Source organism: Ornithorhynchus anatinus, unplaced genomic scaffold (genome assembly GCF_004115215.2).
Source record: "Ornithorhynchus anatinus isolate Pmale09 unplaced genomic scaffold, mOrnAna1.pri.v4 scaffold_88_arrow_ctg1, whole genome shotgun sequence".
NCBI lineage: Eukaryota > Metazoa > Chordata > Mammalia > Monotremata > Ornithorhynchidae > Ornithorhynchus > Ornithorhynchus anatinus.
The window spans coordinates 170,261-241,910 of NW_024396941.1; the positions used below are offsets into that span (position 1 = coordinate 170,261).

At 47.0% G+C, this 71,650-nt stretch overlaps 2 protein-coding genes and 1 pseudogene across 2 annotated transcripts; 2 read left to right on the plus strand and 1 right to left on the minus strand.

Annotated features, from left to right (window-relative positions):
• The first annotated feature begins 10,102 nt into the window (after positions 1-10,102).
• Positions 10,103-35,869, plus strand: LOC114808994 (vomeronasal type-2 receptor 26-like). The gene is made up of 6 exons (XM_039911072.1): positions 10,103-10,164; positions 10,793-10,909; positions 11,932-11,957; positions 23,783-23,903; positions 26,659-26,950; positions 35,066-35,869. Exons 1-6 carry the CDS (start codon positions 10,103-10,105, stop codon positions 35,867-35,869), a joined length of 1,422 nt encoding a protein of 473 aa, XP_039767006.1.
• A 1,257-nt stretch (positions 35,870-37,126) lies between these two features.
• Positions 37,127-42,508, plus strand: LOC100087804 (vomeronasal type-2 receptor 26-like). The gene is made up of 3 exons (XM_029057306.1): positions 37,127-37,234; positions 38,764-38,890; positions 41,613-42,508. The coding sequence occupies exons 1-3, from the start codon at positions 37,127-37,129 to the stop codon at positions 42,506-42,508; spliced, it is 1,131 nt and encodes a 376-aa protein (XP_028913139.1).
• A 25,932-nt stretch (positions 42,509-68,440) lies between these two features.
• LOC114808995 overlaps positions 68,441-71,650 on the minus strand; it is a 4,000-nt pseudogene continuing 790 nt past the window's right edge.

The window sequence follows — 71,650 nt, forward strand, 5'->3', positions numbered from 1 at the left end:
CTTCAATCAGTCAATCATATTTACTGAATTTTTACTATGTGCAGAGTACTATACTAATCGATTAGGAGAGTACAATATGACAGAATTAGTAGACATGTTCCCTGCCCATAAGAGTTTACAGTCTAGAAGACAGACATTAATATGAATACATAAGTGATTTATAATATATAACTTAAAGATATACACATAAGTGCTGTGGGGATGGGGTGGGGTGAATTTCAAGTGCCAAAGGTCACAGAAAGAAGTGCAGAGATGCAGAAGGAAGAGCGAGCTGGGGAAGAGAGCTCTTGATGATGGAAGACCTCTTGGGGAGATGTACCCTTTGTAATGCTTTGAAGGTGGAGAGAGTGGTTGTCTGGCATAAGCAGAAGGGAAGGGATTTCCGGGCTAGGGGGATGATGTGGGAAAAGATTGATGGATTGATTGACTGAAGCAAATACTCAACATCCCAAGAAGCTGTCCCTTGGAATCATTATCTCTTGGGCCTATTATTATTGTTATTATTATAGCAGTAGTAAGAGTTGATAGTAGTAGGAGGAGGAGGAAGGTAGCACTGCATTTGTTTAGCACATACTATGAGCTAAGCAATTTCTAAGTGCTGGAGTAGATACGAGTCAATCAGGTCGAAAGCAGCCCTAACCCCCATGGGGACTGTGGGGGTAACCCACAATCTAAGTAGGTCAGAGAGAGGGTATTTATCCCCATTTTACAGTTGAGGAAATTGAGGCACAGAGAAGTTAAGTAACTTGTCCAGGGTAAGAGAGAAAGCATTTGGCAGAGTGAGGATTTGAAACCCAGTCCCCAACCCCCAGGTCGCTGCTCTTTCCACTAGTCGACACTGCTTCACACTGCACCTTCATGACACTGCCCCTCCTCAACGGATTTCTTCACCTTTTTATTCTTTCTCTTCCTCCTCAGACTCCTTGACCTCTTCTTCTTCCCAAACTCTTGCAGTGGGCAGGCAACCTGCCTCCTTTTGGTGTCTCTTCTGATAGGAAGATTGATCAACTGCAGGTGGGAAAAGGATCAAAGAGGACAGCCAGCAGCCCCTGGGCTTCCCCTTTAGGAAAGAGAACAGCAAAGCAGGCTCTGTCAGAGAGTCTTGGAATCTTGGATGGAACTTTGGAGAGGAGAGAGAGACTCCCACATCCCGAGGTCAAGTGACATGGAAGAGAGCTCCTCCCAGAGGTCGCTATTGGTCAGTTCTGCTCGTTCTGTTGATACCCATGAGCTGGAACCAAAAGCTCATATGCTGGGGAAAGGACATGCTGCTGTTCCACCTCATTACTCCCTTCTCACCGAGAAGTAATACACAGGCGTCTTCGGCCGGAAACCCAATACCAGTCCCTAAGAGTACAAAGGAGGCTGTTATAGTTTCTCAGACCTCTTCCTCCCTTCTTCTCCCTCCTCTTCCTTTTCCACCTCGTCATGCTTCTTTTCCACCTCATCCTTCTCCTCTTATCACTACAGCTCCTTCTCCTCCTCCTCCTCCTCCTCCTCCTCCAACCCTCCTCCTCCTCCTCCTCTCCTCCTCCTCCTCCTCCTTCTCTCTCTCCTCCTCCTCCTCATTTTCCTCCTCTTCCCTCTCTTCTACTGTCACCTCTGCCTTGTCCTCCTCCTCCTCCTCTTCTTTGTCCTCCTTTCCCCATCATCCTTGTCCTCTTCCCACACCTCCGGCAGTTGGACAAGCACCCTGCTTCCCTCTGGGGAGTCTCCTCAAGATGGAAGGTCTGAACACCAGCTTCTGAGGGGAAGGATCCAACCTGATGTCATCAAACAGCAGCTGGAGCTTCACCTCCAAAACAGGATCATCTGGCAACTAAATCTTCCGCTAAAGAGAGTCCAGGAGTCCCTTAGCCTGCTGCTGCCCCAATGTGGAGACTGGGAGAAGGGAGGAATGGCCCCGTCCCAGAGTCGCAGCCAGACCGAGAAGAGTTGTGAGCTGCAACTCAGCTCAGACAGCCCTAAGTATTCCACCCGTAGCACCCAGGACCAGAAAACCAAACTTCTTTACTCTGGGGAAAGCTTCCTGTGTTCGCCTCCTTGTCTCTTCTGTTCAAAGAAGGAGACTACATCTAAAGCTATTCAGAGCACGCCCAACATCCAGATACAGACCCTCCTAGAGAACCTGTCCCAGGGCTCAGCACCATCTCCTACACACCATCTCCATCTTCTCTCCACCTTCTCAGCCTGCTTGGCCTCCTCTTCCTGTGGATGCTCCTGTAGTATGACAGATATCCTGGTTCCCTCTGATATCTCCCCTGATGAGGAAAGGACAAAACAACTGAAGATGAAGACAGGATCAGGGAGGATGACTTTGAACTGCCACCTGAGTTTCAACTTCACAAAATGCCCTTGAAGCAGCAGAAGGATCTTCTTCTCCAGAGAATACGCAAACCTCAGATTCTGCTCTCGCCCGAAGTTGGGGACCGAGAGAAGGGAGAGATGGGCTGGTCCCTGAAGCCCAGTCAGATATGTGGGAGTCCAGGATGGCCAGAAGCCAGTCTCTATGACCCGATCACCCTCCTGGAGACCAACATCAGGCAGAAATATCAGGCCTTCCTTCTGGGCCTGCATGACATCAAATAGACTCATCCGTGTCAGTGGCAGGGGAAGGAAGAACCAACCCGGCCTCATTCCCAATTCAACTTGAAAGCCTGGCACAGAGGGCATATTGAACATGGTGTGAGCTCTGGCCGTGGATCTGTCCTCTGGTGGTTCCCGGGGTACTGATCCCCGAGCCCAAAATTACCTCCCTGCCATGGTGGCATTGGCTGGAAACTGGTGTCCTTAAGGCTCCTGACATCTCTCAGTGAATACCTAAAATGAAGTCCCCTTATGGTTTGTTTTATCTTACTTTCTCAATGAAATGGCAGAAGGATAAGGATCATCGGCTTTCCTCCCTTCAGCCCCCCTCTTCTGCCACGTTCCCGAGCTGGGCATGTAATGCTGCAGAGTCGGGAATGGGCAGAGGCAGGGGCTGAAAGGAAGACATGAGGCAGTGTTGAGCTAGCAAGCTGTCTCAGTGAAGGCAGGAGTCAGATGATGCTTGGGTCTGTGAGGAGTTGGTGGGTGTTCCACACAGCCCTGGGAGGGAAATTGCAGCCACTGTCTTCCAGTATGAAGCACATGGAGCAGGAGCCAGAAGGACCAACACTACCCTTCCAATGTCCAGAAAGTGTCCCAGAGGCAGTTGATAATGATAATAATCATGGTATTTGTTACATGCTTACTGTGTGCCAAGAGCTGTTCTAAGAGCTGGGGTAGATACAAGATAATCAGGTTTTCCACCGGAGACTTACAGTCTCAATCCCCATTTCACACATGAGGTAGCTAAGGCACAGAGAGTTGAAGTGATTTGCCCAAGGTTACACAGCAGACACGTGGTGGAGGCAGGATTAGAACACAGTGGCTGCAATTTCCCTCCCAGGGCTGTGTGGAGCACCCACCCACTCTTCACAGACCAAGCATCATCTGACTCCTGCCTTCACTGAGGCAGCTTGCTAGCTCTACACTGCTTCATGTCTTCCCTTTCACCTCCTGCCTCTGCCCCTTCCCTTCTCTGCAGCATTACATGCCCAGCTCGGGAACATGGCAGACAGGGGGATGGGACGGGGACAAGATGCTAAATAAAAAAGAAATAGTGGAAAGAAATTAAGTACAAAGATACGTTCATAAGTGGTAAGTTGCTGGGGAGGGGGATGAGTATCCAAGTGCTTAGGAGTCACAGCAGTACTGAAGTACTGAGGTAAGGAAGAGGGAAGGGTGGAGAACAAAATTTGTTCAGGCCCGGCCTGTGCCGATGATAAAATATTGGACCTAGCAGTTGTGCTTTACTAAGGTTTCTTGCTGATCTGAGGCCTGCTAGGGATTTTCTTCTCAAACCTTTTCCTTTCTACCTAGAAGTTGATGTCAGTTTCTTCCTCTGTCTCAGAATCCCTTTGTATTCCTCTCCCATATCACAGTAGTGATACTAATAATTGTGATATATGTTAGGTGCTTACTGTGTATCAAACACTGTACTCCAGTACTGGGGTAGATAGAAGATATTCAAGTTGTACACAGTTGCTTTCCCACCTAGGGATCACAATCGCGGTGCAAATTGAATTCCCAGTTTACAGATGATGAAACTGAGTCACAGAGGAGGTAAGTGACCTGCCAAAAGTCACCCAGCAAGCAAATGGCAGAACTGGGATTAGAACCTAAGTCCTTTGAATCCCAGACCTGTGCTCATCCTTCTAAGCCATATGAAGAGTGCAGTTTGCACCTTTCACAAACAACGTGTTGAACAGGATGCCCGCCGGCCTATATCTCTTCCTGTGATCTCGACCGGCCAGACAGAAAGACCATGCTCAATATCTATTGACACTGAAGACCTTTCTGAATAACTACTGACACTGCTACCAGGCCCCAGTTGAGAAATAGCCTAAAAATAGAACACAAGAAAACTTTGGTTGGTATATTAAGGCAAATATGCAGAAGAGGCTCGATGTCAGGGTCAACGAGTAGAGTGTAAAGGCTGAGGGAAAACTCTTGTCGCTGCCGCTTGCTGTCAACCAAAGGGACGACAGAGACAGCCCCAACTAGAGTAGACCTTTTAGCCGGGGATGCCTGCGCTGGTCTCAACCCTTACTCGGACTGAACACTGGCTGAGACTGATCATCTTGTGGTAGGAGAAATCACATTGTCTCTGGGTTGGTAATCTCTTTTTCTCTGGTTGGAGGTCTTAATGGTGTCTCATCACCCCTGGGTTGGGGGGTTTAATGGAAGAAGGATCCTGTACTACTAATGATTTGTGCATGCTATAAAATGTTTTTTCTTACAGTAATACTGAATACCACGGTTTGTTCCATCACTAAAGCTGAGTCACAAAACTCCTAATCTCTAATTGGTCTTATCAGGATGTAACATTAAACTGGTGTGAGAAATGGGATTCTGTGTCTCAGACTTTGTGACCGAATGGACATGCAATCTCTCTCTCTCTCTAATAATAATAATAATGCTGATGGTATTTGTTAAGCTTCTACTATGTGCCAAGCACTGTTCTAAGCGCTGGGGTAGATATAAGGCCATCAGGTTATCCCACATGGGACTCACAGTCTGAATCCCCATTTTACAGATGAGGTAACTGAGGCACGGAGAAGTGAAGTGACTTGCCCAAAGGCACACAGCTGATAAGCAGCATGGCTCAGTGGAAGTGCACGGGCTTGGCAATCAGAGTCATGGGTTCTAATGCCGGCTCCGCCGCTTGTCAGCTGTGTGACTTTGGGCAAGTCACTCTACTTCTCACTCTACTTCTCTGTGCCTCAGTTACCTCATCTGTAAAATGGGGATGATGACTGTGAGCCCCATGTGAGACAACCTGATCACCTTGTATCCCCTCCAGTGTTTAGAACATTTCTTTGCACAAAGTAAGCGCTTAACAAATACCATTATTATTATTATAAGCAGATCCAGGATTAGAACCCATGACCTCAGACTCCAAGCCCATGCTTTTTCCACTAAACCTCTCTCTCTCTCTCTCTCTCTCACTTGCTCACTGTCTCTGGAGGTCAAGTTAACTGGGCACCCTAAAACCCGTTTCTGGGTCGCCGTGAGTAGGATCCATGGGGTCCAGATGCAAAAGACTTGGGAGGTGCATTGTTCTCACACGCCGGATTTATTTTTATCGCCCAGTCTAGATTCTAAGCCCGGTGTGGGCAGGGATTGTCTGTCTATATTGCTGAATTCTACTTTCCAAGTGCTTAGTACAGTGCTCTGCACACAGTAAGCACTCAATAAACACAGTTGAGTGAATGAATGCATATCCTCCAATCTGACTCTCATTTGTCACTGTAATGTTTGTTCTTACTAAATAACTTGGGTTAATTGGCAGAAATGGAGACCGTCTCGGGAGAGTGCAGGGCCTCATGAAGAAAGATGGGTGGACTGACATTCGCTGAGAGTGTGGGAGGACCAGAAAGTCTTAACTGCAGAACTAGAAACTTGGAAGAAGGTGGCCAAGGTTAAGCCTGGAAAGAGAACTGAGGTCGCCATTAGCCTCCTTTTGTTCGCCTTATCTACGGATAGGGGAGAAATTGAAAGTTAAAGAGCCCACCTATACACTGCAGGGGAAAGAATAAAAGCCATGGAATGAGATACAGCCACGTGGCAGTCGAGCACTTAGGTCTTAAAGGGGTGGGTGGGCAAACTGGAAAAGACACTAGAACCCTTAGTGAAGCAATCATTAGAACAAGCAGGTTAGAAGAAGAAGCCAGTTATAATAATAATAATGATGATACTTGTTAAGCACTTACCTTGTGACAAGCACTGTTCTAAGTGCTGGGGTGGATCCAAAGTAGTCAGGTTGGACACAGTACCTGTGCCACATAAGGCTTGCACTCTTAATCCCCATTTTCCAAATGAGGTAACTGAGGCCCAGAGAAGTGAAACGACTTGCCCGAGGTCACACAGCAGACATGTGGAGGAGCTGGGATTAGAGCCCATGATCTTCTTACTCCCAGGTCCTTGCTCTATCCACTATGCTGCTTCTCAGCCATTTGGCGTGGTGGTTCAGATTTCCCCATTGGACCCTGGGACCCCTCCAAAGTACCCCCCACCCGCCCCCAGCTCAGACGATCCCGAGGGCTTCCCCTTTCCGGGAGGGAGAAAGCACATTGAGCGTCCCTCTCCCATCGCCCCACTTTACCCAGTGATTAAGGAGGACAGCTTCTCTCTGGGGTGCTATGAAGTTCATATTTTTCTCCAAGCAGCTACTGCAAGCCAGCTCGAGCAGGGTGACTGACTTTTAAAGGGAGTGCTGCTCTTTAAACTGCAGTGAACTGGGCAGCACAAGAGAGGGAGCCTCCTTGTCCCCAGGATTTCCTTTAAAAATCTCCAGGGTCAATTAACCTACCCACCAGTTAACTGGATTAAACTAGATTTACACAAATAGATGCTAACTGTTGCCCTGCTGATAATGAACATGACAAGGAGTCAGATTTTCAGGAGGAAATAGTAAGTTTTTACCTGGGACAATCACCAAGCTTTCCTCAGGAAAATTGTCTTATATTGCTGAGGTCAAGTGATGAGCAATAAACCGCGACCCTTAGTTCTGCAAACCTCCTTTTATGGCTAGTTTCCCAGGCCCTTGTTAGGATATTACACCCTTACACACCTTCCCCTGAATGTCACTATTTACTTCAGGGGCAGTTTATCTCCATCTGATCCACCAGATGTCCTTCTTGGCTTTCCTTTCTAGCTGTTCTTAGTAATTTTGTCTAGCTACATCTCCTTACTTGTGTTTCTTTATCAGAGGAGTTACACAAATAGTTTCACTCTTATGATTGGCTCTCTGTTTCTCCTTAATTTTAAACTGTTGCGGTGCTATGGGAGCCGAGCCCATGATGATGACGATGATCGTCATGAGGAGAAGGAGGCAGGGAGGTCAATGAGGAGGTTGATGCAGTAGTCAATGTGGGATATGATATGTGCTTGATATGATATGATCATATGATATATGATTATCATCATCCTTATTATTATCATGATTCCTAAATTGATCTTTCCAGCCTTGACCTCTTTCCTTCTCTTCAGACTCGTACTTCTTTCTGACTTCAGGACATCGCCACCTGGATGTCTCACCAACACCTCAATCTAAACATGGACAGTGCCACCATCCTCCCTGATTTACAAGCCTTTTAACCTTGGTATTATGCTCAGATCATCGCTCTCATTTAATCCACATATTCAATCATATTCAACCTGATTAACTTCCATCTACTCAGCGCTTAAAACAGTGCCTGACACACAGCAAGTGCTTAACAAATATCATCATTATTTTTATTGTCATTATTATTATTTGTCACCAAATCCTGTCAGCTCAGTCTTCATAATGCCACTGAAATTCAAGCTTTCCATCCAAACTGCTACTTCGCTAATCCAAGCACATATCATATCCCACATTGACTACTGCATCAACCTCCTCATTGATCTCCCTGCCTCCTTCTCCTGTCTCTCCCCACTTCACTCTGCTGCCCAGAAGAAACTGCAGCACATAGAAGTTGAATGACTTGCCCAAGTTCCCAAAACAAGTAAGTGTCACAGTTGGTATTAGAACCCAGGTCTCCTGATACCCAGGCCCATGTTCTTTTCACTAGTTCACACTGCTCCTCACTAGGCCACACTGCTCCACCCCTAGTTCTTCATCTCCCTGAGGAATCTTAATGAGTTCTTGGTTGGAAGAAATAATTAAACTGATAGGGAATAAGAAGGGGATATTTAAGATTGATTTTTAAACAGGGAAAAGGTGACACTTGTATGTGTTTTCTTGATTATGGGGTGGCTCCCCAGTGAGGGGTATCACTCTGATGGGGTTGGGGGAGGACAGGCTGTCACCTCTTTCAACTCCCCCACCCCACAGTGATCTTTGTTTTAGGAAGCACACGCCACAGGGTTCAGCAGGGAGAGGGAGGGGAGAGGAGAGCCCCTGCTGGAACCCAAATGATGATGGCAGGGTCCTTCTGATTCCAGACTCCTTCTCTCCATCCCTCCTCCAAGTCCCCAGAAGATGAAAGACCTTCTTTCTCCCCCGCGCAGTTACCAAGGCCACACACAGCTCCCTCACATTTCTGCCCTCACTCTGTCTGGTGGGGTTCTAATAACATCATCAAGTACCATGTGAGGGACCCCACCCCACTGACCCCAGTCAATCTGGCTTCTGTCCCCTTCACTCGACAGAATCGCCCTCTTACCATTGTTATCAATTATCTCCTTCTTGCCAAATCCAATGGCCTCTACGCCATCCTAATCCTCCTCAACCTCTCAGCTGCCTTTGACACTGTCGACTATCCCCTTCACCTAAAATATTATCCAACCTTGGCTTCACTGACACTGACTTCTCCTGGTTCTCCTCCTATCTCTCTGGCTGCTCATTCTCAGTCTCTAACTGTTGGGGTCCCTCAAGGTTCAGTTCTGGATCCCCTTCTATTCTCTATCTACACTCATTCCTTTGGGGAACTCACCTGCTCCCATGGCTTCAACTACCACCTCTATGCGGATGATAACCAAATCTACATCTCCAGCCCTAATCTCTCTCCTTCTCTGCAGTCTCACATTTCCATATGCTTTCAAGATATCTCTACTTGAATGTCCTCCCCAACTCCTCAAGCTTAACATGTCCAGAACAGAACTCCTTTATCTTCCCACCCACATCTTGTTTTCCCCCTGATGGATAGGGGGTAAGGAGACCGTCAAACCCCTTTTCTTTAACTACCTTCAATTTCTCTTTATGTTTTGAATTTGAATCTTTGAGGCCTCCTAAAACTGAATTTTAATTTCATTTGGACACTTCCTCATACCAATTCAAAGAAAACGTCCCACTGAAACTGCACCACTCGGCTTCCTCGTGATTGTAACTCTCCTTTTAAGAGCACTACTTTTCCTAAGTCAAAGGAAACTAGAGAAGCAGCGTGGCTCAGTGGGAAGATCCCGGGCTTGGGAGTCAGAGGTCATGGGTTCTAATCCCGGCTCCGCTGCTTGCCAGCTGTGTGACTTTGGGCAAGTCACTTAACTTCTCTGTTACGGTTACCTCATCTGTAAAATGGGGATTAAAATCGTGAGCCCCACGTGGGACAACCTGATCACCTTCTATCCCCCCAGCACTAAGAACAGTTCTTTGCACATAGTAAGCGCTTAACAAATACCACCATTATCATTATTACCTCTGAAAACTGTTTCTTTGGATCATCCCTAATGTAACAGTGCCAAGAATCTAGATAGTTACATCACTTAGACCCCTAATGGGTATGTATAAACTGAGCTGGTGAGCCCTTGACAGCATCTCTTCCGAGCTTCCTGCTCCCATCACACACACACACACACACACACACACACACACACACACACAAATTATGGAAACAGGACAAGACATGGATAAGAAGGGAAAAGCGGGTAATTGACTAGGGATATCAAGGGATTTCAGTGGTTTATCTTAGGAGCCGGCAGGGAGTCTTTCTCCTGGCAAGCCAGAGGTAAGGTTCCCACTTGGTCTTCCGATAGCCTCAGCAATCACAGGGATCACAGGGTTCACAGTGGCCCACTTGCATTCGAGGTCCTGCTGGTCATGGACGTAGCTAGCAGATGGGGTCTGGGTGTCCTGACCACTTACCACCTGGACCTGGTGTGGTGATTTATATTCAGACCCTCGGGGCAACTTTCACACTTACACACTTGAGTGGGGTCTAAGCAAGCGGCCTAGCATATTCCCCCATTTCCACTCACATGTTTGGCCAGCAATCTTTCACACTTACATGCATACTGAAGTGGGGTCGGGGGCAAGCAGCCCAGCATATTCCCCCATTTCTCTAGGGACCTTATTTGGTTCTTGAGGAGTCTGTCCCCTTTTAGGTTCTTGAGGGGGTCTGCCCCTTATGGGGTCCACCCCCCCAAAAAAAGTTTGGATCTTATGGGGTCTGCCTCCAAGAAAAAAATTGGTTCCCCCTTCTCTTGTAGTGCTGGACTGAATGGGATCCACGGTAGCCAGGGATACCCTTAACCTGGGGCCTGGTGGACCAGGGATTTCTCCATCAAAGGATTTCAAAAAGTATGCACTGCGGAGAGTCCTCAGTCCAGCAGGTCCCAAGTGGGCCTTTCCCATGAACTCACGTGGATCCTGGAAGACCCCCTAAATGTCCAGTCCAACAGAAAAATCAAGACACAGCAACACAGCAAAATGAAGAGGGAAAACAAAGTGGAGTAAGACTGGTTAAGAATTGGTTTCTATAAGGGTTCTGTCACCTTCACCATGCTGTAGGTCACCACTAGTCCAGGAATTCTATAACCTTCACCAGGATGTGGGACACTATCAGTCGAAGACTTCTGTCAATGTGGACCACCATCATTCCAGGTGTTCTGTCAATGTCACTGTGCTGTAGGCCAAGACTAATCCAGGGAATCTTTCACCTTCACCAGGATTTGCACCTCCATCTGTCCAGAGGTTATATCACTCTCATGTGGCTGTAAGCCGCCATGAGTCCAGAAGTTCTGTCAAACGCACCAGGCTGTGAGACACCACCAGTTCCGCTGTTAACCAGTCAATCAATCATGCACACAGTAAGTGCTCCATAAATAGGATTGAATGACTGAATCACATTTTTTGAGCGTTGTGTGTAGAGCACTGTGCTAAGCGCTTGGGAGAGTACAGTATGACAGAGTAGGTAGACTCCGATCACAACTAGTTCACATTCTAGAGAGTGAGCTGGATATTAATGTAAATAAAATTACAGATATGTACATAACTGTTGTTGGGCTGAGGTTGCGAGTGAACAAAGGGAGCAAACCAGGGCAGTGCAGAAGGAAATGGGAAAGGAGGAAATAAGGACATAGAAAGGGAACAACTCTTTGAGGACATGTGCCTTCAATAAGGCTCTGAAGTGGGGGGAGAGTAATTGTCAGATAATAATAATAATAATGTTGGTATTTGTTAAGCGCTTACTATGTGCCGAGCACTGTTCTAAGCGCTGGGGTAGACACAGGGGAATCCCGGTTGTCCCATGTGGGGCTGCCAGTCTTAATCCCCATATTAAAGAGGAGGTAACTGAGGCACCGAGAAGTTAAGTGACTTGCCCAAAGTCACACAGCTGACAAGTGGCAGAGCCGGGATTCAAACCCAGGACTTCTGACTCCAAAGCCCGTGCCCTTTCCACTGAGCCATGCTGCTTCTCTATGAAGAGGGAGGGCATTCCAGGCCAGAGGCAGGATGTAGGGCAATAGGTCAGCAGTGAGACAGATGAAACTGAGGCACAGTGAGTAGTCTGGCATTGGAGGAGTGAAGTATGCAGTTTGGGTTGCAATAGGAGAGCAGTGAGGTAAGGTAAGAAGCGGCAAGCTGATTGACTCTTGCAAAGACGATATTAAAAATTTTCTGTTTGATGAAAGTTTCTGTTTCTGTAGAAAAATGACTCAGGCAGTGGAACCAAGTAAGGACTGGAGTGGGGAGAAAGAGGTGGCAGGGAAGTCAGCGAGGAGGTTAATCCAGTAACCAAGAGGGGATAGGATAAGTGCTTTGATTAACATAGTAGAAGTTTAAATGGAGAGAAATGGGCAGATTTTGGAGTTGTGAAGATTGAAACAATAGGTTTTAGGGATAGATTGAATATGTGGATTGAAGGAGAGAGTTGAGTCAAGGATAATGTTAAGGTTATGGGCTTGCAAGACAGGAAGGATGGTGGTGCTGTCTACAGTGAAGGGGCTTTGACTACCATCTCTACGCAGATGACACACAGATCTACATCTCTGCCCCTGTCCTCTCCCCCTCCCTTCAGGCTCGCATCTCCTCCTGCCTCCGGGATGTCTCCACCTGGATGTCGGCCCGCCACCTAAAACTCAACATGAGCAAGACTGAGCTCCTCATCTTCCCTCCCAAGCCCGGTCCTCTCCCAGACTTCCCTATCACCGTGGATGGCACGACCATCCTTCCCGTCTCTCAGGCCCGCAATCTCGGTGTCATCTTTGACTCGTCTCTCTCGTTCACCCCACACATCCTATCCGTTACCGAGACCTGCCGGTTTCACCTTTACAGTATTGCCAAGATCCGCCCTTTCCTCTCCTCCCAAACGGCTACCTTACTGCTACGGGCTCTTGCTATCTCCCGACTAGACTACTGTGTCAGCCTTCTCTCTGATCTCCCTTCCTCCTCTCTCGCCTCGCTCCCGTCTATTCTTCACTCCACTGCCCGGCTCATCTTCCTGCAGAAACGATCTGGGCATGTCACTCCCCTTCTTAAACACCTCCAGTGGTTGCCTATCAACCTCCGCTCCAAACAAAAACTCCTCACTCTAGGCTTCGAGGCTCTCCATCACCTTGCCCCTTCCTACCTCTCCTCCCTTCTCTCTTTCTACCGCTCACTCCGCATGCTCCGCTCCTCTGCCGCCCACCTCCTCACCGTCCCTCGGTCTCGCCTATCCCACCGTCGACCCCTGAGCCACGTCCTCCCGCGGTCCTGGAATGCCCTCCCTCCTCACCTCCGCCAAACTAATTCTCTTCCCCTCTTCAAAACCCTACTTAAAACTCACCTCCTCCAAGAGCCCTTCCCAGACTGAGCTCCCCTTCTCCCTCCACTCCCTCTACCGCTCCCCCTTCACCTCTCCACAGCTTAACCCTCTTTCCCCCGCATTTCCCTCTGCTCCTCCCCCTCTCCCTTCCCATCCCCTCAGCACTGTACTCGTCTGCTCAACTGTATATATTTTCATTACCCTATTTATTTTGTTAATGAAATGTACATCGCCTCGATTCTATTTAGTTGCCACTGTTTTTACGAGATGTTCTTCCCCTTGACTCTATTTATTGCCCTTGTTCTCGTCTGTCTGCCTCCCCCGATTAAACTGTAAACCCGTCAAACGGCAGGGACTGTCTCTATCTGTTGCCGACTTGTCCATTCCAAGCGCTTAGTATAGTGCTCTGTACATAGTAAGTGCTCAATAAATACTATTGAATGAATGAATGAATGAATTTAAATCACGGGGAGGACAGAGTTTGGGTGGGAAGATAAAGAGTTCTGTTATTGGACATGTTAAGTTTGAGGTGATGGTGGGACATCTTAGTAGACATTTCATGAATGCAGGAGGAAATGTGAGACTGCAGAGAGGGAGAGAGATCAGGGCTGGAGATGTAAATTTGGGAATCATCTGCATAGAGGTGGTAGTTGAAGCTATGGGAGTGAATGAGTTCTCCAAGGGAGTAAGTTTAGATGTAAAATAGAAGGGGTTCTGTGAGCCTCAGGCAGCATCACTGACCTTTCACCCAGATCCGACAACACTAGGGTCTCCCTTCGCCCTGGCTAATAGAGAGTTTATCCCTGGGAGTCATGGCCAGGAATAGGAGGGAGCTGCCATGGTTGGGGCAAGGTAGGGCCAAGATGACCCCAGCGAGCGATCAGGGCCCAGGTAGCACAGGGCATGACAGACAGAAGAGCAGGCTGTGGGCAAGAAATGGGCAGTGAAGCAGCATGGCTTAGTGGAAAGGGTCCGGGGCTGGGAGTCAGAGGACCTGTGTCCTAATCCTGGCTCCACCACTTGTTTGCTGTGTGATCTTGGGCAAGTCACTTCATTTCTCTGTGCCTCGGTTTCCTCATCTCTGATTTGGGGATTTAATCCTCTTTCTTCTTAGACTGTGAGCCCTATGTTGAACAGAGACTGTATCTGACCCTAATTCACTTGTATCTACCCCAGCACTTAGAACAGTGCTTGACACACAGTAACAACTTAATAAATGCTATAAAAAAAATAACGTCTGACAACGGGGCATATCCACAGCTGCCCTCCCCTATTATATCCCTTTTCATCCTCTTTCCTTCAGTCTTGGTAGAACAGAGGCAGGGAGCTGCAACGGGGACCAGGTTGGGATGCTGTTCCTACCCTATCCTTATCCTTGGAGCCCAGGAATTTCTCTAGCAGAGGGTGCTCCCAGTTATATTTTCAGAATGGTATCAATCAGTAGTATGTAGAGCACTATACTGTATTTGGGAAAGTATAATACAACAAAATTGACAGACAGGTTCCCCGCCCACAGTGAGCATACAGTTTAGAAGAGAAGACAGACACTCATATGAATAAATGATGTATATAATATGTATTTAAAAATATGTAGATAGGTGCTGTGGGTTAGATCCTCAAAAATCTCCAGTGGTTGCCTATCAACCTCCGTATCAAGCAAAAATTCCTCACCATTGGCATCAAAGCTTTCCATCACCTTGCCCCTTCTTTCCTCACCTCCCTTCTCTTCCATATCTCAGCCCGCACACTTGGCTCCTCTGGTACTAACCTTCTCACTATGCCTCATTCTTGCCTGTCCTGCCATCGACCCCTGGCCCACATCCTACCTCTGGCCTGGAATACCCTCCCTCCTCAAAACCACCAAACTAGCACACTTCCCCCTTTCAAAGCCTTACTGAAAGCTCATCTTCTCCAGGTGGCCTTCCCAGACTAAACTCCCCTTTTCCTCTGCTTCCCCTCCCCTCCCCATTGCCCCAACCCACTCCCTTTGTTCCACGCCCCCCCCCCCCCGCCCAGTCCCACAGCACTTGTATATATATATATATTTATAATTATATTTATCTTTATCAATGATGAGTATACATCTATAATTCTACTTATTTATAATGATGCTACTGATGCCTGTTTACTTGTTTTGATGTCTGTTTCCCTCCTCCTTGACTGTGAGCCCATTGTGGGCAGGGATTGCCTCTATTTGTTGCTGAACTGTACTTCCCAAGCTGAGTACAGTGCTCTCCGTACCGTAAACACTCAATAAATATGACTGAATGAATAAATGAATGAATGAGCCTGGGCACAGGAGTCAGAGGACATGGATTCTAACTCCCACTCTGCCACGTTCCAGTTGTGTGTGACCTTGGGCAAGTCATTCAAATTCTCCATTCCTTAGTTACTTCATCTGTAAAATGGAGATTCAATACCCGTTCTCCTTCCTACTTAGATGGTGAGCCCTGTATGGGACAGGAATTGGTTCTGATCTGATTATCTTGCAGCTTCTCCAGCATTTAGAACAATGCTTGACACATAGTAAGCACTTAACAAATACCACAGTTAATTGGACATTTCCTGAGAAATCACCACCACTCCCCCATCCTGCCATTTTGCTCAGACTCATGTCTTCCCATTTGCATCCTGCCCCAGCCCTGCCTCTTTGCTCCTCTCTACATCCTAACAGCACAGTCCTGTTCACGAGCAGTCCAGCTTCAGATGTTCTGACCTCACAGGGAGGGGTGGGTCTTCTTCCTCAGAGTAATGACAGTCATCCACCTCACGGGTATGGGAGGAGTCCTGGCCTATTGAATGGCACCACCTCTCAGAACATCATCTGATTGGTCCAACTTCCTGAGAGGTGGGCCCAATTATACAAAGAAGAAGGCAGAGGTGGAGGGTGGAATATCTGCATCTCTTCATGCACGTTTGGACCCTAATACCATTGGGAAGGAGAAGAAAAGGGCAGTGGGTGCTGGGCAAAAAACAGTGAGAGTCGAATGAAACATTTTCCTAAGGGATATGGGCCCAGAATGTTTCTGCTGTGCTTCACGATTGCTGATGTGACATCCTTGCATTAAACAAAAACTCCTTACCATCATCTTTAAAGCACTCAGTTACCTTGTCCCTGCCACCTCACTTGGCTACTCTCCTACTACAACCCAGCCCACACGCTTTGCTTCTCTAATGCTAACCTTCTCACTGTACCTCGATCTCATCCATCTCACCGCTGACCTCTTGCTTACATCCTGTCTCTGGCTTGGAACTTCCTTCCTCTTTATATCAGACAGACAATTACTAACCTCACCTTCTCCCAAGAGACCTTCCCTGACCAAGCCCTCCTTTCCTCCTTTCCTCCTCTCCCACTACTCTCTGCATCACCTGACTTGTTCCCTTCATTCACCCCCCCCATCCCAGCCCCACAGTACTTATGTACATATCTGTAATTTTGTACATTCATATTACTGCCTGTCTCCCACTCTACTCTCTAAGCTCATTGTGGGCAGGGAATGTGTCTGTTATATTGGTATACTGTACTCTCCCAAGCACTTGGTGGAGTGCTCTGCACACAGTAAGCAGTCAGTAAATATGACTGACTGACTGACTGACTGACTGACTATCAGGACTGCCCACTCCACCCCACTACTGACTCAATCAACCATAACCCCCACCCCTCACCCTTTCCCCACCTCACCCCGCCTCAGACTCCATAAACCAAAACCCCCTCCCCTACCCAGCCCTACTCCACCCCACCAATGACTCCATAAACTATAACCCCTGCCCCCCATCCAGCCCCACTCCACCCCACCACTGAGTCCATAAACCCTAACCCCCCTCATTGTGGCCCAACACTACCCTGCTACTGACTCCACAAATTATAACTCCCACTGCCCACTCCAGTTACCCTCCCTCTTGATTCAGACTCCTAAACCCAATACTGCCTCACCCCCTGACTGGACTGTCCTAGAAATCCCTGATGAACTAGGGCAAAATCAGCTCTGAGTAGTGGTATTATCTTGGAGACATTTGCCTGAGAGCAGGATAGCTTTCTGTCAAGATGCACTTTCATTGGTAAACAAACTCCTGACTCTGCCCCATCCTCTTTCTACTAGGACACACAGTAATATTTTTTGAGAGCCTATTGTGTGCTGAGCACTGTTGGAGAGCCAGTGTGGGCTACCATTCTTTTTTGTGTAATGGTAGTCAAGCACTTACTATGTTCCAGGCACTCTTTGTACAATGTCAGGCACTGTACTGAAGCACTGGAGTAGATGTCATATGTCTGTATGTTTTACTCACTTATTAAGTAAAAATAACTCAACTTGAATTTCAGTCCCATTTCTGCTCCTCTTCAAAAGCTTTACTACTATTAACCTCCCCCTTCTGCCCACTCAGACCCCAAAACAGCCAATCTCAGGAAGCCTATACAATGTCTGAGGCCCAGTTGTTAATCCTCACCCCTGTATACAGGAGATTATAAAGTCTGATCAATTGATCAATCAGTCAATCAATCAAATGTATTAAGTGCTTCCTATGTGCTGAGCACTGTACTAAATGCTTGGGAGAATACAATATACCAGAGTTGGCAGAAATGTTCCCTGCCCACAACGAGCTTACAGTCTTCAGGGAGAGATAGACATTAATATTGATGAATAAATTGTGGATGTATACATAAGTGATGTTGTGTTCAGGAAGGTTGTAAATGTAAATACAAAGAAAACACGGAAGGGAATGGCCGAAGAGAAAATGAAGGTCTGGGCAGGCAAGGCCTCTTAGAGGAGATCTGCTTGTAATAAAGGCTATGAAGGCAGAGATATTGATGAGTCAGGCAAAAGTATTTATTGAGGGTTAAATGTGCGCAGTGTACTAAGCTCTGGGGAGAGTACAGGACAACTTAATGTGTGCAGTGTACTAAGCTCTTGGGAGAGCACAGCACACCAATAAACAGACACATTCCCTGCCCATGACAAGCTCACAGTCTAGAAGGGGAGATAGAAATTAATATAAATAAAAAAATTACAAAAATGTACAGAGGTATCGTGGGGCTGAGAGCAGGGGATAAAAAAAGGGAATAAGTTAGGGTTCTGCAGAAAGCAGTGGAAGAGGAAAGGTGGGCTTAGTCAGAGAAGGGCTCTTGAAGGAGATTTGTCTTTAATAATGCTTTGAAGTGGAAGTAATTGTCTATTTACTGCTCGATATGAAGAAGGAGAACATTCCAAGAAGGAGGCAGGCCATGGGCTAGAGGGTCTGTGTGAGATAATTGATATCAAGGTAGAGTGAGTAAGTTGGCATTAGAGGACAGAAATATGCAGGTTGGGTTGCAGTAGGAAATTGAGGATGTGAGGCAGGAGGAGGCAAGGTAATTGAGTGCTTTAAAACCATTGCTAAGAAGTTTCTGTTTGATGAAGAGTTGGATGGGCAAATATTGGAGGTTCTTGAAGAGTGGGGAAAAGTTGACTGAATGGTTCTGTAGAAAAACCATCGAGTAGCAGTGTGGCATGATGGATAGAGCACAGGGCTGGGAATCAGAAGGATCTGAGTTCTAATCCCAGCTGTACCTTTTCTCTGTTGTGTGACCTTAGGCAAGTCACTTCAGTTACCTCATCTGTTAAATGAGAATGAAGATTTGAGCCTCATGTGGAACTAAGACTGTGTCCAAACTGATTAACTTGTACATACTCCAGTGCGTAGTACAGTGTGAGGCACATGGGAAGTGCTGAACAAATACCATTTATAAAAAAAGGAGTTTTGTTTTGGATGTGTTTAATTTCAGGTGTTGGTGGGATACCCAAGTAGAGATGTCCTAAAGGAGGAAGGAAATCTGAGACTGCAGAGATGGAGAGATCAGGGCTGGAGAAGTAGATTTGGGAAACTTCCGCATAGCAATGGTTGTTGTAGTCAAAGAATGAATGAGTACTTCAAGAGAGTGGGTGTAGATGGAGAATAGAAAGACCCAGAACTGAACCTTGAGGAACTCCCAAAGTTAGGGGTGGGAGGCACAGGAGGAGCCCATGAAAGAGATTGAGAAAGGGTGACGAGGGGAATAGGAGGAGGCCCAGGAGAAGACAGTGTCAGTGCAGCCAAGGTTGAATTATGTTTTCAGGGGAAGGTGGTGGGTGACAGTGTCGCAGGCAGCTGAAAGGTGGAGGAAGATTAGGATGAAGAAGCCATTGGATTTGGCAAGAAGAAGATCATTGTTTACCGTTAAGAGGACAGTTTCTGTGGTGCCCAGGGGGTGAAAGTCAGATTGGATAGGGGCAAGGAGAGATTTGGAGGAGAGAAAGTGGAAACAACAGGTGTAGACAGCTCCTTCAAGGAGTTTGGAGAGTCATGGTAGGAAGAAAATAACTGGAGGGAATCGTGGGGTCAAGGGAGGGTTTGTTTAGGACAGGGGAGACAGCAGGTTTGAATGAATCAATCAACCAGTGAATCCACCAGTTTTATTTATTGAAAGGTTACTGTGTGCAGAGCACTGTACTAAGCAATTGGTACAATGTACAGAGTTGTCAACATGATCCCTGCCTACAAGGTGCATACAATCTTTAGGGATAGACTGTAAGAACCAGAGGGTGATGTCTGTATTATTCATTTAATCATATTTACTGAGCGCTTACTGTGTACAGAGTTGCTGGGAGTGTTGGGGGTGAGGGAATCAGGGTTACCCCCCACAACTCCGGCCACACCAAGAATCTTCCCCTCCCCACCTCGCCCCGTGTGTTAGGGGGTTGCCCGTACTGGCTGCAGCATCCTCTGCTGGGGTGATGGGGAATGAGAATCAGGAAGTTCTCAGCTCAGCATTCTCACTGAAATTTTCTGAACTTGTCACCTCTCCCGGCCTCCTGCCTGATGCAATCCCTGCCAACCTCATCATCAAGCATGGGACTGACACAGCTGACAAGGGGAACAACTCCCTCCCACTCCCGTCCTCAGCCTCCTGAGGAGCCAGAGTCGGCAGGGGAGATGACAAGATTATTTCCAGTCTGTGTTTTGGTAGAAGTTTCAGGGACACAGGTGAGGAGCCCCCGGACAGGAACAGTCCCCAAAGCTCCCCGGCACAACTGAGGCCACGTGGCTCAGCCTGGGACCTGATAAGATGGGAAGGGGAGGGGGAGATTGAGTCCTTCCTCAGAAAACAACAAAACTTGGTTTAGTTTTGCTCCAGGCTCAAGGATCAAGTTAGAGATGGGAGGAACCTCTCAGCAGTATTTCCCTTGTCACCGGTGTCTATCCAGGTTGTCACAGTGAGGTCAGTGTGGTGGCATCAGGCAAGAAGCTGGAAGAGGTGATAAGTTCTGTCCAAAACAGAACTCTCTGTCTTCACACCCAAACTCTGTTCCCCCCAAATTTTCCCATCACTTCAAGACAGCCCCACCATCCTTCCTGTCTCACTAGCCCAAAACCTTGGTGTTACCCTTGCCTTATCTCTCTCATTAAACCTATATATTCAATGTCACTAAATCATGTTGGTTCAGCCTTCACAGCCATCGCTAAAATCCTCCCTTTCATCTATATCCAAACTGTTACAACAGTAATCCTTGGTAATTACCATGGCAAGCCTACCCTGTTTTAATTTCTGTGTCAGCCTCTTTACTAAACTTCTGGTCTCCTGTAAACTCCCACTTCAGTCCTTACTTCACTTTGCTGCCTGGATCATTTGCCTGGATCAAGTTCATCCTTGCATGCTTTAACTCTGCCCTCTCCTCTGCCTGGCAAAATTATTTCTCCACCCTTATTGACATTCATGCCTGTTGCCCTCACCAGTTGGTCCAGACATTTAACTCCCCTCTCAAATTCCCTGTTTCCCAGCTTCCCCCATCCATCGTCCCTAATAGCCTAGCTACCTACTTTATTGAAAAAAATGAAATCTCTCAGACTCAGAGAAGCAGTGTGGCTCAGTGGAAAGAGCTGGGGCTTGGGAGACAGAGGTCATGGGTTCAAATCCCAGCTCTGCCACTTGTCAGCTGGGTGACTGTGGGCAAGTCACTTAACTTTTCTGTGCCTCAGTTACCACATCTGTAAAATGGGGATTAACAGTGAGCCTCATGAGGGACACCTTGATTACCCTGTATCTACCCCAACACTTAAAACAGTGCTCTGCACATAGTAAGCGCTTAACAAATACCAACATTAATTCATCTCCCTAAATTGCCTTTCCACCTCTGCATCAAACAGAAACTTCTTTCCACTGACTGTAAAGCACTCAATCAACTTGCCCCCTCGACCTCATCTCTTCATCTCCTACCTCATCTCTCTGCTCTCTTACTACAGCTCAGCCCACATACCTCACTACTCTAATGTCAACCTACTCACAGTACCTTGATCTGGTCTATCTCGCCACTGACCACTCACCCACATCCTGCCTCTGGCCTTGAACTCCCTCCCTCTTCATATACAACAGACAAAGACTTTCCCCATCTTCAAAGCCTTACTGAAACCATATCTCATCCATGAGGCCTTCCCTGACTAAGTCCTCATTTCTTCTTCTCCCACTCCTTTCTCCATTGCCCTTGCAGTTGGATTTCCTCCCTTCATTTAATGCCCCCCTTCAGCTCCACAGCACTTATGTACATAGCAGTAAATCATTTATTTATATTAATGCCTGTCTCCCTCTCTAAAATGTAAGCTTGTTGTGGGCAGGGAATGTATCTACCAGTGCTGTTATACTGTTTTATTGTTCTCTCTTAAATGCTTAATACAGTGCTCTGTACAACAGTAAGCACTCAATAAATGACTGATTGATTACGTTTTACAAAAAAAAGGGTTCATGAAATCAACATTTAGTTAACCCATCACAGAAAACTCATGGTTCCCATTCAAATTACCTGCTTCTCATCCCATGCCACTCCTGGTCTCCTTGGCCAAGGTTCTTTTGGAACTTATCAGCTCTGTCATATTCTGCTTCAGACAGTTCTGCTCTCAGGAGGTAGACAAAATCATGAGACTTACAACAGTGCTGATGCCAGGGGGACACACAGCAGGACAGTTGGTGGAGTTGCAGGAATGGGTCCATTTCTGAATTGCCTGTGACTTAGTGCACCTGGATGGAGAACCACAGACACTACACCCAGCTGCCAGACTCAGGCAGAGCCCTTTCAGGTGGGGCAGGTAAGGGAGCCCGGGAATAACCTTGCCAACTTGGAGAAGAATATGGCTGGACCCTTGGGGAATGTTTTTTTTTTAATGGTATTTGTTAAGCATTTACTATGTGTCGAGCTTTGTATTAAACACTGAGGTAGATACACCATACTCAGATTGGACACACTCCCTGTCCCAATGGGGCATCACCAGCTAAAATGGAAGGAGTAGGATTTACTTCCCATTTTATAGATGAGAAAACTAAGGCACAGAGAAATTAAGTAACTTGCCCAAGGCCACACAGCAGGCAAATGGTGGAGCTGATAATAGAAACCAGGTCCTCTGTCTCCCAGGCCCAGGCTTTTTTCCATTAGACCATCATGATTCTCTGAATTGCCTAAGTGTATAATGAATGAGGAAATAGAAGTTAATCTCTCTCTCTCTCTCTCTTCTTCCCCTCCATACCAAAGCTGGAGTCTTGAAAGGGGTCTCTCAGAGTGGTGGAAAGGGGCAATCAAAATGGGATGGGGGAGAGGGAGCTAAGAAGATGAAAGTGTCCCCAAGTCCCTCAGATATGTCCAGCTAGGACTCCAGCCAGCCAGGCAGGTTCTAGACCATATCATTGAGAAACTAGGTGACCGTTTCCTTCCCTCAAGGAGGTGGTGCTTGTGGGACCCTGGAGGGGGCCTGCCCGATATCTTTTCAACTTCAATCTTTTTGTTACCAAACAACCAGAGCCAGATGTTCAGGCAAGATCTGATGCCACCCACAAAAACAGTTGAGGAATTCAACAAATGAACTTGAATCACAGCAGTACACTAACCCCAGGTATGGAGATTCCCAAATTTATGGGAAAAGTGCCACTCGACCCTTCAGGGGATAAACTGGCTGGTGGTTGGAGTTAACTTGGCCTGAAGTAGGATCATCCTAGAAGGCTGGAATTGTGTCCCAGACTCAACAAGAGAAACTCCCCAAACCAGTCTCCTACACAGGCAGATGCTCTCTTGGAGAGAAGAAAATTGTCCCAGCTTCCCTGTTGCCTGAACATGTTGCCTGTTGCCTTACATTATTCCCTCAACAACTGGGGCAAGGAAAGCACTCCCTGAATCTTCATTCATTCATTCATTCAATCCTATCTATTGAGTGCTTACTGTGTGCAGATACTAAGCGCTTGGGAAGTACAGTTCAAAGCAGAGACAATCCCTGCCCAGAATGGGCTCACAGTCTAGAAGGGGGGAGACAGACATCAAAACAAGTAAAGAGGCATCAGTAGCATCATTATAAATAAAAAGAATTATAGACACATACACATCATTAATAAAAATAAATATAATTATGATCACAAATATGTACATATATGAATAAGTGCTCTGGGGCAGAGAGGGGGGTAGATCAAAGGGAGCGAGTTGGGGTGATGGAGAGGGGAGGAAGAGCAAAGGAAAAAGCAGGGCTTAACCTGGGAAACTTACTTCCTGAAGCTTTCTCACATGCCTCCCCTCCTCTAAACCATGGGCAAGATGGGGCATCATTCCCCATAGAAGTGAATCTCCCCAAACCATGAACAATTGGAGGTTGGTTCATGTTCCCCAAAATGCATTGCGCTGCCCTTACTGACAGTCATGCTCACCTGTCTCTTTTCTGGCCATTCTCTCAGCTGAATAAGGTTTCCCTGCAGGTTCTCCCACCAGCCCAGCAGGCTAAAATCAGCAGCAGTTACTGCCAACAGCAGAGAGGCCTCTTCCAGTCCAGGGCCAATAGGATTGAGACCAAACAGATGGTGCTGCCTTTGCAGACTTGTGCTGTGGAACTGTGGGATTCTGACTTTTGGAGGACCACCAGATGAACCAAGGTCAGGCATGATAGAGAACTGCTGACTCCAGCCCCAGATCTGACACCAGGTTGCTGCTTCTGGAACCATCAGCTGAGCTTGCCTGCTGCTCCCCAGGACATGAGGTCCCACAGACCCTCAGAAAGTCACCCAGATATGAGATGTGAGAGAATGAAATTCTCCTCTAGACTGTGAGCTCGCTGTGGGCAGGGACTGTGTGTCTACCAACTCTATTGGAGAGTCCTCTCCCAAGTGAGAGCTCACCTCCTCCAGGAGGTCTTCCCAAACTGAGTCCCCCTTTCCCCCTGCTCTCCCTCCCCTCCCTCCCCCCACCCTCTGCTCTTCCTCTTTCCCCTCCCCTCAGTATTGTGCTCATTGTATATATTATTTATTACCCTATTCATTTTGTGAATGTATAATGTGAATATATATCTCCTTGATTCTATTCATCTTGATGTTATCTTGTTTCTGTTTTGTTCTATTTTGCATTGCTGTCTGTCTCCCCCATTTAGGCTGTGAGCCCATCATTGGGAAGGGATTGTCTCTATCTGTTGCCAAATTATATATTCCAAGTGCTTAGTACAGTGCTCTGCACATAGTAAGCGCTCAATAAATACTATTGATTGAATGAATGAAGTGCTTAGTGCAGTGCTCCACACCCAGTAAGAGGTGAAAAAATAAAATTGGTTGATTGGACCATTCAGAGCAGCTGACATTCTGGGGAGCAGTGGACCTTGCCAGGAGGGGCATCTGTCTGAAGAGGCCCCACCAACCCCTTCTGTGATAGTTCCTCAGTAGGATATGTTTGACCCTGGAGTTCCAAGGAGAGACCAATCTGCATCAGAAACTGCCATCCTCCACATACCCTGAGCCCCAGGAGCATTTAGGTGGGATTCAGAGAAGAATGGCTAGGTTGGAAATGGATCGTAGGCCTGTGGCCTCAGAGCTAGAGTCTCCCATTATGCTGAAGATGTGGGAGGAGGAGGAAGAAGGGATCGCACACTGGATTTGAGTGTATTTACTATCTCCATGCTGTCCAATCTTGTCTGAAGATAGAGCTTCTGATCTTTGGATGTATCCTGGACTGTGGGGATGGTCTGGCACTGACCACGCCCAGGGTTCTTTGCTCTGGGTACTGGGAGTAGGTATGTGTGAGGCCTATGAACTAATTTCTCAGGATCATTTTCTGTCCTTGTCACCACTCCCAGCCTCCTGCCTGATGCAAGAGCTGCCAACTCTGCAATTGCTGTGGGGACTGGCCTTATTGTGTGGGTCTGGATGGGGAGGGCAGAGCTCTGCGAGGCTCCCCTAGTTCTAGAATCATCCCCTAGCCCCCAGACCTCTCTACCCTTTCAAACCTCCTGGGGACCCATGAGGGAGGGCAATTTCTAACTGTTTTTTCCTCTTGTGTTGGTGAAAAAGTTTCAGGGTTGCAGGTGCAGAGCTCCAGGCAAGGATAATCCTCAGAGCCCCTGCATGGCCTATTTCCTTTGTCCCATAGTGGGCACAGGAGAAGCAACTCAGTGTTCTGCCCATTCCCAGTTACAGGCAAACCATGGTATGAGACCAGAGCCATCTTTCTGACTCATAACCCTTCCCTCCCAATTTTCGCCAGATTGCAGTTTGTCCTGAATGTGTGCTGCCCCACATCTTATTGACAGCTTCCTTCTGAGAGGAGTGGATACTGGAGTCCTAGTCCCTGTGCCCATGGAGAAGAGTCAGCCTCCTAATTCTGGTGGTCCCTCACTGCTTATCCTAGACTCGCCTCTCCTGATGCTCTCCCTGCTTACCTTGTTGCTATTCCTCCAGCTTCCCAATTGCACAAGTGGGGAAGAGAAGACTCCCTGCTGCCTGGACAGACATTATCCAGCCACCTACTACAGGGATGGGGACCTGGTCATCAGAGGGATGTTATCTCTGCAGACCATGACTGTTTTTCAGAGGGGAATTTTCCAATTCATCGACAGTAATTACTGGAAGAACTATCTTACTGAGTAAGTTTTTTTGTGTGTGTTAATGGTTATATTGAATATATTTAATTGAATTATGGTAATTGCTAAGCATTTGCTATGCAAAGCAATGTCCTCAACACTTGCTGGATACAGTTTCTGTCTCCCATGGGACTCACACTCTAAGTAGGTTTTAATCTGCATTTTACAGATGAGGTAACTGAAGCACAGAGAAGTTAAATGACCAGCCCAAGGTCACACAGCAAAAATGTGGCAGACCTGGGATTAGAACCCATGTCCCATGACTCCCAAGCCTGGGCCACGCTACCTCTTTAGTTTTCTTTGTTTAGATGGCACGTGATGATTGGGCAGGGGCTGTATTCAACACGGAGTTTCTGGCATCCTTCCTGAGACAGGTCCAGCCTGTACTCTGAGCCTCCAGCATCACTTCCCAGTCTGGATTCTCTTTCCTTCCTTCTTTCCCTTCAGGTTCTGTCCCTCAGATTGTCCTTCTGGGTTTGAAGGGAAAATATTTCCCTCTGCTCCCTCCCTATCCTTGTAGCCATCGGAGCAGTGACTTAGAGCCAGGGAGGACTTGGGGCTGGGTGATGCGGGAAAGGATGCAGAGTGGCCAGTGTCGGAGGTGATGTGATTGAGGGTCCCAGGCTGGATGATGCTGCCACTGGACTTTGTACCAGCTCTGTTCTCTTGGTAGGACGTGTCCCCTGGAATGCGGAGTCAGGCACGGGCTTGATCCTGGGGTCTTACACTGTCTTTCTCATTTCAGTTGGGTTCACAAAGACTTCCAGCACTTCCTGGCCCTGCTGTTTGCCACGGACGAGATCAACAAGGATCCCAGCCTTTTACCCAATATATCACTGGGCTTCCATGTCCATGAAATCTACCACAATGCTGAAAGAGCCATGGAGGGTGCCTTTATGGGGATGTCAGGAGGAGGACAGACCATCCCTAACTACAGCTGTGGGAAGCAGGAAAAGACTGTGGCTGTTGTTGGAGGAGCCACGTCTACCCTGTCCATCTCCATGGCGACCATCCTGGGACTCTACAAGTTCCCACAGGTAGGACACCATTCCAACAGTCTGGTTCCTTCCCCGTGTAGTTAAGGAATGACCAGATTGGAGATTTGTCTCAGGGAAAGCAGTTTCTGTTTACGTCTTTCAAACCCACAGTGCCCACTGAGAAGGGATGTTCATGGCTAGGAGCAGATTTTCAGTCAAGACCTAGGGCTGTCTGTCCTTTAAGGACAAGCCAGGTACTGGGGTTCACTTATCGAGAGGATGAAACTATCCAAGTGAATTTCTATCAGAGTCAGTTTCTTTTTAGCTTTTGCTGGCTCCAAGAGCACTCCCTGTCCATTCTGCAAATTTCCCTTTTAGAGGGGTAAAAAGAAATGGTAAAAGAAAAGTTATAAATATGGGGCACAGAGTCATGGGGTGTGAAGGAGCCAGGTACAGGGAACACGAGGTCACTTTCACTCACTACAGTTCTGGGTTTTCTACCTCTTAGTAGGGTTACAGTGGTGTTTGTCACCAGGATTCCAGGGGGATTTCAAAGCCCTCCTGAAGCCCCATTTCCCTCTTCACTTGACCCCTTTAAGAACCACTGCTATGATCCACCTTCTATCCTCCCTTCTTGCCAGCTTCAACTGTTCCCTCTCTGAGGGTTCCTTTTACTCTACCTTCCATCATATGCAAATCTTCCTGAGTCACAAAACACTTTCCCTGGATCCATTATGCCCAACACATATTACTCCATCTTGTCCCTGCTCCCTTTCTTGTCAAGTCTCCTCGATCAGATATTTTGCCCTTCTACCTCCATTATCTCTTCTCCAACTCCCCTCTTGACCCACTGCAATCTGCTTTCTGCCCTCTTTCTTCCCCTGAGGAAGCATTCTATAAGAACCCTATTTTACCCTAATACTCCTCGACCCTTCGGTCACCTTGGATTCCATGGACCACCACCTCCTTTGGAAATATTACCTGATACTGTTTTCTCTGTGACAGTCTCTTTTGGTATTATTCCTGCCTCTCTGGCTGCTTCTTCTCACTCCCTTCCCCTGGCTCTTCTGTTTCTAACCCCCAGCCATGGGTGTCACTCAACACTCTGTTCTTGCTCCCCTTCTCATCTCACTTTGCACTCGCTCCTTTGGAGAGCTCATCCACTACCATGCCTTGATCTACTCAGTCCATGCAGTGACTCTCAAATCTGTCTCAACAGCACCAAATCCCCACTTCCTATATCATCTCACATTTCCCCTTCACTCCCTGAGATCTCCGCAAGGAAGGCTCCCTGGGGCATCAATTTCAATAAGAATAGAAGTGAAGTCTTCATTTTCCCTCCCAAATCAATTTCTCCATTTAGGTTTCCAATCGAGGTTGATAGCACCACCGTCCTTTCTGTCACCAAGACCCTCAGTCACGGCATGAACTTTGATTCTTTGCACTCTGTCATCTCTCACATCCAGCCTGTTGGTTAATGCTGCTGGTTTTTCCTCCACAGCATTTCCCCAGACCTGCTACATCCTAATGGTCATCGGCCTGGCCTGGACCCCGTAGTTTCCTAGCCAGGATCTTGTATTGGCCTCCTTACTGATTTCCCTAGATTGTAAACTCATTCTGGGCAGGGAGTCTTTTAATCTGCACCAATTTTCTTAAATCAACATGCCCCATTTGGTGTCTATACCCAAACTACCTACCCTTATTGCACAATTTGATACCCTCAATAACACCCTCTCTACTGAATTCAACTCGCTTGTTCCCCTATCCCTTCACCACTCTCATACCACTAACACACAGCACTGGATCACCTCCAGAGTACTCTTCCTTTGCTCCTATGGATTTACTCTGGAGTGGTGCTGGCAGAAATCCAGAGATCAGGCCGACTTAATCCATGTCAAATGCATCCTTGCCTGCTCTAACCTGGCCTCTCCCCTGCCTGGCAACAATATTGCTCCATCCTTATTGACTCCCATGCCGCTTGCCTTCGCCAGTTGTTTCAGACATGTCTAAAACTGAGCTCCTTATCTTCCCTCCCAAACCCTGTCCTCTCCCTGACTTCCCTGCCACTGTGGATGGCACGACCCTCCTTCCCGTCTCACAGGCCCGCAACCTTGGTGTCATCCTTGACTCAGCTCTCTCATTCACCTCGCACATCCAATCTGTCACCAACACCTGCCGGTCTCACCTTTACAGTATTTCCAAGTTCTGCCCTTTCCTCTCCATCCAAACAGCTATCGTGCTGGTACAAGCTCTCATAATATCTCGACTGGATTATTGTGTCAGCCTTCTCTCTGATCTCCCTTCCTCCTGTCTCTCCCGACTCCAGTCTATTCTTCATTCCGCTGCCTGGATCATCTTCCTACAGAAACGCTCTGGACATCTCACTCCCCTCCTTAAAAACCTCCAGTGGTTGCCTATCAACCTCCGCACGAAACAGAAACTCCTCACACTTGGCTTCAAAGCTCTCCAACACCTTGCCCCCTCCTACCTCACCTCCCTCTCTCTTTCTACTGCCCACCCCCTACTCTCTGCTCCTCTCCAGCTCACCTCCTCATGGACCCCGTTCGCGCCTGTCCTGCCGTCAACCCCTGGCCCACGTCCTACTGCTGTCCTGGAATGCCCTCCCTCCTCACGTCTGCCAAGCTAACTCTCTTTCCCTCTTCAAATCCCTACTGAGAGCTCACCTCCTCCAATAGGCCTTCCCAGACTGAGCCCCCCTTTTCCCTCTGATCCCCCTCCACCCTCTGCTCGTCCCCCTTCCCCTCCCCTCAGCTGAACCCCCTTTCCCTCTGCTCCCCCTCCTGTCCCCTCCCCACCCCACCCTCTGTTCCTCCCTCTTCCCCTCCCCTCAGCACTGTGCTCATTTGCATAGAATATTTCTTACCCTATTTATTTTGTTAATGAGTTGTACATCCCCTTGATTCTATTGATCGTGATAATCTTTTCTTGTTTTTGTTTTGTTCTGTTTTGCTCTGCTGTCTGTCTCTCCCGATTAGACTGTGAGCCTGTCATTGGGCAGGGATTGTCTCTATCTGTTGCTGAATTGTACATTCCAAGCACTTAGTACAGTGCTCTGCACATAGTAAGTGCTCAGTAAATACTATTGAATGAATGAATGAATTCCCTCTTCAAATCCCCAGTCACCCCTCCCCACCTATCCTTTGTCCCTATCTTGGCCACATATTTTATGGATAAAATTGAAGCCATCAGGAAGGATCTTTCTATAATCTCCCCTGCTCCTGTTCAGTCCCTCCCTCCCTCTGTCCCTTTTGTGACTCTCCCATCTTTTCTTGTAATGTTCCAAGAGGAGATCTCCTGCTTCCTCTCAAAATCTACCCCTTCTACTCATTCTTCTGACCCTATCCCTTTGCAACGTATCAAAAACATGCCCCCTCCTTTTTTCCTTCCCTGACCTCCACCTTCACATGCTCACTCTCCAGTAGCTTCTTCCCCACTGCTTTCAAATATGCACATGTATTCCCTATTCTAAAAATAAACCTCCCTTAACCTCGTCCTCCCCCTGGCCCAGCCCCAGATCCCTCTGGTTATTGCTTCATCTCCCTCCTAACATTTCTTTCCAAACTCCATCCATCTGAGTTGTATACACTCACTCTCCTCCAATTCCCGCTTTGACTCCCCACCAATCTCTACCACCCAATCCAGTTACTAATCCCAGGCCCCACCTCCAACTTTCTGAGCCATTTGATCTCTTTCTCAAATTCTTTCTCTCTTTCTCCATCCCTACATTGATACTTGGGGACTTCAATATCCATGTGGATGTTCCCCAAGACCCTTCCACTGCCTGCTTCCCCTTATTCCTCAACTCCACTGACCTCCTGCTCCACCCCAATTTACCCACTTATCAACTTGAACATGCACTTGATCTCATCCTCTCTAGTGAATGTACAAGCCTCACTCTCCCCAACTCTCCCCTCACCAACTCTGAAATTTCCCTATAGTAGTAATTACTAATAATTGTTATATTGGTTAAGTGCTTATTATAGGCCAAATGCTGGGCCTAAGGGCTGGGGTAATGCAAGATGATCAGGTCCCACATGGGGCTTACAGCCTAAGTCATGGGGAGAACAGGTGTTTTGAATCACCCATTGGGAACCGAGGCCTAGAGAAGTTAAGTGACTTGCCCAAGTGACTTGAAGCTGGGATTAGAACCCAGGTGTTCTCTTTCCACAAGAACACACTCTATCCAACAACAACTTCCTGACCTGACTTCTGTCCCTTTCCCACCCCCATATGGAACTCTGTCCTGTTCTCCATAGAGAACTTCATTCTTTTAATCTGCACCTATTTTCTCAAGTCATTATGCCCCATTTAGTCCCCATACTCAAACTACCTATCCTCGATGCGCAAATTGACATCCTCAACACAACCCTCTCTACTGGACTCAACTTGCTCATTCCCCTGTCCCTTTACTAATCTCGTACCACTAACCCTCAGTACTTGATAAGCTTCAAAGCACTCTTCTTTTTCTTCCATGGACTAGCCATGGAGTTGTGCTGGTCGAAATCCAGATATCAGGCCAACCTAGTCCATGTCAGATGCACTTTGCCTGCTTTAACTTGCCTTCTGCCCAACTCGGCAACAATATTGCTCCATCCTTATTGACTCCCATGTCCGTTGCCTTTGTCAGTTGTTTCCTTCCTCAATCCCCTGTCACTCCACCCCGCCTATCTCTTTTCCTTCACCTGGCCACTTCTTTTTGAATAAAATTAGAACAATCAGGGGTGGTGTCCTTAAAATCTCTTCTTCTCCTATCTGGTTCTTCTCTCCTCCTGCCCCTTCTTTGACTCTCCCACCTTTCCCTGAGTGTCTCAAGAAAAGATTCCCTATTCCTCCTCTAGACTGTAAATTCCCCTCTAGATTGTAAGCTTGTTATGGGTAGGGAATGTCTTTTACATTGTTATATTGTACTCTTCCAAGCATTTAGTTCAGTGCTCTGCATACAGTAAGTGCTCAATAAATATAACTGACTGATTGATTTCTCTCCCAGTCTACCCCTTCTACCTGCTCCTGTGGCCCCATCTCTTTATACCTTATCAAAATACTCATCTCCTCCTTTCTTCCCTCCGTTACTGCTATCTTCAACTGTTCACTCTCCATTGGCTTCTTCCCCACTGCTTTCAAATATTCTCGTGTATTCTCTATCCTAAAAATAACTGTCTCTTGACCCCTCATCTCTCTGGTTCTTGCTCCATCTTCCTCTTCCATTCCTTTCCAAACTCCTTGAGTAAGTTGTCTACACTCACTGTCTCCACTTCCTCTCCTCCATTTTCCTCACCAATCTGGCTTTTTCAGTAGTTTTTGTTACATGTTTATTCTGGTCCAGTCACAGTACTACACTCTGGAGTAGATACAAGTTAATTGGATTGGGACCCAATCAGTGTCCCACATGGGGTTTACTGTCTTAATCCCCATTTTACAGACAAGGTAACTGAAGCACAGAGAAGTTAAGTGATTTGCTCAAGGCAAGACAGCAGACACCTGGCAGAGGCAGGATTAGAACCCAGTTCCTTTTGACTCTCAGGCCTATGCTCTATCCACTAAGCCTCACTGCTTATGCCAACTTCACTCCATGGAAAATGTCCTCTCAAAGGTCACCAGTGATCTCCTTCTTACCAAATCCAACAGTCTCTACTCCATCCTTATCTTCCTGGACCTCTCAGCTGCCTTCGACACTGTGGACCACTGCCTTCTCCTGGAAACATGATCTAACCTTGGCTTCCCTGACACTGTCCTCTCTTGGTTCCCTCCTATGTCTTTGGCTGCTCCTTCTCAGTCTCTTTCACAGGCACCTCATCCACCTCCCTTCAAGGCTTAATTCTGTGTTCCCTTCTCTTCTCCATCTACACTTACTCCCTTGGAGAATCATTCACTCTCATGGCTTCAATTACCATCTCCATGCTGATGATTCCCAAATTTACCTCTCCAGTCTTGATCTCTCTCCTGCTCTGCAGTTTCATATTTCCCCCGCCTTCATGAGATCACTGCCTGGATGTCCCGCTTACAACTCAAAGCTTACATGTCCAAAACAGAATTTATATTCCCACCCAAGCCCTGTCCTCTTCATGACTTTCCCATCATTCATACACCACCATCTTCCTCTCTGTGTTGCACGCCTGCATCTTTGGCATTATCCTTGACTGGTTTCCCCCATTCAAACCACATATTCAATCTGTCTCCAATTCACAACATCAATAAAATCTGCCCTTCCTTCTTCAGCCAAACTGCCACTGTGATAATCCAAGATCTTACCCTCTTCCACCTTGAGTACTTCATCAGCCTACTTGCTGGCTTCACTACCTCCTGTCTCTGCCCAGTCCAGTCCGTATTTCACTCTGCTGCCAGTATCATCTTTGTAAAAAACATTCAGTCCATGTTTTCCCACTCCTCACTGAACCACTAGTGATTGCCCATCAACCTTCTCATCAAAAAGGAACTCCTTACCATAGACCTTCATTATACTCAATGACCTTGCCCCTTCCTATCTTACCTGCTTTTCATTCATTCATTGTATTATTGAACTCTTAATGTATAGAAAGCACTGTACTAAGAGCTTGGGAGAGCACAATACAACAAACAGATACACTCCCTGCTCATTATGAGCTCACAACCTAGAGGGGGAGACAGACATTAATATAAATAAATGAATAAATGAATGAATGAATGAATGAATAAACTAACTAAAAATATATACATAAGTGCAGTGGAGATAGGAGAGAGGATAAATGAAGGGAGCAAGTCAGGGAGACACAGAAAGAAGTGGGAGAAGGGGAGAGGAGGGCTTAGTCAGGAAAGACTTCTTGGGAGGAGATGTGCTTTCAATAAAGCTTTGAAATGGGGAGGTGCAATTATCTGTTTTATATGAGGAGGGAGGATGTTCCAGGCCGAAGTAGGAAGTGAGTGAGAGGTCGGCATTGAGAAAGATGAGATCAAAGTACACTGAGGTTAGCACTAGAGGAATGGAGTGTGCAGGCTGCACTGTAGTAGGAGACTAGCTAGGCGAGATAGGAGGGGCAAGGTGATTTAGTGCTTTAAAGTCAATGGTGAGGAGTTTTTATTTGATGCAGAGGTGGATGGGCAGCCACTGGAGTTTCTTGAAGAGTGGGGAAACAGAACATTTTTGAAGGAAATTGGTCTGGGCAGCAGAGTGGAGTATGGAGTGGAGTGGGGAGAGATAGGAGGCAGGGAGGTCAGCAGAGAGGCTGATAACGTTAATCAAGGCAGGATAGGATAAGTGCTTGCATTAATGGGGTAGCAGTTTAGAGGGGGAGGAAGGGGTAGATTTTAGCCATATCGTGAAGGTAGAACTGACAGGATTTAGTGAGGGTTTGACTATGTGGGTTGAATGAAAGAGAGGTGTCAGGGATAATGCCAAGGTTACGGGCTTGAGAGACAGGACAAATGGTGGTGCCATCAACAGTGATGGAAAAGTGAACGGGTGGACAGGGTTTGGGTGGGGAGATTCGGAGTTCACTTTTAGTCATATTAAGTTTGAGGTGATAGGAGGCCATCCTAGTAGAGATGTCTTAGAGGCAGGAGGAAATGCAAGTTTGCAGAGAGGGAGCGTGATCAGGGCTGGAGTTGTAAATTTGGGTGTCATTAGCATAGAGATGATTTTTCTACTACAACTCAGCTCACACCCTTCGCTCACTACTGTCGACCTAATCAATGTACTTTTACCCTGTCTCCTCGCTCCTGATCCCTCATCCACATCCTGTCTCTGGCCCAGAACTCTCTACCCCTTCTATCTGTCAGATGATTGCTCTCTCCACCTTCAAAGCCTTTCTAAAACCACATCTCTTCCATCTCCCTTCTGTTTATCTCTGTACCCTTTATTCATCCTATCCTCCCTACAGCACTTCTGTAAATATCCAAAATATATTGGAGTGTCTGTCTCTCCTGTGTTAGCTCACTGTGGGCAGGAAAAGTGCTACCCCTCTCCCAGTGATCTCCAAACAGTAAATGGTCAATAAATTGGAGTAATGGACTAAAATCTCTTTGAGAATAGGTATTGTTGCTTTTTGCTTTTATCTTTTCCCTAGTGGTGTGAACCGTGCACTTTCCAAAGCAGGATCCAAAGCAGGAGTTAAGTAAATACGTTTGTTGGATTTGCTACATTCTCACACCTCCCACTTAGTTCTCTTGTTCTCTACCCAGATCACCTATGGCCCATTTGACCCAATCCTGCATGACAAGGTACAGTTTCCATCTCTCTATCAGGTGGCCCCCAGGTTCTCCTCTCTGCCCTGGGGGATGGTCCGGTTAATGGTGCATTTCGGCTGGACCTGGGTGGGGTTGGTGGTATCAGATGATATGAAAGGAGAGAGATTCCTTTTGGATCTGACCAGGGAGATGGCCAGGAACAGTGTCTGTTCAGCTTTTACCAAGAAGATCCCTAGTGGAAAGTTCAACCTTTATATAGCCCAGGGAATCTACTCCAGTGTCACGGCTACATCAGCTGCAGTGATGGCTGCCTATGGGGATGCAGAGTCCCTGAACCTTCTGAGATTTGTGATACAGAGTTTTGGACTGTCCAAGATGGTTTTGATCACCACCTTTCACTGGGACTTCACTTTGAGCATGACCTATGAAACAAATAGCTATGATTTTCATGGGACTTTGACTCTGGCGAACCATGCTAAAGACGTTCCTGGTTTCAGGGATTTTTTGCGGACACTTAAACCAGCAAAATATCCAGAAGTCATTATCTTGAAGGAATTCTGGGAATCTGCCTTTGCCTGTTCCTTATCATTGCCTGAAAAGAGTGGAATAAAATGCTCAGAAAATGCTTCCTTGGAGATGCTGCCTGTGCACCCTTTTTCTCTGACAATGTCTGCCCTGAGTTACAGTGTGTACAACGCTGTGTATGCCGTGGCCCACGGGCTCCAGGACTTGCTCCTATCCAACTCAAACCTGGAATCTCTGGAAAATGGGGACTGCCTGGTGCCTCATCCTTGGTAGGTAATATTCCCGCTGACACAGGGAGCAGGTGTTTGGTAAGAGCTTACCCTGTCACAGCATAGTCCTGAACACTTAGGAGAGTACGTTACAACAGAGTTGGTCGAAACATTCCCTGTGCGCAAGGAGCTTTCAGACTAGAGGTCACAAGCACTTAGTTCAATGCTCTGCACATAGTAAGCACTCAATAAATACGATTGAACGAATGAAAAGAGGAAGGTCCTTCTGAAGTTAAGAAGTAGAGGGCCTTGTAGAAACTTACTCCTTCAGAGAAACCTCATCCTTTAACCTCTGACATATACAGGACTGGGTTCAGAGACTGAAACCTAGAAATGCATACACTGAAATAAAATTGCAGGTAGGAGAGTGGAGGAACACTGCCCTAATGCAAGAAGTCCCTCTAGGGCATCTGGCTAAGATGTAACTAAGGTTTGGGCAATAAAAGTTGGTTTGTTTTAATTTTAATCAGTGGTGTTTCAGCTGGGCCAGCCACACACCTCCTTGCAAAAAAAGGAAGGTCTAAATCAATCAGTCAATTAAACAATGGTACTTATTGAATGCTCTCTGTGTGCCATGTACTGCATTAAATGTTTGGGTATTTACAGCGCAACAGAGTTGGTAGATACATTCCCTGTCCATATACCTATAATTCTATTTATTTGTATAGATGTTATTGATGCCTGTCTACTTGTTTTGTTTTGTTTTGTTGTCTGTCTCCCCCTTCTAGACTGTGAACCTATTGTTGGGTAGGGATTGTCTCTATTTGTTGCTGAATTGTACTTTCCAAGTGCTTAGTACAGTGCTCTGCACACATTAAGCATTCAATAAATACAATTAAATGAATGAATGGATGAATAATTTGTAATTCATTAGAGAAGCAGCGTGGCTCAGTGGAAAGAGCACGGGCTTTGGAGTCAGATCATGGGTTCGAATCCTGGCTCTGCCACTTGTCAGCTGTGTGACTTTGGGCAAGTCACTTAACTTCTCTGTGCCTCAGTTACCTCATCTGTAAAATGGGGATTAACACTGTGAGCCCCACGTGGGACAACCTGATTCCCTTGTGTCTACCCCAGTGCTTAGAACAGTGCTCTGCACATAGTAAGTGCTTAACAAATACCAACATTAATTCACAAATGTTATTGATCCCAATACTGATTTAGGATGTAGTTTATCCATTTCAGGGAAAAGAGAACACAGTTCTAGGAATTGCAAATGTTAAACTTAAGAACTTGACAAGGGAGAGCCTTTTTGGCTAGAACCATGCATCTCAGATTGGACCTTTCAACCACCCACGTACTCAGAGGTGGTGACCACTCTACAGTCATTACTGCCTTCTTCAAACTTACATGCATTGGAATAACCAATGCTGTCCCCTTGGAGATGATGGGGTTTGGAGGGTGGTCACAGAGCACAGCTTCACAGGTCTCCATCCTTATCATCCCAGTCATCGCCCCTGCCCTTCTCCCTCCTGTGCACAGCTCCCTGCTCCCAATCTCCACAAACTAACTGCAGAGTACAAGGGGTCAGCAGGGTCACTGGCACTGGGGTGGGGCTGTCCCTTGCTGTTAGACAGACATGCCCCTCCCTTTCCTCCTCCTTGTCTATGTATGGATGAGATGGAGAATATTCTCAAGGGGAGGTCCATTGTCCCTGGGTTACCTTCTTGTTCTCCCTTTCATGTCGAGAGAGAGAGAGGAAAGAGAGGGAGAAATAATAATAATGTTGGTATTTGTTAAGCGCTTACTAGGTGCCGAGCACTGTTCTAAGCACTGGGGGAGATACAGGGTAATCAGGTTGTCCCACGTGGGGCTCACACTCTTTTAATCCCCATTTTACAGATGAGCGAACTGAGGCACAGAGAAGTTAAGCGACTTGCCCACAGTCACACCTGACAAATGGCAGAGCCGGAAGTCGAACTCATGACCTTTGACTCCGAAGCCCAGGCTCTTCCCACTGAGCCACGCTGGAGAAACAGAGACTTCCCTGATTCCTGGGCGGGGTGGCTGACGTGGGAGGGAGAAGGAGAGATCTAGAGAAGCAGGGACATCAGCAGGACTAAAGGTGGGAGAGCAGAAATCACCTCCCTGTGGGATGATTGCTCCCAGACTCCTGGTCTCCTTTTTTGCCAACCAGTTTCAGTTTTCTTAGGAAGTCATGATGATAATGATATTTGTTAAATTCTTACTAGGTGCCAAGCACTTTATTAGACATGGGTGTCGATACAAGATAATGAAGGCAGAAACAGTCCTTGTCCCACATGGGACCCATAGTTCAAGTGATAGGGAGAAGAGGTATTGAATCCCCATTTTACAGATGAGGCAGTTGAGGTACAGGAAGTTAAGTGACTTGCCTTAGGTCACACAGCAGGCAAGTGGCAGAGCCAGTATTGGAACCCAGGCCCTACAATTCCTAGACCTGAGGGCTTTCCACTAAGTCATGCTGACTCTTGGTTGTCACATAGGGGAAATTTGGCCATCCAACCCCAGCCTCTCTGAATCACTAACCCGATTGTCGGCATGGCCAAGTGGAAAGAGCACGGGCTTGAGCGGCCAAGGACCTAGGTTCTAATCCTAGCTCTGCCAATTGCTCTTCCAATTGCTAACTGTGTTTCCTTGGACAAGTCACTTAACTTCTCTGTGCCTCAGTTTCCTCAACTGTAAAATGGGGATTCAATACCTGTTCTCCCTCCCACTTAAGACTGTGAACCCCATGCCAGACAGGGACTGTGTCTGACCTAAATAACTTGTACCTAACCCAGCACTTGGAAAAGTGTTTTAAACATAGTAAGCACTTAACAAGTACTATCAAACAAACAAACTGACCATAGCAAACCCCACTGCAGCTAATCTCACCTCCCTTGGAGTCAGGAGTCTCCAGTTTCCTTTTATCCGTTTCAGCTCCATGAGTTTCTGAGCAAAGTCCAGTTTGACAACCCTGTGGGGGAACCAGTGTTTCTGGATGAGAACCACAGGTCTACTGCAAAACTTGAGATTCTGAACTTCGTGATCTCTCCCAGTGGAACTTGTGAGTTGGTGAAAGTCATGGAGATGGACCCCCAGGCACCGCCTGGCCAAGATGTTTTAATCAATGAAGCAATAATCATGTGGCCCGGGGGATCCTCTCAGGTAAGCAGCCAATGGGAATTCCCAGATGGCCTGGGGCAGTAGTCCCAGGCTTCTAGTAGTGATTGTATTGAGGGAGTGTATACTGTGTGCACAGCACTGTAACTAGTGCTGTGAAAGAATACTTTGGTAGCAATGAAACACTGAGCTTGATCCTTGAGGGGAGAATGATCTGAGATTAAAAGGGGTAAAGGGGACTGTAGGCAGACACATCAGGGGCAATTAAACACTCAAACTAGGCCAAGGTGGGCGTGCCTGGGGGTCCTATTAATTCTGCTAATCCTAAAGTGAAGGGGAGGAGCTACAACTCAAGATGGCAGCAGTCCCACCTCCCCTGTCATATGATGCCAGCCTAGTGCCCTCCCTCCAGACTGCTCCCTGCCCTTAATAATAATAGTAATAATAATACTTATGGTATTTCTTAAGTGATTACTTTGTGTCAGGCACTGTACTAAGCACTGGGGTGGATACAAGTAAATGGGGTTGGACAAAGTCCCTATCCCATGTGGGTCTCACCATCTCAATCCCCATTTCACAAATGAGGGAACTGAGGCACATAGAAGTTAAGGGACTTGCCCAAGATCACACAGCAGACAAGTAGCAGAGATGGGATGAGAACCTATGACCTTCTGACTCCCAGGCCCGTACTTTATCCACTACACCATGCTGCTTCTCCAGTGGCATGGGGTTCTGGGGATGCAGTGTAACAGTCCAGTGGGTGCCACTGATGTTGAGGAAGCTCAGCTGAGGCTTAAATCCCTAAAGCCTAACATAGAAAGATTACCATGGGACCTTGGGCCAAGTGACCTGGAGGGGAGGTGGTAGTTGCCAGTGGCTTTGCTTGACCAGATCTTGGGCTGGGCTAGGTAGGGATTGGCTCTTTGAGCAGGGGGTTCATGTGGAGAGAGCCTTGACCTGGCATAGCTTCCTTCTGGTCATCTCCAAGGGCTGGAGATGGTGGTGGGTCTATCACCCAGGCCAAAGGGTCACCTGGGGAACTTGATCCCCACATAGTCATGGTGAGATCCCATATTGATGATCACAGCAACCCAGCTTGGTGAACTAGGGATCTCAGAGCAATTTCCCTAGTGAGAACTCCAGGAGTGGAATGGCAGCCCCAAGACAGGCCAAAGAAAAATGAAAATATTTTAGTATTCATCTATTCAGAATTTTGCACCTTTCTGGTATGGTTTCTCAAACATAACTTTCTGGATACAGTCAAGAATTTAAGGTTTATGGGGCTGGAGGGAAGAAACTCCTTGCAGTGAGCAACGGTGGGAGGAAGAAGGGTTGTCTGGAAATTATTCTTGACCCTGGGGTAGGCTCAGGGAGACCCCCACCACAGATTATAAATGGGACCTGGTCACCCTGGTCCCCTGAGGCCCCAGACTCTGACAGGAAGAAGGAAAAGCAGTGAGGTGGAGAAGGGGGGCACCTGTAGCCCAGCCCTTGTTGGGGTTCATACTTGCATGGGAGGTTGTGGGAAGGCCTCTGGGTGAGAGGGTCCCGGGATCACCCAGGTGGGTTTGGGGCTGTGGAGCTCCATCATCACTGTCACTATCCTCTGTCATGAAAATTCAGGCTCCACGTTCATGGTGCAGCAGGAGCTGTGGACCCCGATTCAGAAAACGTGCCCAGCAAGGGGAGGCCATCTGCTGCTATTTTTGTGTCCGGTGCCCAGAGGGGGAGATTTCCAACCAGACAGGAAGGTGTGTGAGGAGATCCAGCTACTTGCATGACCCACAACCTGCCCCAACCAGGTCTCACTGCCCCACAGCCTGTGGATACAAGCCAGATGGTGAGAGACCCAGGGCATGGAGAGACAGAGACAGGCAGCGGTAAAGAAGCAGCGTGGCTCAGTGGAAAGAGCATGGGCTTTGGAATCAGGGCTCATGAGTTGGAATCCCAGCTCTGCCACTTGTCGGCTGTGTGACTGTGGGCAAGTCACTTAACTTCTCTGTGCCTCAGTTCCCTCATCTGTAAAATGGGGATTAAGACTGTGAGCCCCACGTGGGACAACCTAATTCCCCTATGTATACCCCAGCGCTTAGAACAGTGCTCGGCACATAGTAAGCGCTTAACAAATACCAACATTATTATTAAAGCCCAGAGGGCAGACAAGAGATGGTCATGCCTGAGGGCAGACCCAGATATCCAGGAGTCTTTCCTCAGCAGCTTCCTGCCCATGGACTGGTGTGACTGCAGACCAAGGGGAAGGGGTAGAAAGCACAAACTCGGCACTGGATGGGGTGGTAGGAGAGATTGTTTGGACCAGATGTATTTTGGATCCCCAAAATCCAAAGCTTGGCTGTGACCTTGATCTGGAGGAGGGAAATGGGTGCAGCAAGACTCTGTTCCTTCTTCTTTTCTTCCCTCTTTAAGTATTTGATATTCACTCCACCCTCACTCCCAGAGCACTTATGTGCCTACCCATTATTTATTAATTTATTTATATTACAGTCTGTGTTCCCTTTTATATAGTAAACTTCTTCTGGGCAAGTAACCTGTCTACCCATGCTGTTTCATTGTATTCCTCCAAACAGGTACTACAGCATTCTAGACACAGTGAGCACTCAGTGAATACTATGGATTGACTGAGTGATTGAATGCTTCTTTCCTTTCAGATGCAGAGCAGTGTGTGAAGTGTGGTGAAGATCAGTATTCAAACATGGAGAGAGATGGCTGCCTCCACAAAGCGGTGACTTTCCTGTCCCACAAGAAACCTTTGGGACTGATCCTGGTCTGCACGTCTCTCTCCTTCTCTCTCCTCACAGCCCTGGTTTTCGGGATATTCATTAAGCACCAAGATACCCCCATAGTCCGAGCCAATAACCACAATCTCAGCTACACCCTCCTCCTCTCCCTTATGCTCTGCTTTCTCTGTGCTCTGACTTTCATCGGCCAACCCACTCCGGCCTCCTGCCTCCTTCGACAAATGGCCTTTGGGGTCGTGTTCACCGTGGCTGTCTCCTCCATCTTAGCCATAACCTTCACCGTGGTTCTGGCTTTCAGGGCCACGACCTTGGGGAGCAGGGTCAGGAGGTGGGTGGGGCCCAGAGCCTCAACCTCAACAGTCCTGTCCTGTTCCCTGGTCCAAGTGACCATCTGCATGATCTGGTTGGACACTGTTCCCCCCTTCCTGGAGGTGGATGTGCACTCTGAGCCCAGCCTCATCATTGTTGAGTGTAACGAGGGCTCCGTGACTGCCTTCTACTGCCTTCTGGGCTACCTGGGCGTTCTGGCTCTGGTGAGCTTCACTGTGGCTTTCCTGGCCAGGAAGCTGCCCGACAGCTTCAACGAGGCCAAGTTCATCATGTTAGGAATCCTGGTGTTCTGCAGTGTCTGGGCCTCCTTCCTCCCCGCATACCAAAGCACCAAGGGGAAAGCCATCGTGACCATGGAGGTCTTCTCCATCTTGGCCTCTGGTGCCGGACTTCTCAGCTGCATCTTCATCCCCAAGTGCTACGTGATCCTGCTGTGGCCTGACAGGAACACCCGGGAGTGGTTGAAGAGGAAATGAACCCCGGTACCTCAGTTCAAGGCTGTTGTTTTAACATCCAACATTTTTCTCAACCCCGATTTTATTACAGTGGCAGGACCAAAGGAGAGGGAAATCCTGTTGGGGACCTCCAGGAGGGATTTAGTGGCCAACTTGAATCACAGGTCAGGACTGGATGCTCCATTGATCACTGGGGACTTTGTTCCCTGACCTTCTGGGCCCCTCCCTCCCCCAGGCTGAATTCCTACAGAGAAGACTGACATCACCTGCCTGGTTGTCCTGGAGACCTCTCCAGATTGGGACCAAATGATCCCAAGTGCAGTGGAATGGCTGCTCTGGACACACAACTCCAGGGTTTTGGACAACTGTCCTTGCAGGACAGGTTCTGGTGGATATGGTGATAAAAATCACAGGAGCTCTGGGACTGCCAAATGTTTGGAGCCGGGGAGTATGGGGGTCCGATGAGGGGGAAGACACTCCCCAACTCCCTTCTGTTGGAAACGTTATCCAACCTTGGCTTCACTGATTCTGTCCTCTCCTGGTTCTCCTCTTATCTCTCTAGATGATCATTCTCAGCCTCTTTCATGGGTTCCTCCTCTTTGCTGAACTGTACTTTCCAAGTGCTTAGTACAGTGCTCTGCACACAGTAAGTGCTCAATAAATATGATTGAATGAATGAATGAATCCCATCCCCTCACTGTGGGGTTCCCTCAAGATTCAGTTCTGGGTCCCCTTCTATTCTCCATCTACACTCACTGCCTTGGAGAACTCACTCACTCCCATGGCTTCAACTTACACCTCTATGAGGTTGGTCCCCAAATCTACATTTCCAGCCATGATCTCTCTCCCTCTCTGAAGTCTCACATTTCCTTTTGCCTTCAAGACATCTCTACTTGTATATCCTCCCATCACCTCAAGCTAACATGACCAACACTGAACTCCTTATCTTCCCACCCAAATCCTGTCCTTCCCTTGATTTTCTCATCCCAGTTAATGGAACCACCATCCTTCCTGTCTCAAAAGCCCATTACCTTGGCATTATCCTTGACTCCTTCCTCTCATTCAACCCACAGATTCAATCCATCACTAAATCCTGTTCTTCCCACCTTCACAACATTGCTAAAATCCATCCTTTCCTCTCCATCCAAATTGTTACCACAGTAATTCAATCACTCATCCTATCTTGCCTGGATTACTACATCAAATTCCTTGCTGACCTCCCAGCCTCTTGTCTCTCCCCTCTCCAGTCCACACTTCACTCTGCTGGCCGGATCATTTTTCTACAAAAACGTTCTGGCCATGTCACTCCTCAAAAACTTCCAGTGATTGCCCAACCACATCCGCAGCAAACAAAAAACTCCTCATCATTGTCTTTAAAACATGCCACTACCTTGCACCCTCATACCTCACCTGGCTACTCTCTTTCTACAACCTAGCCCACACACTTTGCTCCTCTAATACTCACCTTCTCACTGTGTCTCAAACTCACCTATCTCATCACCAACCCCTCATCCACATCCTGCCTCTAGCCTGGAGCACCTTCCCACCTCAAACCCGAGGAGTAATTACTCTCCCTTCCTTCAAAGCTTTATTGAGGGCACATCTCCTCCAAGAGGCCTTCCCTGACTAAGCCCCCCTTTCCTCTTTTCCCACTCCATTATGCTTTGCCCTAACTTCTTCCCTCTGTTCTTCCCCCCTCTCAGCCCCACAGCACTTAAATACATATCTGTAATGTATTCATTCATTCAATAGTATTCATTGAGCGCTTACTATGTGCAGAGCACTGTACTAAGCGCTTGGAATGTACAAGTCGGCAACAGATAGAGACAGTCCCTGCCGTTTGACAGGCTTACAGTCTAATCGGGGGAGACAGGCAGGCAAGAACAATGGCAATAAATAGAGTCAAGGGGAAGAACATCTCATAAAAACTATGGCAAATAAATAGAATCAGGGTGATGTACATCTCATTAAACAAAATAAATAGGGTGATGAAGATATATACAGTAGAGCAGATGAGTACAGTGCTGAGGGGGTGGGATGGGAGAGGGGGAGGAGCAGAGGGAAAGGGGGGAGAAGAGGGTTTAGCTGCGGAGAGGTGAAGGGGTGGTAGAGGGAGCAGAGGGAAAAAGGGCGGAGCTCCGTCTGGGAAGGCCTCTTGGAGGAAGTGAGTTTTAAGTAAGGATTTGAAGAGGGGAAGAGAATTAGATTATCGGAGGTGAGGAGGGAGGGCATTCCAGGACTGCGGGAGGACATGGCCCAGGGGTCGACGGTGGGATAGGTGAGACCGAGGGACGGTGAGGAGGTGGGCGGCAGAGGAGCGGAGCGTGTGGGGTGGGCAGTAGAAAGAGAGAAGGGAGGAGAGGTAGGAAGGGGCAAGGTGATGGAGAGCCTTGAAGCCTAGAGTGAGGAGTTTTTGCTTTGAGCGGAGGTTGATAGGCAACCACTGGAGGTGTTTAAGAAGGGGAGTGACATCCCAGAACATTTCTGCAGGAAGATGAGCCGGGCAGTGGAGTAAAGAATAGATTGGAGAGGGGCGAGAGAGGAGGAAGGGTGATCAGAGAGAAGGCTGACACAGTAGTCTAGCCGGGATATAACGAGAGCATAATGTATGCATTTATGTTAATGTCTTTCTCCCCCTCTAGACCTGGAGCTTTTCATGGGCAGGGAATGTGTCTGTTTATTGTTGAATTGTACTCTCCCAAGTGCTTCATTCAATGCTCTGCACACAGTAAGTGCTCAATAAATATGATTGAATGAATGAATGACCCTTGGGGGAAATACTCTTTATTGTGTGTGGTATTTGTTAAGCACTTACTGTAAGCCACACATTGTACTAGGTGGTAAGGTAGAAAGATAGTAATCAGTTTGGACACAGTGCCTATCTCACTTGGGGCTCAGCATCTACGCAGGAGGGTGTAGGATTTAATGTCCATTTCCCCAGTGAAGAAGCTGAGGCACTTCAGAGGTTAGTAATTGTCCTAAGGTCACACGGCAGACAAATGTTGAGCTGGGATTAGAAGTCAGGTTCTCTGACTTCCAGGCCCAGGCTATTTCCAGTAGCATCTCACGACTTCTCTAGTGTTGGTGGTGGAACTGGCTACATAGGTAATGAATGAGGATCCAGAAGTTCATCTCTCTCTCTCTCTCTTCCAGCCATACCAAAGCTGGAGGCTTGAAAGGTATCTCTCAGAGTGGTGGAAAGGGGCAGTCAAAATGGGGCTGCTGACCTCTTGCCCAAATCCTACCTCTGGCCTGGAATGCCCTCCCTCCTCATACCAGAAAGATAATTGCTCTCCCCCACTTCAAATCCTTATTGAAGGCACATCTCCAAGAAGCCTTCCCTGACTAAACCTTCCTCTCCTCTTCTCCCACTCTGTGCCGCTATTACTCGCTGTTTCATTCATCCTCACTCTCATTCCCACAGCACAAATATATATATATATATATATTTCTGTAATTTATTTATTTATTTATTCATATTAATGTCTGTGTCCCCCTCTGGACTGTGAGCTCATTGTGGGCAGGAATATGTCTCTTTGTTGTTATATTGTACTCTCCCAAGTGCTTAGTTCGGTGCTTTGCACACAATAAGTGTCCAATAAATATGATTGAATGAATGACTGGATGAATTCAGAGCTGAGGTAAAGTATGAATTTTTAGTGGGAGCAAACAGCCTGTAGCCTGGATTTCTGTCTGCTGCATTCCTGAGTGGAGAAAATGAACTGAGGCAGTGATCCAGGGCTGTGGGTAGGAAACACTACCTCCACTCTACCGAGACTGCTCTCTCTAAGGTCACCCATGACCTCCTTCTTGCCAAATCCAATGGCTCCTACTCCATTCTAATCCTCCTTGACCTCTCTGCTGCCTTTGACACTGTCGACCATCCCCTCCTCCTCCATACCTTATCTCACCTTGGCTTCACGGACTCTGTCCTCTCCTGGTTCTCCTCTTACCTCTCTGGCCGATCATTCTCGGTCTCCTTCGCTGGAGCCTCCTCCCCCTCCCATCCTTTAACTGTTGGAGTTCCTCAAGGGTCAGTTCTTGGCCCTCTTCTGTTCTCCATTTACACTCACTCCCTCGGTGAACTCATTCGCTCTCACGGCTTTGACTACCATCTCTACGCAGATGACACGCAGATCTACATCTCCGCCCCTGTCCTCTCCCCTTCCCTTCAGGCTCGCATCTCCTCCTGCCTCCGGGACGTCTCCACCTGGATGTCGGCCCGCCACCTAAAACTCAACATGAGCAAGACTGAGCTCCTCATCTTCCCTCCCAAACCCGGTCCTCTCCCAGACTTCTCTATCACCGTGGATGGCACGACCATCCTTCCGTCTCTCAGGCCCGCAATCTCGGTGTCATCCTTGACTCGTCTCTCTCGTTCACCCCACACATCCTATCCGTTACCAAGACCTGCCGGTTTCACCTCTACAATATCGCCAAGATCTGCCCTTTCCTCTCCACCCAAACGGCTACCTTACTGTTACGGGCTCTCGTTATAGCCCGGCTAGACTACCGTGTCAGCCTTCTCTCTGACCTCCCTTCCTCCTCTCTCGCCCCGCTCCAGTCTATTCTTCACTCCGCTGCCCGGCTCATCTTCCTGCAGAAACGATCTGGGCATGTCACTCCCCTTCTTAAACAACTCCAGTGGTTGCCTATCAACCTCTGCTCCAAACAAAAACTCCTCACTCTAGGCTTCAAGGCTCTCCATCACCTTGCCCCTTCCTATCTCTCCTCCCTTCTCTCTTTCTACTGCCCACCCCGCACGCTCCGCTCCTCCGCCGCCCACCTCCTCACCGTCCCTCGGTCTCGCCTATCCCGCCGTCGACCCCCAGGTCACGTCCTCCCGCGGTCCTGGAACGCCCTCCCTCCTCACCTCCGCCCAACTGATTCTCTTTCCCTCTTCAAAACCTTACTTAAAACTCACCTCCTCCAAGAGGCGTTCCCAGACTGAGCTCCTCTTCTCCCTCTACTCCCTCTGCCATCCCCCCTTTACCTCTCCACAGCTTAATCCTCTTTTTCCCCTTTTCCCTCTGCTCCTCCACCTCTCCCTTCCCATCCCCACAGCACTGTACTCGTCCGCTCAACTGTATATATTTTCGTTACCCTATTTATTTTGTTAATGAATTGTACATCGCCTTGATTCTATTTAGTTGCCATTGTTTTTACGAGATGTTCTTCCCCTTGACTCTATTTATTGCCATTGTTCTCGTCTGTCCGTCTCCCCCGATTAGACTGTAAGCCCGTCAAACGGCAGGGACTGTCTCTATCTATGGCCGACTTGTTCATCCCAAGCGCTTAGTACAGTGCTCTGCACATAGTAAGCGCTCAATAAATACTATTGAATGAAATGCAAGAGGGTCAAAGAAAGAGGGTCAAGGGAGTTGGGGTTGGTGAAGAAGGTATTGTGGAGGGGGATACTTCTGCATCTAGGGATGGATGGATTTCTTTCTATTTATGTCTGTCTCCTCCTGTAGACTGGAAGCTCATTGTGGGCAGGGAATGTGTCTACCAACTCTATGATATTGTAAAAATAATAATAATGGTATTTATTAAGTGCTTACTATGTGCCAAGCACTGTTCTAAGCGCTGGGGTAGTTACAAGGTAATCAGATTGTTCCACGTGGAACTCACAGCCTTAATCGCCATTTTACAGATGAGGTAACTGAGGCACAGAGAAGTTAAGTGACTTGCCCAAGGTTACAGAGCAGACAGGTGGTGGATCCGGGATTAGAACCCACTTCCTCTAGCTTCCAAGCCCATGTCTTTTCCACTAAGCTATGCTGCTCTGCACACAGTAAGCACTCAATAAATACCATTGTTGATGATAGTAATGATGCTGATGATGATAGGAAAGCAAGAAAGCAAGAAAGAGAAAGCAAGAAAGAAAGCAAGAAAGAAAGCAAGAAAGAAAGCAAGAAAGCAAGAAAGCAAGAAAGCAAGAAAGAAAGAAAGAAAGAAAGAAAGAAAGAAAGAAAGAAAGAAAGAAAGAAAGAAAGGGCACCTTGTAGCATGATCTAGTGGCAAGATCACTGGCATGGGAGACAGAGAACATGGGTTCTAGTCCCAACTTGGTTTTCTGTGAGACCTTGGACAAGTCACTTCATTTCTCTGGGCCTCAGTTATCTCATCTTTTAAATGGGGATTAAGCCTGTGATCCCCACATGCGACAACATGATTACCTTGAACCTACCCCAGTGCTTATAACAGTGCTTGACTCATAGTAAGCGCTTAACAAATGCCATAATTATTATTATTTTTTTCCATCAACATTGACCTCACCTTGGGAACTACCTGATGGTCTCCCATCTGAATACTCCAGCGTTTCCCCGACCACCCCAATAAGCTCCGGGTGGTTGGTTCTGTCCCATCTGTTCCTGGGATACTACCCAAAGCCTTCGCAAGGAACTGGGGAACATCGAGGGCCTCCCCAGGAACACTCTGTGGGTGGTGTCAGTCGCTGCTTCCCCTAGGGTTTCTCGAGTTCATATTAAGTCCTCCAAGGTAGACCAGACCCTATACATAAGGATCTTCAGTCTTCCGGGTGAATGTCAGTCATGGCTCTGACCATGGACCTCCATAGGGTTTCCAGGGTTCCCATTGGTAAGGCAAACAAAAGGAGGCTGATGGCGACCTCTGTTCTCTTTCCCAGGCTGAATCTTGGCCACCTTCTGCTCAGCATCTAAAGCTTTCTGATCTCCCCAAACTCCCTGAAGCCATTCACTAGCCCAGTGAATGATGGTCCACCCACTTTTCTTCATGAACTCCCTATACTCTTATGAGAAGGACTCCATTTCCATCCAATAACTCAAGTCATTTAGTAAGAGGGTGCAATATGGTGACAAATGAGGATAGGACAGAACTGGAGGATAAAGTCCAAAGTGTGAGAGGAATCTCCCAAAGAGAGACTGAGAAGAGAGATGGTGATCTCTAGAGGAGATCTCCTGTCTTCTTTGAAAGTCTACCCCCTCCACCTGTGCATCTGACCCCATCCCTTCACACCTTCTCAAAACACTTTCCCTCTCCCTTCTTCCCCCCCTGACTACCATCTTCAGCTCCTTCCAATAGCTTCTTCCCCACTGCATTCAAAGATGTCCATGTCCCCCTTATCCTAAACAAAAAGACCCTCCCCTGACCAAGACCCCTCCCTTGACCAAGACCAAGATTAAGCCTTGAAAAAGGAATGGAAGTCACCTTCATCTCCTTCTAGTTATCGCCCCACCTCCCTCCTACCATTCCTCTCCAAATTTCGTAAGGGCCTTGTCTATACTCACTGTCTCAAGTTCCTATCCTCCAACTGTCTTCTTGACCCCTTCCAATCTGGCTTCCGTACCCTTCATTCCACATAAACCACCCTCTCAAAAGTCACCAGTATTCACCTTCTTGCCAAATCCAATGGCCTCTACTCCATCCTAATCCACCTCCACCTCTCAGCTTTCTTCGACACTGTTGACCATTCCCTTCTCCTGGAAGCATTATCCAACTTTGGCTTCACTGACACTATCCTCTCCTGGTCCTCCTCCTATCTCTCTGGCCACTCATTCTCAGGGTCTTTTGTGGGCACCTCCTCTGCTTCCTACCCCTCTAACTGTGGGGGCCCGTCAGGGTTCAGTTCTGGGTCCCCTTCTATTCTCCATCTACACCCACTGACTTGGAGAATTGATTCTTTCACATGGCTTCATCCATCCCACCAACTTAGCATAGCATGGTCAGAAGCATTATGTACTGGTTAGAGCACAGGCCTAGGAGTCAGAGGGCATGGGTTCTAATTTCAGTCCCACCACTTTTCTTCTATGTGACACTGGGCAAATCACTTCCCTTCTCTGTGCCTTAGTTATCTCATCTGTAAACTATGAATTGAGACTGTGAGCCCCATGTGCCACAGGAGCTTTGTCCAACCCAATTTGCTAGTATCGATTCCAGCGCTTAGTACAATGGCTGCTACATAGTTATCACTTAACAAATATTATTATTATTATTACCAACTCTATGCAGATGATTTCCAAATGTAAATCTCCAGCCCTGATCTCTGTTTTTCTCTGTAGTTTTGTATTTCTTCCTGCTTTCAAGACGTCTCTACTTGGATGCCCTGCTCTCACCTTAAACTCAACATATCCAAAACAAAATTCCTTATTGTCCCACCAAAACCTTGTCCTCCCCTAGTTTTCCTGTCACTGTAGACAGCACCATCATTCTTCCTACCTCACAAGCCCATAACCTTGTTGTTATCCTTGATTGATCTCTCTCATTCAACCCACACATTCAACATTATCACTAAATCCTATCATTTCAACCTTCACAAGATTGCTAAAATCTGTCATTTCCTCTCCATCCAAACTGCTACCCTGCTAATAAGGGCATTTATCTCACTTCTCCTTGATAACTGTAATCAGACTCCTAAGTGACCATTTAGTCCATGTTTCCCCATTCTTCAAAAGCCTCCAGTGGTTGTGCTTCCATCTCTGCATCAACCAGAAGCTCCTTTACCATGGGCTTTAAAGTGCTCAATCACTTTGTCCCCTCTTACCTGCTCCCCTCCTACAACCCTGCCTGCACATGTCACTCCTCTAATGCCAACGTACTTATTCTACCTTGATCTCATGTATCCTCTTGTCCACATCCTGCCTCTGGCCTGAAACGCCCTCCCTTTTCATATCTGATAATTTGTCTCTCCCTTTTCAAGGCCATATTAAAGACACATCCCTTCCAAGAGGCCTTCCCTGTCTAAGCCCTCTTTTTCCTTTTCCTCCACTCCCTTCTGCATCTCCCTGACTTACTCCTTTTACTCATCCTCCCACCCATCCTAAAGGCACTTATGTACAGATCTGTAACATTTGTTTTTTCATGTTAACGTTCATCTCCCCCTATAGACTGTAAGCTCCTTGTGGGCAGGGAGTGTTTTTGTTATATTGTTCATTGAATTCTCCCAAGTGCTTAAAACAGTGCTTTGCACATAGTAAAGACTCAATAAATATAAATACTTGATCTGCACATAGAGTTTTATCTCTCTGGCATAATCCCTGAGGGCATTTGGCAATTAAGCCTAAGGTTTGTGGTTTGAGCCTAACTAGAAAATGGTTTTTCTATGGTGCTAATTCTCACAAGGCTCAACTCTGTTTTAGCACCCAAATCCACACTGGCACAAGAACTTCTCTTTCTACAACCTGTGTATGCTGCCGTTTACATGGCATAAGAAACATCTTCCTCTGGACAAGACTATGATTCATTCTTTCGATTGTATTTTTTGAGCTCTTACTGTGTGCAGAGTCCTGAACTAAGCACTTGGGAAAGTACAACAATAAACAGCAACATTCCCGGTCCACAGTGAGCTCACAGTCGAGAGAGACATCAATACAAACAAATAAAATGACAGATATGTACATAATTGCTTTGGGGCTGGGAGGGGGGAAAAACAAAGTGAGCAAGTCAGGCAACACCAAGGGAGTAAGAGATGAGGAACAGTGGTGCTTAGTCTGGGAAGACCTAATGGAGGAGATGAGCCTTCAATAAGACTTTGAAGTGCTGGGGGTGGGGGCAAGGATATGGAGTGCTTTAAAGCCAAAGGAGAGGAGTTTTGTTTAATATGGAAATGGATGGGCATCCACTGGAGTTTTTTGAGGAGTAGGGTGATGCTTTCAGAACGTTCATGTAGAAATATGATCTGGGCAGCAGAGTGAAGTATGGACTGGAGTGGGGAGAGACAGAAGGCTGGGAAGTCAGCAAGGAGGCTTATGCAGTAATCCAGGCAGGATAGGATGAGTGATTGTATCAACGTGGTAATAGTATGGATGGAGAGGACAGGGCAGATTTTAGCGATGTTGTGAAGGGGGGAATGACAGGATTTGGTGATGGATTGAATCTGTGGGTTGAATGAGAGAAAGGAGTCAAGGATAATGCCAAACTTATAGGCTTGTGAGACAGGAAGGATGGTGGTGCCATCTGTAGTGATGGGAAAGTCATAGAGAGGACAGGGTTTGGATGGGAAAATAAGGAGCTCTGTTTTGCACATGTTAAGTTTGGGGTGACGAGCAGACATCCAAGAAGAGATATCTTGAAGGCAGGAGGGGATGAGAGACTGGAGAGAGGGAGAGAGATCAGAATTGGAGATATAGATTTGGGTGTCATCTGCGTAACAGTGATGGTTGAAGCCGTGGGAGAGAATGAGTTATCCAAGGGAGTGGGTTTGGATGGAGAATAGAAGGGGACCCAGAACTTATTCTTGAGGGACTCCCACAGTTAGAGTTGGGAGGCAAATCCTAGAACGAGTCGTCTACAATCGATGCTTAGAATTCCTTAACTCCCATTCTCTCCTAGACCCCCTCCAATCTGGCTTCCGTCCCCTCCACTCTACCGAGACTGCTCTCTCTAAGGTCACCCATGACCTCCTTCTTGCCAAATCCAATGGCTCCTACTCCATTCTAATCCTCCTTGACCTCTCTGCTGCCTTTGACACTGTCGACCATCCCCTCCTCCTCCATACCTTATCTCACCTTGGCTTCACGGACTCTGTCCTCTCCTCTTACCTCTCTGGCTGGTCATTCTCGGTCTCCTTCGCTGGCGCCTCCTCCCCCTACCATCCTTTAACTGTTGGAGTTCCTCAAGGGTCAGTTCTTGGCCCTCTTCTGTTCTCCATTTACACTCACTCCCTTGGTGAACTCATTCGCTCTCACGGCTTTGACTACCATCTCTACGCAGATGACACACAGATCTACATCTCTGCCCCTGTCCTCTCCCCCTCCCTTCAGGCTCGCATCTCCTCCTGCCTCCAGGACGTCTCCACCTGGATGTCGGCCCGCCACCTAAAACTCAACGTGAGCAAGACTGAGCTCCTCATCTTCCTTCCCAAACCAGGTCCTCTCCCAGACTTCTCTATCACCGTGGATGGCACAACCATCCTTCCCGTCTCTCAGGCCCGCAATCTCGGTGTCATCCTTGACTCGTCTCTCTCGTTCACCCCACACATCCTATCCGTTACCAAGACCTGCCGGTTTCACCTCTACAATATCGCCAAGATCTGCCCTTTCCTCTCCACCCAAACGGCTACCTTACTGTTACGGGCTCTCGTTATATCCCGGCTAGACTACTGTGTCAGCCTTCTCTCTGACCTCCCTTCCTCTTTTCTCGCCCCGCTCCGGTCTATTCTTCACTCTGCTGCCCGGCTCATCTTCCTGCAGAAACGATCTGGGCGTGTCACTCCCCTTCTTAAACAACTCCAGTGGTTGCCTATCAACCTCCGCTCCAAACAAAAACTCCTCACTCTAGGCTTCAAGGCTCTACATCACCTTGCCCGTTCCTACCTCTCCTCCCTTCTCTCTTTCTACCACCCACACCGCATGCTCCACTCCTCTGCCGCCCACCTCCTCACCGTCCCTCGGTCTCGCCTATCCCGGCGTCGACCCCTGGGCCACGTCCTCCCGCGGTCCTGGAACGCCCTCCCTCCTCACCTCCGCCCAACTGATTCTCTTCCCCTCTTCAAAACCCTACTTAAAACTCACCTCCTCCAAGAGGCCTTCCCAGACTGAGCTCCTCTTCTCCCTCTACTCCCTCTGCCACCCCCCCTTTACCTCTCTGCAGCTAAACCCTCATTTTCCCCTTTTCCCTCTGCTCCTCCACCTCTCCCTTCCCATCCCCACAGCACTGTACTCGTCTGCTCAACTGTATATATTTTCGTTACCCTATTTATTTTGTTAATGAATTGTACATCGCCTTGATTCTATTTAGTTGCCATTGTTTTTACGAGATGTTCTTCCCCTTGACTCTATTTATTGCCATTGTTCTCGTCTGTCCGTCTCCCCCGATTAGACTGTAAGCCCGTCAAACGGCAGGGACTGTCTCTATCTGTTGCCGATTTGTTCATCCCAAGCGCTTAGTACAGTGCTCTGCACATAGTAAGCGCTCAATAAATACTATTGAATGAATGAATGAAAGGAGGAGCCCATGAATGAGACTGAGAATAAATGGCAAGAAAGATAAGAGGAGTACCAGTATAAGACAGTCAGTGAAGCCAAGGTTGGATAACATTTCCATTAGAAAGGGGTGGCTGACCATGTCGAAGGCAGCTGAGAGGTCAAGGAGGATTAGGATGGACTAATAGCCATCGGATGTGGCAAGAAGATCATTGGTGACATTTGAGAAGGCGGGTTTCTGTGGAGTGAAGGCTTTGGAAGGTAGATTGGAAGGATTCCAGGAGATATTTGGAGGAAAGGAATTTGAGACAGAGGGTACAGAAAACTTGCTCAAAAATTTTGGAGAGGAATGGTAGGAGGGAGATGGGGTGATAACTACAGGGAGCCATAGGGTTCTTTTTAGGTAGGGGAGACATGGGCATTTTTGAAATCAGTGGGGAAGGTGCCATGGGAGAGCAAATGATTCATGATGGCTATTAGGGAGGAAGAAGGGAGGGACTGAGAGTTTTGATAAGGTGCGAAGGAATGGGGTCTGATGCGCATGTAGAGGAATTGGCTTTTGAAAGGAGACAGGAAATCTCCTCCAGTGAAACTTCTGCCCACTTACACTGTGAGCCTCAATGGGAAAAGGCCTATGTCCAAAGCCTATCATCTTGTATTAACCTCAGCACTTAATACAGTTCTTGGTACATAGTAAGCCTTTGATAAATATCAGAATTATTAGGATCATATGCCTAAAACATCAAACGTAAATATTGTTAATGCTACTTGCTTGGGATTAGCTGATTTCTGATTTCACCAGTTGAGCCATATACTCGATCCATAGCTTGTCATATCTAGTCTTATGCCATTGAACTAACTCTGACCCACAGCGATGCCACGGATACATCTCTCCCACAACATCGTGCTACCTCCAACTGCAATCATTCTGGTATTGTATCCATAGAGTTTTCTTGGTAAAAATATAGAAGTGATTTACCGTGCAATAAACTTGAATCTCCACCTTCGACTCTCTCCCATGCCGCTCCTGCCCAGCACAGGTGAGTTTTGACTTCTAGCAGATTGCCTTCCACTTGTGAGCCATTGCCCAAGCTAGGAATGGAATGGATATGCCTCTGCTTGACTCTCCCTCCTGTGGAAGAGACTGGTAGAGTACTGGAAACGCCAAAGTGCGACCCTGTGAGGGGCATAAATAATCTACCTCATCCAATTCCTCTTTGATATCATAGCTATCTTGGACAGTGTGGACCACTTTCCTGTGTGCTGCTTATAATAGGCACATTTTATGTATTGCAGAGTCTCTTTGTCTTATTGCCATTTTAATGTTTTCTTGCTTTATTGCTCCTAATCTGTCTGCTTTCAGTCCCCCTGACCTTCTAGATTCATAGATCGTGAGACCTAGACCAGGTCTAATTCTCACCTTTATATTCTTTCCCAGCATTTAGTGCAGAGTTCTATACAAGTATGTGTTTAATGAACACTGTTACTACAATATTACAACTACTATTACTACTATAATGACTAATGCTATTACCACCACTTCTCCCGCTGTCTTCTCCTGTAAACATGGTTCAGCCTTGATTTCTCTGACACTGTCCTCTTATGGTTCTCCTCCTACTTCTCTGGCTGATTCTTCTTGGTCACTTTCTACTGCTCTTCCTCTGCCTTCCACCCCCTTAACCGAGGGGATCCCACAAGGCTCAGTTCTGGGTCCCATAGCCTCACTATCTCAACATGGATGACTCCAAATCTGCCCTCCCAGCTTTGACCTCTTTCCTTTTCTGCAATCTCACATTTCCTCCAGTAATCAGTATATTTCTACTTGAATGTCCTGCCAATACCTCCAACTCAACACGCATAAGAATGAATTTAACTTTCCACCGAAATCCTCTCCTGTCCCTCTCCTGTCATAATAATAATAATAATAATGACATTTGTTAAGCGCTTTCTATGTGCCAAGCACTGTTCTAAGTGCTGGGTTGATACAAGGTAATCACATTGTCCCATGTGGGGCTCACAGTCTAAATCCTCATTTTACAGATGAGGTAACTGAGGCCCAGAGAAGTGAAGTGACTTGCCCAAAGTCAAACAGCTGACAAGCAGCAGAGCCGGGATTAGAACCCGTGACTTCTGACTCCCAAGTCCGTGCTCTTTCCACGCTGCTTCTCCTAATCACCACTGACTACCGAGAAATGCCTTCCTCCTGGTCTCACACACCTGAAGTTTCAGCATTATTCATAACTATTTTCTCTCCTTCAACCCTTATATCCACCCACCTCTTTAACCACTAACCAGCCTACCCATTCTTCCCCTCCTCCCTTTCAGCTATCCTTTCACTCATTCATTCAATCATTTTTATTGCGTGTTTTCTGTGTGCAGAGCACTGTACTAAGCACTTTGGAGAGTACAACATAATGATAAGCAGGCACATTCCCTGCCCACAGTGAGCTTGCCGTCTAGAGGGGAAGACAGACATTAATATAAGTAAATAAATTGTAGATATGTACCTGGGTAATATGGGGATGGGAAGGGGGATGAATAAAGGGAGCAAGTCAGGGTGACACAGAAGGAAGTGGGAGAAGAGGAAAGGAGGGCTTAATCAGAGAAAGCTCCTTGGAGGAGATGTGTCTTCAATAAGGCTTTGGATGGGGGAGAGTGATTGTAGTATTGGAGGAGGGAGGGCATTTCAGGACAGAGGCAGGGTGTGAGCAAGGGGTTGGTGGCGAGATAGATGAGATGGAGGAACAGTGAAAAGGTTAACACTAGAGGAGCGAAGTATGTGAGCTGGGTTGCAGTAGGAGAGTAGTGAGGTGAGTTAGAAGAGGGCAAGATGCTTGAGTGCTTTGAAGCCAACTGTGAGGAGGTTTTGTTTGATGTGGAGGTGGATGGGCAATCAGTGGAGTTTCTTGAGGGGTGGGGAAACATATCCTGAACGTTTTTGTAGAAAAATGATCCAGGCAATAGAATGAAGTATGGACTGGAGTGGGGAGAGACATCCTCCCTTCCTCCCCTTCTCCTCATCCATCCATCCATCCATCCATCCATCCATCCATCCATCCATCCATCCATCCATCCATCCATCCATCCATCCATCCATCATTCTACCTATCCATTGGTGCTATTTAGAGAACATCTTCTGAATGTGAATAATTTTACTAACTGCTTAACAAGTACCACAGCAATATGACATATATCCCCTGCCCTCAAGGGGCTTGGACAAGTAGCAACCGGCTTGAGCCCCTTAAAGCTGATCTCCATGACCTCCCAGGAAGAATGGAACCTACCACCCCACTCCTTTATTACCAGGACTCCCAGCGGTCTCTGCTCCAAATGGGGAAGGACTTTAGCCCTGAGATGGAGGGATGGGGTGTATGTGGATTTTCATAACTAGTCCTTGAATTGCTTTTTGTAGGATACACAGGCAAAATGAGCCTTGCTAAAGTACAAAGGACCAAGAAACTTCTTTGACCATTTTCTACCAGATGAAAGGTTGACTTACGCCCAATTATGAAATACCTCCTCCGATTGGTTCCAATAGATAGGATTTTATTAGTGAACATATCCTGACAGTCAGGACCACCCCCTCTGTTTATTTCCCACGAATTACTCTATTCTGTTAATGAGATGTACATCCCCTTGATTCTATTTATCGTGATAATGTTGTCTTGTTTTTGTTTTGTTCTTTTTTGTTTTGCTGTCTGTATCCCCCAATTAGATTGTGAGCCCATCATTGGGCAGGGATTATCTCTACCTACTGCTGAATTGTACATTCCAAGCTCTTAGTACAGTACTCTGCACATACTAAGTGCTCAATAAATAATACTGAATGAATGAATAGGATCTCTCTCTCTCGCTCCCTCTCTTTCTTTCTCTCTCTCCCAAGAGTGGAGACTCAGGGGGATCAAAGTGGGACACACAGAAGCCCAAGGAAGATAAAAGGAAGGTTTCTGAAAAATCAAAATAAGTAGCCTTCCCTCTCTCCTCCACCTCACCACACTCACCTCTTCCCGTCTGGCACAGAGAGAAGAACCAGGGTGGTCTCAGCCACCAACCCCAGCATTTCCCCATTCCTGGTTCCCAGTCCCTTTCCAGACTGACTTCACAAACCCTAATTCAAGCTCCTTGGGATGGGGGGAACTGGGAGAGTTGTTCGGCCAGCTTTGCATGCCACACTCTGCACTGTCACCTGCTGTTCAGAAGCTATCAGTGTGTGGAGTTTCAGGTTCTTGATGGGGAGATTCGCCAACTGGAGGCAGATAGCTTAATCAATCTAACAAACAATAAATTGTATTCAAGGAGTGCTTCCTGTGTGCAGAGCAGTGTACTAAGTGCTTGAGAGAGTACTATTTGAAATAATTGGTAGACATGATCCCGACCCCATCCTTTCACACCTAATTAATAACAAAAATAATAATAATAATAATTACGGTATTTGTTAAGCACTTAATATGTGACAGACTCTGTACTAAGTGCTTGGGAGGATACAAGCAAATTGGGTTGGACACAGTCCCTGTCTCTCGTAGGGCTCAAAGTTTCAATCCCTATTTTACAGATGTGGTAACTGAGGCATAGAGAAATTAATTGACTTGCTCATGGTCACAAAGCAGAAAAGTGGCAGAGCCAGGATTAGAACCCGTGACCTTCTGACTACCAGGCCCACTATGCCATTCTGCTTCTCTGATCAAAACACTTGCCCCCCTCCATTATTCCCTCCCTAACTGCCATCTTCAAATGACCCTCTTCAGTGGGTTCTTTCAAACATGCCCATGTCTCCCTTACCCTAAAAAAACCCTCCCTTGACCCCACGGCTCCCTCCAGTTATCGCCCCATCTCCCTCCTACCATTCCACTCCAAAAGTCTTGAATGAGTTATCTACACATGCTGTGTCAATATCCTCTCCTCTGACTCTCTCCTTGATCCCCTCCAATCTGGTTTCCCTCCCCTTTACTCCACAGAAACCACCCACTCAAAGGTCACCAATGATCTCCTTCCTGTCATATTTAACAGCCTCCTGTCCATCCTAATCCTCCTCAACCTCTCAGCTGCTTGTGACACTGTTGACCACCCCCTTCTCGTGGATATATTATCCAACCTCGGCTTCACTGACACTGTCCTCTTTCTAGCCACTCATTCTGTCTTTTGTGGGCTTCTCTTCTGTCTCCTATCCCCTAATTCTGGGAGTCCCTCAAGTTTCAATTCTGTGTCCCCTACTATCCTCTATCTACATCCACTCCATTGGAGAAGTCATTCACTCCCATAGCTTCAACTACCATGTCTATGAGGGTGGTACCCAAATCTACATCTCCAGCCCTGATCTTTCTCCCTATATGCAATCCCATATTTCCTCCTGCCTTCAAGACATTTTTACTTGGATGTACTTTTGTCACCTCAAACTTAACATGTCCAAAACAGAGCTCTTTATCTTCCTATCAAAACCCTGTCCTCTCCCTGAATTTCCCATCACTGTAGATGGCCCCACCATCCTTCCTGACCCACAAGCCCCTAACCTTGACTCCACTCTCTCATTCAACCCACATATTCATTCCATTACTAAATCCTGTTGGTTCAATCTGCACAACATTGCTAAACCTACCTTTCCTCTCCATCCAAACTGCTACCTTATTAGTCAAAGCTTTTATCCTACCAAGCCTAGATTACTGTCAGCCTCTTTGATGACCTCCCTGCCTCTTGTCTCTACCCACTCCAGTCCATATTTCACTCTGCTGCCCAGAACATTTTTCTATAAAAACGTTCAGACCATGTCCCCACTCTCCTCACGAACCTCCAGTTGTTGCCCATCCACCTCTGCATCAAATAGAATGTCCTTACCATTGGTTGGTTTACCACTCAATCACCTTGTCTCCTCCTACCTCACCTTGCTACTCTCCTACTAGAACCCAGCCTGCACTACTTCACACCTCTAATGCTAGGCTTCTCAGCGTACCTTGATCTCATCTATCTCACCACCAGCCTCTCACCCATGTCCTGCCTCTGGCTCAGAATGCCCTATCTCCTGATAATTGACAGACAATCACTCTCATCCCTTTCAAAGCCTCCAAGAAGTGGTCTCTGACCAAGCCCTCCTTTCCTCTTCTCCCTCTTCCTCTGTGATGCCCTAACTTGCTCCCTTAATTCATCCTGCCTCCTCTCCCCACAGCACTTATGTACATATCTGTAATTTATGTGTTTATATTAATGTCTTTCTCCCCCTGTAGACTCTAAGCTCTTTGTGGGAAGTGATTATATCTGTTTAGTGTTGTATTGTACTCTCCTAAGCAGTTAGTACAATGCTTCTCACAGAGTAAGCGCTCAATAAATATAATTGAATGCATTGAAAGAATGAATAAAACCCTTTCTCTGCTAATGAGGTTTCAGGGCTTTCAGTTGGAACTCTGTAGCTCCTAACCACAGCTTTAAGGTCAGAGGCATGACTGCTTGTCCTTGAAGAACTCTCTCCTAGAGATCCAATCTTCCCATTTCCAGGACCTCAGGTACAAAGACTCCTCAGCGATTTTAGTTTGGATCACCTCCTGTCAGGGGTTTCAGAAGAGAATCAGTTTTAATCTCGACATGTAAAAGCCATTGTGAGCATAGAATGGTTCTCAGATGGCTCCTGTGTGCTGATTAATGGCCAGGAGAGAGGTAGAGGAGTTTTTGCATTTCTTGCATTTTGCATACAAAACTCCCAGTGCTCCAAGGAACAACAGCATGGCCTAGTGGATAGAGAACAGGACTGGGAGCCCCCAGGACCTGGGTTCTTATCCCTGATCTGCCACCTGTCTGCCGGATTGGAGTTCCAACAGATTAAGACCTACTTCTAGCATGGCCAGAGAGAGTTGTACACTTAGAGAACACAACACTTCACTTCTCTGGCCCTCAGTTATCTCATCTGAAAAATGAGAATTAAAACTATGAGCCCCATATGGGATTTGGTCTATGTCCAACCTGATTAGCTTTCATCTACCCCCAGGGCTTAGTACAATGCCTGATACATAGTATCCACTTACAAAAACCATAAAAATCGCCCCCTTTCACCCTACACCTCACCTCAGCTAAGCCCCCTTTCCCTCTGTTCCTCCCCCTCTCCCTTCCCCTCTGCTCAGCACTGTGCTCATTTGTATATATTTTTATTACCCTATTCATTTTGTTAATGAGGTATACATCCCCTTGATTCTATTTATCGTGATTATGTTGTCTTGTTTTTGTCCATCTGGATCCCCTGATTAGACTGTAAACCCGTCACTGGGCAGGGATTGTCTCTATCTGTTCCCAAATTGTACATTCCAAGTGCTTAGTACAGTGCTCTGTACATAGTAAGCGCTCAATAAATACTGTTGAATGAATGAATGAATAAAAACAAACAATCAAAAGGCTCCACACTCTCTCCTTCTGTATCATTCATGTTTCCTGGGGCAGGAAGGTTGCAGTGATAAAGGCCCACGAGAAACCAGTTCCTGATATCTTGCTACCACCTACTGGGACTTCACTGCCACAGTCATAATCGCACCTCCCATTGGAGTAGGGCGAGTTAGGTGGCCAAGGGGACCAGGACCACAGAAGTGCCACGAGGCTACAGTGGCACCTTGGAGGTGGAAGCAAGCTAGGAACACCATACTAACGGTTGTAATAATAATAATAATGTTGGTATTTGTTAAGCGCTTACTATGTGCCGAGCACTGTTCTAAGCGCTGGGGTAGACATAGGGGAATCAGGTTGTCCCACATGGGGCTCACAGTCTTAATCCCCATTTTACAGATGAGGGAACTGAGGCACAGAGAAGTTAAGTGACTTGCCCACAGTCACACAGCCGACAAGTGGCAGAGCTGGGATTCGAACTCATGAGCCCTGACTCCAAAGCCCGTGCTCTTTCCACTGAGCCACGGGTTGTACTCATTACCTCTCCATATCTCCCCTCCATTCTCCCCTTTTACTCTCTAAACTCACCCTCCAAAACTCCCAGATTCTGTATTTCACCATGGTTCTTGCATAGCAGAATCTGATGACTTTTGCTTCGCAAATCAGCGCTACTCGCTTTAGCAATGTTGGAAGTAGGTTGGAATCAGTTGGATTTGAAACCCACTTAAGCAATAGCCCAAAAGTGGGCATTATCGAATGGAGGAAATGCAATATGAGGGTTTCAGCAATGAAGGGGCAGTGCCCCTGTTAACAAAGGGCTCAGGAGGGGAGTAGCTGCACTGCCCAACCCCTGCCCTTGCTGTCCGCTGTATTTTCAGTGACTAGCAACCATAGATAAGGCCCTGAGTTGCTTCCTGAATTCTTTTTCCATGGTTGGCTGATAATGCCCCTCTCCCAGAAAGCCTGCTAACTCACCCCTGCAGCTGTTATCACTGTCAGTCCAACCCCTCCCCACCATCAGGATCTTCAGGGCTGCATCCACCTTCAAAGAGCGGGAAAGGGAGGGGCATGGCAAAAGCCTCCTTTTCGGTGTGGTGGTGAAGTATAATGAAGTATTTTTGTTAAGACTAAAACCTTAATCATGGCCTCAAGCAGGGCCATCATGGGATGAATTCAACATATTCAGGCTGCTCTGTGTGTCCTAATTTCAGTGCCCAGTGGCCTGTGACCTTTGTTTTACCATCAATTTTTCCCAAGATTCTGAGCATAACTGGACCTGACCACAGGCTGCTCTCACACCTTTTTTTCTGCAGAAATGCATTTCAACCCCAGGGAGGAGAAATGGAAAGCTTCCCACAGGATGTTGGGAAGGTTGGGAGGACATGCAGGACAGGGGTGTAAACTCCACCTGTAGACTGTAAGCTCCTTATGGGCAAGGATCATATCTTCCAACTCTATTGCACTATACTTTTCCAAGGGCTGAGTACATTGTTCTGCACGCAATAAGAGCTTGATAAATGCCATTAATTGAATGATTGATTGGTGGTGGTACTTAGTTTCAAAGACAGCTGAGAAGTTGAAGAGGATTAGGATAAAGTAGAGACCATTGGATTTGGCAAGAAGGAAGTCATTAGTGGCCTTAGAGAGAGCAATTTCCATGGAGTGGGGCAGAACCCAGATTTCAGGGGGTTAAGGAGAGAATTGTAGGAGAGAAAGTGGAAGCGGTGTGTTTAAACAACTAATTTGAGGAATTGGGAAAGGAATGTTAGGAGGGAGATAACAATAATGATAATAATAATAATGCAACAATAATAATTGTGGCACTTGTGAAGTGCTTATTATGTGCCAGGCACTTAACTAAACTCTGGGGTGGATTCAAGCAAATCAGGTGGGACAGAGTTCCTGCCCCACATGGGGCTCACAATTTTAATCCCCATTTTACAATTGAGGTATCTGAGGCACAGAGAAGTTAAGTGACTTGCCCAAGGTCACACAGCAGGCAAGTGGCAGAGGCAGGATTAGAACCCAGGTCCTTCTGACTCTCAGGCCCGTGCTCTATCTAGTAGATCACGCTGCATCCCTAAGCTTCCCCACTGCTTCTTCATTAGAAAATCACTGATTTTGTATTTACCTTATGTACATATGTAGCCAAACTAGCAGAAATTACAAAGGAGCCCTGATTCTGAAGTTCTTCTCTTTCCTTTACTTTAAATGTTTTTCCTTCCTTGTGGCCTAGTAGAAAGAGCCCAGACCTGGAAGTCAGAGGAACTGGGTTCTAATCCTGGTTTTACCATCTGCCTTGCCGTGTGACTATAGGAAAATCCCTTAACTTCTCCATGCCTCAGTTTCCTCAACTGTAAAATGGGGATGTTCTTCTTCTCCCTGTTCTTCTTCCTGTTTAGATTTTAAGGTCCCTATGGACTAGAATTGTGCCCAATGTAATTGTTTTTCATTTACGCCAACACTCAGTACAGTGCTTGGCACATAATAAGTGCTTAACAAATATTATCATCATTGCTACTATTATTATCATGATCATCATAACCAAGCTCAAATGCCACATGACCTATAAAAAGTAATACAAATATATATATCCTCAAATGCAACCTCATACACTTGCACACAAAGTTATGTTCAGAGTCACATAGTAAAAGGGAATTTACTATTCTTTCCTTCCCAGTCAGAAAGGGGCTGAGTTTTGTAATGTCAGTGGAGATGGCTGCTCTACTGGGCAAGTGGGCTATGGGAGACATTACAGCGGAGTGATGTGAAGGGAGAGCAAAGTAGCGGAAGGAAGGAAGAGGAGGAATGCAAGCTGACTACCTCTATTTGATGTTGGTATTTGTTAAGCGCTTACTATGTGCCGAGCACTGTTCTAAGCGCTGGGGTAGACACAGGGCATTCAGGTTGTCCCACGTGGGGCTCACAGTCTTAATCCCCATTTTACAGATGAGGGAACTGAGGCCCAGAGAAGTGAAGTGACTTGCCCAAAGTCCTCTAGGCAGGGTAGGGTGGGGAGAAACACCAAGTCCTCTGGAATTTTTCATGGACCATACAAAAGCCTTTGACACCTAAGCCCAGTTCTCTTGGTGGTGTCAATAGCTATTTTGTTTTCAGTGAAAGCTGCATCAAACTAAGGCAGTGCTATATCACAGTTTAAGATAACCTGTCTAAGACTTCCCATCACCATCACTAGAGCAGAGCATTGTGGAAGATCCTATGCTCTTTATGCCACCATTCTTGAGCTTTCAATATGGAATCTGAAAATTGGAAATGGAATGTACTTTGCAACTGCTGTCTCTTTTGTTATCATTTTCATAAATAGTTGTTAAAGCACTAAGTGTTTGACTTTTTTCCCCTCTACTTTCAAAGAGCCACCTCCACTAAAACTACTGTTTCCAGAGTCACCAACGACTTCTTCCTTGCCAAATCCAAAAAATCCTACTCCATCCTAATCCTCCTTGAGCTCTCAGTCACCTTTTACACTGTAGACCACCCTTTTCTCCTGGAACATTATTTAACCTGGGTTTTCCTGACCCTGTCCTCTCCTGATTCTCTTTGTACTTCTCTGGCTGCTTTATTTTGATCCCTGTTGACAGCTTCTCCTCTACTTCCCACTCTTAGGGGACCCTTCACATCCTGGTCTGGGTCCCTGTGGGGAGCTCATCTATTCCCACAGTTTCAACTACAATCCCTATTCTGATGACTCCCAAATCTGCATCTCCAGTCCTGACTTCTCCTTTCTGCAATTTTTTGTTACCTTCTGCCTTCAAGACATATCTACTTAGATGTCCTGCCATGACTTCATGTCCGACATACCCAGAACAGAATTTCTCACCTTCCCTCCCAAATTCTCTCCACCTGCCTACTTTCACATCACTGTAGACAACATGTTCTTTCTTCCTGCCTCACTAGCCTGCAACCTCGGCATTATCCTTGATTCAAAAACTACTCACTATTGGCTTCAAAGCTCTCCATCACCTTGCCCCCTCCTACCTTACCTCCTTTCTCTCCTTCTACATCCCAGCCCATACAGCCCCCACTCCTCTGCTGCTAATCTTCTCACTGTGCCTTGTTCTCACTTGTCCTATCATCGACCCCTGGCCTATGTCCTAACTCTGGCCTAAAATGCCCTCCCTCCTCAAATCTTCCAAACAATCACACTTTCCCACTTCAAAGCCCTACTGAAGGCTCTTCTCCTCCAGGAGGCCTTCCCAGACTAGACCTCCCTTTTCATCTGCTCCCCCTCCCCTCCCCATCACCCCGACTTGCTCCCTTTCCTCTACCCCCCCCAGCAGAACTTGTGTATATATGTATATATTTATAATTCTATTTATTTTTTATTAATGAGTATATACCTATAATTATATTTATTTCTATTGATGCTACTGATGCCTATTTACTTGTTTTGATGTCTGTCTCCCCCCTTTCTAGACTGTCAGCTATTTGAGGGCAGGGATTTTCTCTATTTGGTGCTGAAATATGCTGTCCAACCACTTAGTACAGTGCTCTGCACAAAGTAAATGCTCAATAAATATGATTGAATGAGTTAATTCATCTCAATGCCTTCAATCCATATATTTAGTCGGTTATTAAATCTTGTCGATTCCATCTCCACAAAATCTCCAGAATTCACTCCTTCCTCTCTACCCATATTGTTATCACTTTATTACCTTGCTAACCTCTCAAGACTCCTATCTCCCCCATCTCCAGTCCATACTTCACTCTGCTGCCCAGATCACCGTTCTACAAAATGATTCTGCATATATTTTCCAACTCCTCAAAGATAGCCAATAATTACCCAGCCATCTCTGCATCCAACAGAAACTCCTCACTATTAGATTCAAAGCACTCAGTCAGCCTGCTCTCCCTTACTTATCCTCACTCTATTTCCATTACCATGCAGTCTGCCCACTTCGCTCCTCTAATGCTTACCAATTTACCTTCCTTTGCTCTCACCTCACCTGCCATCGACCCCTTGTTCATGTCCTCCCTCCTGTTTGGAACTGCCTCCCCATATACTCATTCATTCAATTGTATTTATTGAGCGCTTACTGTGTGCAGAGCACTGTACTAAACGCTTGGAATGTACAAATTCAGCAACAGATAGGGACAATCCCTGGCCAATAACGGGCTCACAGTCTAAAAGGGGGAGGCAGAATACCAAACAAACCAAGTAATCTGGCATCAATACCATCAAGAAAAATAGAATAATAGATTATATATACACATCATTAATAAAAGAGTAATAGATAATATATACACTATATGACCGCATCCGCAGTTCACCTATGTCCAAATCGCTATACTCGGTTGATTTACTTGTGATATTGAATACTTGTATGTGTTGTGATCCTGAAATAGGTTATTTGGAATTTGTATAGAGAGCTCTGGGGAAGTGTTTTCCTAAGTACTTCATAGCAGTTATGTCACTGTAAACAATGTTTCAGAGAGACTGGATGGTGAAAAAGTATTGTAGAAGGGGGAAGTAGGTAAGGGATGAATAGTGCAGAAAAAGAATAGATCCTAGATAAATAGTAATAATTATGGCATTTATGAAATATTTAATTTGGGCTAAATACAGGGGCATATGCTAAGGATTTGCATTTTATCTTATCCTCATTTTATTTGCATCTATTTTATGCTCATTTTAGAGATGAGGAACATGAGGCCCATAGAAGCAAGTGACTTGCCCAAGGTCATGCAGTGGGCCAGTGTCAGAGCTTGGAATTGAACACTTGCCTCCTGACCTCCATCCCCCTTCCTATTTCCTCTAGACCACATTGTCACCACTGCCTAGGATGACTGATTAACCTTACTGCCATTTTTCTTGAGAACAATGATCTCTCCACTCCATTTGGGAAGAGAAGTCTGGACACCTTCATTTTGGAGGCAGTGGTGAAAGAGAAGCCATGCACACAGATAGAGGGAGAGACTGAAGTCCTTCCTATTAGTTCTCTCACTGGAGGTTCCAGCTGCTCTTTCTCTTTCTCTTGGGAGAACAATAAGACCAGTGGAATAAAGCTTCTCCCACATGTGGTGGAAAGAGGTGTTCTCAGCTCTTCTCCTGACAGAAATGACTCCAGGTGCCACTTGCAGGTGGACTCAGACTCTTGAGAGTATCTCCAGGTATTAGCTAACAAGATAAAACAATTTTAAGCCAAAAATGCCTTTCCTTTCCCTCTACCACATTCCCTTTCACTACGACTCTTTCTGCTCTCTCTGCATATGTCCATCTGATTCTTTCCCCTCAGTCTCTCTTGGTTCATCCTCCCATCTGGATCCTTTGTCAGGATTTTTAGTTGCCAGGGTGAAACTGCTGCCGAGATACATCATCACTTCCTGCTCCCCAGGGGTGACTGACTCAGTCCTCAGGAATTCTACCTTCTGGACACCATCCTGGAGAACCTTTGCTCCTGCATGCTGATCCTGGGCTTACTCCATCCCAATTAACTTTAAAATGGTTGAGGGGCTTCTGCTCCACCACTAACAAGCTCCAATCCTCTCCTGGGATTGGCTATGCTCTAGGTGGAGCCAATAGTCAAGTATTTGAGCAGACTAGCTTTTACTTGTGGTGGGAGTCCTTGGGAGTGAGTTTCAAAGTGAGTTTCTAACAACTCCTGACGTCTTTTTCCCATACCTCTATGTATAGGGCTAGCAAGGTTGAGTGTCATGCCATAATATGTGCTTTCCTTCACATTAGGTCTGTAGGCAGAGAAATAGATAAGGAGGAAGGCTGTAGTTCTGCATAGGGATGAATGGCAACAGGAAGGCCTCATGTCTTCTTGGATCCACACTGGGATCTGGGAACCCGGGGATCTTTGCTGATCAGAACCAAGGGTTAGAAGAAGGCATAACCAGAACCAAGAAACATCGCCAAGAAAAAAAAATATCAGGTCTTTCTCACCTATATAATTTAAAAGAGCAATGTTGCTGTTGGAGGAATAAAAGCAAACAAAGCAGGAGACCAGGAGCAGGAAGATCTGGCTGGCTCCAGTCCCTGGGGAAAATTTGTGGGTCTGGCTACTGCTGTGAATGTGCCGCTCTCGCTCCACTAACCCACAGCCCTGGGTCACTGCCTCTGTCTGCCTCCTACGCTCTTATGCTCGAGCTGCTGAGCCCTGCTGAAGAAGTTCCAAGCCAACCTTATCCATTTCAAAGTTTTCCTTTCCTGCCTTAATTCTGCCCTCTCCTCCGCCAGGCAAAACTACTTTTCTTCCCTCACTGACACCCATGCCCGTCACCCCCCCACAGTTGTTCCGGACCTTTAATTATTTCCTCAGGCCCCCTCTTCCTCCCCCTCCCCGATCCCTCACCCCCAACGATCTGGCCACCTACTTCATCACGAATCTTAACACAATCAGGTCTGAGCTCCCCAAAGTCACCCCTCCTCCTTCTGCCTCCCGCCCCCCCCCACCCCCTCCCTTACTTTCTCTTCTTTCCCTGCAGTATCCTCAGAGGAGATCTCCTCCCTCCTCGCAAGTGCCACCCCCTCCACCTGTGTTTCGGACCCCATTCCCGCTCACCTTATAAAAACCATCACCCCTTCCCTCCTCCCCTCCTTAACTTCTATCTTTAACTGCTCATCTCCAATGGCTTCTTCCCCTCTGCCTTCAAACATGCCCATGTCTCCCCCATCCTAAAAAATCCCTCTCTCGACCCCACTTCCCCTTCCAGTTATCACCCTATCTCCCTTCTACCCTTCTTTTCCAAGCTCCTAGAATGAGTCGTCTACACTCACTGTCTAGAATTCCTTAACTCCAATTCTCTCCTGGACCTCCTCCAATCTGGCTTCCGTCCCCTCCACTCTACCGAGACTGCTCTCTCAAAGGTCACCCATGACCTCCTTGCCAAATCCAATGGCTCCTGCTCTATCCTAATTCTTCTTGACCTCTCAGCTGCCTTTGACACTGTAGACCATCCCCTTCTCCTCCACACCTCATCTCACCTTGGCTTCACAGACTCCATCCTCTCCTGGTTCTCCTCTTATCTTTCTGGCCATTCATTCTCAGTCTCCTTCGCAGGCTCCTCCTCCCCCTCCCATCCTCTAACTGTAGGGGTTCCTCAAGGGTAAGTTCTTGGCCCTCTTCTGTTCTCCATCTACACTCACTCCCTTGGTGAACTCATTCGCTCTCATGTCTTTAACTCTCATCTCTGTGCAGATGGCACACAGATCTACATCTCTGCCCCTGTCCTCTCCCCCTCCCTTCAGGCTTGTATCTCCTCCTGCCTCCAAGACGTCTCTACCTGGATGTCTGCCCGCCACCTAAAACTCAACATGTCCAAAACTGAGCTCCTTATCTTCCCTCCCAAGCCCTGTCCTCTTCCTGATTTCCCTATCACTGTGGATGGTACGATGGATGGTATGACTATTCTTCCCGTCTCTCAAGCTTGCAACCTTGGTGTCATCCTTGACTCGGCTCTCTCATTCACCCTACACAATCCAATCCGCCACCAAGACCTGCCTGTCTCGCCAAGATCCGCCCTTTTCTCTCCACCCAAACGGCTATTTTACTGGTACAAACTCTCATAATATCCCGGCTGGATTACTGTGTCAGCCTTCTCTCTGATCTCCCTTCCTTCTGTCTCTCCCCAATCCAGTCTATTCTTCATTCCGCTGCCCGGCTCATTTTTCTGCAGAAACGCTCTGGGTATGTCACTCCCCTTCTTAAAAACCTCCAGTGGTTGCCAATCAACCTCCGCCCGAAACAAAAACTTCTCACTCTAAGCTTCAAGGCTCTCCATCACCTTGCCCCCTCCTACCTCTCCTCCCTTCTCTCTTTCTGCTGCCCACCTCCTCACTGTCCCCCGTTCTCGCCTATCCCGCTGTCGACCCCTAGCCCACATCCTTCCGCTGTCCTAGAATACCCTCCCTCCTCACCTCGGCCAAACTAGCTCTCTTCCCCTCTTCAAAGCCCTACGGAGGGCTCACCTCCTTCAAGAGGCCTTCCCAGACTGAGCTTACCCTTTCCCCTCTCTGCCCCCCCTTCATCTCCCCTCAGTTAAGCCCCCTTTTTCCCCCATTTCCCTCTGCTCCTCTCCCTCTCCCTTCCCCTCCCCTCAGCACTGTTGCTCGTCGCTCATTTGTATAGATGTTTATTACCCCGTTTATTTTGTTAATGAGATGTACATCCCCTTGATTCTATTTATTGCTATTGTTTTTGTCTGTCTGTCTCCCCCAATTAGACTGTAAGCCCGTCAATGGGCAGAGATTGTCTCTATCTGTTGCCAAATTGAACATTCCAAGCCCTTAGTACAGTGCTTTTCACGTAGTAAGCACTCAATAAATACTATTGAATGAATGAATGCTGGACTTGCTTACGGTGTCGATGTAGCACAGTCACTATATAGCCATTGGCCCAGCTCATGAGGGACACAAAGAAGACATCTCAAAGAGTCATGCCATGGCCATGTCACTCCCCTCCTCAAAAGTCTCCTATGGTTGCCTATCAACCTTTGCTTGAATCAAAAACTTCTCACTACTGGCTTCAAAGCTCTCCATCACCTTGCCCCCTCCTTTCTCACCTCTCTTCTCTCCTACAGCCCAGCCCACACATTCCACTCTTCTACTGCTAATCTCCTAACTGTGTCTCATTCTTGCCTGTCCCGCCTTGGACTCTGGTCCACATTCTAACCTCTGGCCTGGAATGTTCCTCCCTCCTCACATCTGCCAAACTAGCTCTCTTCCCCCCTTCAAAGCCCTACTGAGAGCTCCACCTCCTCCAGGAGACCTTCCTTAGACTGAGCCCTCTTCCTCTGCTCCTCCTCCCCTCCCCAATGTCCCACTCCCTCCCTCTTCCCTACCCCCTTTCCAGCCACAGAACTTCTTGTATATTTTTACAAATTTATCATTCTATTTATTCTATTAATGATGTATATATATATAATTCTATTTATAATAATA

Bases quoted from the DNA above. Each gene is read 5' to 3' on its own strand.
- LOC114808994 (XM_039911072.1), top strand. From the start codon at position 10,103: ATGGACGTAGCTAGCAGATGGGGTCTGGGTGTCCTGACCACTTACCAC. The intron at 23,904-26,658 runs GTGGGATTCTGA...TTCTCATTTCAG, and splicing joins CAGACTTGTGCTGTGGAACT to TTGGGTTCACAAAGACTTCC. The intron at 26,951-35,065 runs GTAGGACACCAT...TTCTCTACCCAG, and splicing joins GACTCTACAAGTTCCCACAG to ATCACCTATGGCCCATTTGA.
- LOC100087804 (XM_029057306.1), top strand. From the start codon at position 37,127: ATGCATCTCAGATTGGACCTTTCAACCACCCACGTACTCAGAGGTGGT. The intron at 37,235-38,763 runs GTCCCCTTGGAG...TATCCGTTTCAG, and splicing joins GCATTGGAATAACCAATGCT to CTCCATGAGTTTCTGAGCAA. The intron at 38,891-41,612 runs GTGAGTTGGTGA...CTTTCCTTTCAG, and splicing joins GATCTCTCCCAGTGGAACTT to ATGCAGAGCAGTGTGTGAAG.